We start from the raw sequence: 70,591 nt of genomic DNA on the forward strand, positions 1-70,591 counted from the left end.
ATGAGATGGCGACACCGGGTGTTACTCAAATTGAGCGACACCCAGGGTACTATTGTAATTTACCTATGCATTTTAGTTTCCCTCCATCTAAATTCAAATTTTAAACTAATTAATGCTAAAGGGTGGTTTAGTAACTTAACATTAATTAACTAATTTAACAATAATGATAATAAATAATAAATTAAAAAAATTTGAAAGATTCTGTATGATATTGGTGGAACAATCTCATAAACCAAAGTAAAACCAGATCGACGGGTGTTGCAAAGTTGTAATTTGTTCTTCCATATGGACCATATATGAATGCCAAGAACAACCCTGTTTACTTGAATTGTCGATTTGTCATTTTGTTCTTCCTTTTGTGAATTAAAACACAACAAATTCAATGAACAATTTATATTTCATCTTTTTGTTTGTGCAATTGAACATATCTTAACAATTATAAATCTAGTGGAAAATTTCCATAAAGTATTTGTCGTTTTACGTTCGGAGATAAAATTCTTTGTTTTTTGTTAATCGGTAAACGTATAATTTGATGATGAAGATAAAGATGTGTTTGTTATGATATGTATGTTGTATAATACTCCGTATAAGATACAGTTTAGTTTTCATTAGTATGGAGTATCTTTTATATTTAATTTTGTTAAGATAATGATTGTGAATTACGGTTTTATCCCCAGGATATTGACGCAAAAATGAAAATTACAATTTAATTTTTAATTTTTTTCTATTATTTTATTAGGGTGTTACCGAAACTCAGTAACACCCGGTGTCGCCCTAGCACTTCTCTTTAAATAAAACCAGTAGATTGTATTTATCATTTTCCTTAATTTAAACTCATTCTTATCCATATCAATTCCTAACAATCAACATCTCTCAAAAAAAGAAAAAATTCAACAATCTCTGTCAATATTTCAAACTAACTCCCTAACCCATTACAATTCCTTTTTTAAGTTAAGATTAATTTTTATCCCTTTCATTCGGGCAAAGGTTTTTCCTTCCAATTCGTCATTTTACACAACTTAAGTTTTTCCAAATCCAGATTATCACTTATCCCAGGAATTAAAGGGTTGAATATTCTCAAAAGGTGTCGTGACTCGTGGCTAGAACAAGCAAGGCTCGATTTTGAGAATATTTTTTCAATTCCCGATTTCCGGGTTAACCGGGTTAATGCTAGCGTTAACCCGGAAGCGGGGAATTGAAACCCCGTTGTCAAAATCAGGAACTAGTTAAATTGACGACACTGAAAAAATCAAAATCAGGAATTTGAAACATTGTCGGCATCGAAATTCAGATGATGGCCTATGATGGGAACTCGAGAGATTGTTTGTAGTAGGTGGTGTGGATTAGAGTTCATAATCATGTTGGTCATGGTAACCTTGTTGGGGCAGTGCAACAAAAGATATGGTCTTTGGTTGAAGAAGAAGGATGCAGTTTGCTATTACAGTATTACATACGGAGTAGTTCCCTTGTTAAGATGTTGTTACGAGATACTCCCTCCATACCACACCAATAGTAATATTGACGTGAATATCTTTAGTTACATATATTTTGTCACATGACTATATTTTGTCTTATAGATTAAGAATAATATCGAAGATTCTCTACGACCATGAATAGTGCCAAGATTCTCAATGTTACCATTGGTGTGGTATGGAGGGAGTATTTTGTATGGTTACGTTTCCATATTTCGTTTATATTGTTTATATTATGTCGGTGGAAAATATAGGGTTTCTTGTACGATGTAACCTATATATACTTTGTCTTGTATATGGTATAAAACACAGAAATAAGAAAAACGTTTTCCCAATTCACTTTCTCATATCAAATTTCACATGGTATCAGAGCTAGGTTTTCTAGCATCTTATGAGCAATACACCAGACGACGCAGAATCATCGCCGTTAGATACTCATCTCCTTTCTGACTCCGATTCCGAGTCTAGTGTCTCTTCTCAATCTACCGATATGGGTAAGGGTGAAAAGCTTAGTCTGTATTTTCTTTCGACCTCCGATAAGTCCAGAGACAAATTAATCGTTGTCGAATTGAAGGGAGATAATTATGATGAATGGTCAGTCAAGTTGCGGGGTGCCCTGCTTTCAAAGAAGAAGACAGGATTCATCGATGGTACGATCACAAAACCTGTCGATGACTCTGATGATATCGAAGATTGGTACTTGGTTAATGCCATGTCGTTAATTGGATTTTTAATACTATTGAACCAGGTCTTGGTTCGACTATTTCTTATGTTGAAGAAGCAAAACAGTTGTGGGACGATATTGAACAACGTTTTAGCGTTGGTAATGGTCCGAAATTGCATTGGATCAAGGGCTCCATCCATGATTGTAAGCAAGGCAATGATGAGTCTGTCACTGATTATTATGGTCGCCTCAAGAAACTTTGGGACGACCTAGATAAATATGATCGAAATCCCACCTGTAGCTGTGGAGGTTGCAAATGCGGGTTGACAACTCGACAAAAAGAGAGATTAAAGTAAACTCCACGATTTTTTATTGAGTCTTGATGCCTCATACAGTCATACTCGACAGTAGCGTCTAATCTGCTCTTACAAGAACCGCTCCCATCTCTCAACCGAGCCTATTCTACCATGATTCAAGAGGAAGGAGTAAAGCGGAAGGCTCCTCGTATTGTTGGGACAAGAGGCGGCGAAAACAGAGCAGAACCTCCTGGGTTTGCGGCGCGTTATTCGCCTCCAGTAGCTGCTCCACGCAATGGTGAACCAAGCGACAGAGACTCTGATTCTCAACGTCCTTTTTGCGATAATTGTCTTAAATATGGGCATGTGAAAGCAAGTTATTTTGACATTATAGGTTACCCTAAAGGATGGCGGGACAGGGCAGAGGAGGCCGTCGTGGAAGCCGTGGAGGTCGTGGTGGTAATAGCGGCTACAATTATAGGCAAAGCAGGGGCAATTCGGCTCCTGGTAACAGTAACGCTGCTCGTGTGAATGAGGAATCAGCGGATAATAAGGAACAACAGTTCGTCACCGTGCCGAAAGAACAATGGGAAGTGTATGTGAATAATGCTAAAGCATCTTCTTCAAAAGTTCGAATGAATGGTAAGGCGAATAGTTGTGTGCTTTTGGTTATTTGATTTGGGTGCTATGCTACATGACTGGTTGCTTTGAATTATTACGATACATACAGGAAATTGATCCTTGTGTGGTGACGTTACCTAATGGTAAATTTGCTAAATCAAACAAACAGGGGCGTGTTACTTTGGGTGGACAATTAGTCTTAAATAATGTCCTTTTTGTGCCCGATTTTAATTGCAATCTCGCTTCAGTTTTTCAATTGTCAAGTGACCTTAATTGTGACATAAATTTTACTAATGAGTCTTGTGTGGTACAGGACCACATAACGAAGAAGACGATGGGTACGAATGAGCAGAAAGGGCGGCTATATCTTCTAGAAGGAATACGACATGAAGGAACTTTTGCTGCTAGGAAAGTTGCGGATAATATTGAGGTTTGGCACCGTCGACTAGGACACCCTTCCAGAAGAGTAGTTAGTTTTTTGCCATTTATTCAAAATAAGAGTGAAGCATAATACAGCACTTTGTGATATTTGTTTACGTGCCAAACAGACGCGAGAAAATTTGTCGTTAGTGAAAATAAATCAAAGTTGATTTTTGAGCTTATTCATTGTGATTTATGGGGTGATTATCGTATTACTTCATCTTGTGGTAGTCGTTATTTTCTTACTATTGTCGATGATTTTTCTCGTGTGGTATGGGTTTATTTAATTAAGACTAAAGACGAGGTATCCCAATTACTACAAAGTTTTGTAATTATGGTGAAGCGGCAGTTTACTGTCGATGTGAAAGTGGTGCGTACTGGTAATGGTATTGAGTTCACATGTTTAAAAGATTATTTTGCTACCAATGGAATTGTACACCAGACTAGTTGTGTGGGAACCTCGCAGCAGAATCGACGGGTTGAAAGAAAACACCGTCACATTCTAAATGTAGCAAGAGCTTTGCGTTTTCAAGCTAGGCTTCCTATCGGGTTTTGGGGAGAGTGTATTTTGACTGCAGGTTATTTAATAAATCGCACTCCATCAGTACTTCTCGGAGGGAAAACTCCCTATGAAATGTTATTTAATAAGTTGCCTTCATATGATAATCTGCGTATGTTTGGTTGTCTGTGCTATGTTAAGCATCCACGTAAGGATGGTGATAAGTTTGCGTCACGAAGTCGACGGTGTGTATTTATTGGATATCCTTTCGATAAGAAAGGATGGAAGGTTTATGATTTGGATTCCAAACAATTTTTTATATCCCGGGATGTTGTTTTCGATGAGTCTGTATTTCCTTATTGTACGGCTGGTACAGAAAATAATTTGCAGCCTGTTCAAGACACTGCCACCATGTCTATAAATGATGTTGATGGGGATGGAGAATTTATTTTACATGATATGATGATGGTGGTGATGAAGTGGTCGAACTTGTGCCTACATGTGAGCAAGTGGTCAACACGGAATCGACTGAATTGGTGAACGGGGAGGAGAAGCCACCTGAACCGGAGTATGGGCGTGGTCAGCGCCCTCATATACCGTGGTCCAGATATAGTACGGACTAATATGTTACGGGTGGTGCTCGTGTTCTAGATGATATAAAAGAATATAGTCCACTTTCAGATCATTTGCTCCGGTCGCCGTCTTCAGGTATGCCATATTCACCAGCTCACTTTATATCTTGTGATAAATTTTCTCTGCGTTATCGTTCTTTTGTGGCTGCAGTAGATAATTGTGTTGAACCTTCCACTTTTCGTGAAGCTGTAAAAGATAAGAGATGTTGTGATGCTATGAATCTCGAATTAGACGCTTTAAATCGCAATGGTACATGGGATATTGTTGATTTTCCCGTTGGTAAGAAAGCCATTGGTAATAAATGGGTCTATAAGATAAAATTGCGAACAGATGGCTCAGTTGAACGATTTAAAGCTCGTCTTGTTATTCTTGGCAACCGTAAAGAAGAAAGGATTGATTTCTTTGAAATTTTTGTACCCACTGCTAAGATGGTTACTGTTCGTAATTTTCTAACCATTGTTGTAGCTCGAGGATGGGAATTACATCAGATGTATGTGCATAATGCCTTTCTTCATGGGGATTTAGAAGAAGAAGTGTACATGAAATTGCCTCTTGGATATTCTGTTGATGCGCCAGGTAAAGTTTGTCGTCTTAAAAAGTCTTTATACGGTCTCCGACAAACTTCCTGTTGTTGGTTTGAGAAACTCCCGGCCTCCCTGGTTAGTTACGGTTTTGTGCAGTGTCTATCTTATTACTCCTTATTTACTTATTTTGCTTCTGGAGTCGAGATATATATCTTGGTCTATGTAGATGGCCTCTTCATTGGAGGAAATGATACCGCAACCATACGTCGCGTAAAGGACTATCTAAGTTCATGTTTCCATATGAAAGATCTCGGAGCATTAAAATATTTCTTGGGTCTTGAAGTTGCAAGAAATTCGACTGGGATATTCCTTTGTCAAAGGAAATATGCAGTAGACATCTTGACTAAGACGGGTTTAATTAGAAGTAAACCGGCTAATGTACCAGTCGAATAGAAACACAAGCTAGCCTTAGCTGATGATGCCGTGCTTAAGGCGCCAGAATCTTACCGTCGACTGCTTGGTCGTCTCATTTATTTGACTAATACCAAGCCGGATCTATCATATAGTGTCCATTTTTTGTCTTGTTTTATGCATGAGCCACGAGAGACCCATTGGAATGCCGCATTACGGGTTGTCCGCTATTTGAAAGGTAGTCCTGGACAAGGATTATTGTTTTGTTCTGATTCTCCTCTCGATTTATCTGTCTATTGTGATGCTGATTACGCGAGTTGTCCTTTGACCCGACGATCTTTGACTGCATATTGTGTGTTTTTGGGTGTTAGTGCTGTCTCTTGGAAGACAAAGAAACAACACACCGTGTCCCTTTCTTCCGCTGAGTCTGAATATAGAGCTTTGGCCACGGCAAATTGTGAAGTAAAATGGTTGCGTGGCATTTTACAATTCTTTCAGGTATCTACACAAATTCCCGCGGTGTTGTATTGCGATAATCAAGCGGCTCTTCATCTTGCGCGCAATCCCGTATTTCATGAAAGAAGTAAGCATATTGAGATTAACTGTCATTTCGTGCACGATGCAATACAAGATGGTTTGATTGCTCCGACGTATGTTCATACGTCTAATTAAGTCGCTGACATTCTCACAAAGGCTTTAGCCGTGCGCGAATTCTTGCATTTGTTATCCAAGTTGGGCGTAGTTTATCCCCACGCTCCAACTTGAGGGGGGAGGGGTTATGAGATATTTTGTATGGTTATGTTTCCATATTTCGTTTATATCGTCTATATTATGTCTGTAGAAAATATAGGGTTTCTTGTACGATGTAACCTATATATACTTTGTCTTGTATATGGTATCAAACACAAAAATAAGAAAAAGATTTTCCCAATTCACTTTCTCATATCAAATTTTACAGATGTGAAGAAAATTTGTGAGATTAAAGATTCTTCTTTGATAAAACAGTGGATGATGTGTCAATTTATTATTAGTGGGTAACACGAACTCAATATGAGGAGTTGGTGTTACGGTAACACAGGAAATTTTATGTGTTCGCGGATTCATTCCACTTGTTGCTAACTTTCCTCAATCTAATCCTGGATTAGATGGGCTAGTTGGCCAAGTGAAGAAAGTAGCATAGATAAACCTTTGCACAAAGCCCGACGCTGAATCTTCATCGTCTCATTGAAGGCTTTCTCTGCATCACTTATTTTCTGATCAAGTTCCTCAATTTGGCATTCATGTTGATGTTGGGTGTCGAATGCTGAGGTTACTTGATAACAGAGGGTCTGGTGAACACTGTGTCAGCACAAAACTGTTCATGTAGACGTTCATACATGTCAAAGCTACCTAGCGCCAATGCTTGTAGTTAACTTATCCTTTCAACATAACTTTGGACTTTGGCGTGGAAGGGAGAAGCTTCCTGACACTTGGCATAGTTCATGCAGTTGTTGGAGTAATTCTCTGTTGGTTGGTAATAATGCCAGACATTCCAACTTGGCAATGATGGGGAATGCTGAAGGTGAACTTATCATTCTTGCAGCCATTGGTGATTGTTTAAGTCATGATAGCGCTAGTGGTGTAAGCTTCTCAAGAATATTCTCTTGAGGGATGCTCTTGGGAGGAGACGGTATTTGAACCATTTCATTCTCTCTAAAAGAGTCTTCTTCTGAGGAACGAATATTGACTTGGAAGTTCTGAGAGTCTAATGGTTACAGTGCAGGTATAACTTGAATGGCTAGTTCTTGATTTTGGACTACGTCACCTATAGTTCTGGTTGCTACAAGGTCCCTTTGAAATGCTTTACTTGAACTTGTGGTCGCATGGATGAGAGATGACGCCCTTAAAGCTTCATTAAGACTCTGTTCATGGGGGATCAGTATGAATTGATCCACGGATTCGAGGCACTTTCCTTGAACCAAATTACTCTCTTAAAAAGGGGGGGGGGGGAGGTATTTTTTTCAAAAAAAAAAAATCTTGAAATTGTTTTGGCCGTGGGAAAGGGTAATTGTTATTCCGTTCTATTCTAATCCGAATAACAAATTATAAATTAGAAGCGTAATTAAGGTAGATTAAAAATAAAACTTACCCCGGCGAATTCGTTGTTGGCTTGATTATTGTTAACGTTATTATCCGACATGATTAAACCGTTTTAATCGAACATTATGTAAAAAAACCGTCTTTTTTTTTGTTTTTTTTTAGGGTAAAAGCCGAAGGCATTACTGCATTAACGATAAATCATAAAGAACAACATTGTTCGCAATCGGAGGTAGGACAACCGACCACAGAGACCGCCCAATAACTCGCGGCTCAATGTGTGCTAGACTATGCACTACACTATTGTTGACCCGACTAGTAAAACACCAAACAACAGAATTAAAAACATTACATAAGCTTGAAATATCCTCTAAATTTAACGAAAAAATACTCCTTCCTTTAGCTTTCTTCTTCAGAGCTTCAATAACCTGTAGACAATCATTTTCAAATACCACTCTCGTGTGCCCGTTCCGTATAGCTTCTTTAACTCCTTCAAGGACTGCTTCAGCTTCCGCAATATGAGGCTCCCACACCTGTTCCGTCACTCTCGACACGCTCCACAGGACCTTCCCCCATTCGTCTCGACAGACCACCCCCATGCTACATCCCACCTCATCTTTTACCCCTGCATCCACATTTACCTTAACGAAACCCAATGGCGGACCAGCTCACCCCCTTCCCTCACTACTCCCAGCCGCCTGCCCTTCCCAAAGCCTCTTATTGTCCCGCAGGAAGCCACCCCCTTCTATCTCATCTAAAATATCACAAGCTCTTTGAATGACACTAAAAGGATCCACCCTACACGACTCAAAAATCACCTTGTTTCGATGCTCCCACAACGCCCAACATCCTACCATAAATTTAACAATCTCCCGTCCTCCAAGCTCGCGCCACCTCGCCTCCACCCAGTCCCGAATGTCCCCCCTCCCGTCCTCGTCTTCCTCTTCTAAATCCATACCCTTCCAAACCCGTTTAGCAACCACACAGCTACAAAAAAGATGAAGACTCGACTCAACAAAAGAATCACATAGAGGAAAAAAAGAGCACTCACCTCGAACTCGATTAGCTATGTTCGCTCTGGTCGCCAAGGCTTCGCTGCACAGTTTCCAGAAGAAGAGCTTTACTCGGGGCCATACCGGAACCTTCCAGAGCCTATTCCAAAGCCACTTGCTCTTCCCCCAATCCGACGCACCACCCACCTCGAGAGCCTCTCTGTCCCTTGCCAGCCTACGGTACGCCGACCTGACAGTATAAATCCCATCCTTCTCCACATTCCAGTACCACGTATCACTAGGCCGAGACATGCTCACCCGAATGTTACATATTCGATCCCGCTCAAAAGGCAAAAACAGCGTAGAAATGAGCCCATCTTTCCATCCTCCGCCATTCTCCTCCATTAGCTTACTCACCAGCATATTCTCGTGCCCATGTACCCGATGTGATAGAATCCGACCCGTCTGAGTACCCGGAATCCACGAGTCAAACCAAACCCTCGTAGAGAGCCCGTCACCAATACGCTTCCTAAGCCCTTGTTCGAGCACGTTTCTTGCCTCAAGAATTCCTCGTCAGGTATAGCTCGGGTTATTACGCACGCCTGCAGCCATAAAAGTGTCATTCGGGTAGTACCGAGCCCTCATCACTCTAGCCCAAAAACTCTCCGTCTCCGTGACTAGTCTCCATGCTTGATTACCCAGGAATGCTAAGTTAAACAAGTAAAAATCTCGAAAGCCCATCCCCCCATTCCCTTCGGCTAACAAAGCTTCCTCCAAGCCACCCAACTTATACCTTCGCCCTTCTTCGTGTCCCCACCAGAAACGTGAAATTAACGATCTTAGTTCGTCGCAGAAGTTAACCGGGATTTTGAAAATACTCATAACATAGGTAGGGAGTGAATTGGCCACTGCCTTTAAGAGAACCTCCTTACCAGCCCTAGACAAGATTTTCCCGCGCCAACCAGCTAAACGTTTACTAAGTTTATCGCGAATAATATCCGTGAGAACCTTCTTAGACCGCCCAATCACCGTTGGCAGCCCTAAATACCGAACCTGTTCCTCCACCTCCGTAATGCACAACCTCCTCGCCAGATTGCTCCTCCTCTGTCTCGGCACACCCTTGCTAAATGATACCGTAGTCTTGTCGAGATTGACCATTTGGCTCGAGGCCTCCTCATACGGCCGCCGTAAGATATTAGTTACAACATCAGCTTCCTCAAACGTCGCTTTCGTAAAAAAGATACTATCGTCTACGAATAAGAGGTGTGAGATGCACGGAGCTGAAATTGACACCCGAAATCCGTGAAAGACATTTCTCTCCACTGGCCGGTTCATTAAGTTCGAGAGAGGTTTTGCGCATAGAATAAATAAGTACGGTGAAAGAGGGTCCCCTTGCCTTAAGCCTCTAGACGGTCTAAACTCAGTAGACGGAGTACTATTAATCAACACAGAGAAAGAAACAGTAGTCACACATTCCATGACTCGGTCAAAGCACATGATCACCAGAACCCGCTCCAAAAAGCCCCACTCAACTCGGTCATAAGCTTTCGCCATATCCAGTTTAATAGTCATATACTCTTCAGCATTTCTTGAATTCTTCATTTTGTGAAATAATTCAAAAGCAATTAAGACATTATCTGAAATCATTCTCCCTGGAGTAAAAGCTCCCTGGTTCTCTGAGACGATATTGGCTAGAAACTGCTTCAACCTATTTGCAAGAACCTTTTAGAAAGATTTTAGAGAGATAATTAAGGTACATTTAAATGGAGGGCAAAGTTGGCAACTTGTCTAAATAGTCGACAATAATTAGTAAAAGTGTCGACGATATTTAACACTTCCAAAAAAATAAATAAAAGATTTTAGAAAGACTTTTTTTACTTGTGTATCATTTTATTAAAGTTTTAAATTTCTTACTAAACTAAATAAAAGAATACCGAATATTGATTAAATTAATCAAAATATTTTCAAAATTTTGTATTTAAATTTATTTTCGTATTATCTATATTTGATTAAGTTTCATTCAGCTTATTTATTTTGTTTACAAAAAAGTCAATTTTACGTTTACCTTAACATAAAACATTTTTGTTTAAGTCTGAAAAAACTTCGCTACAAGTGTTTGTTACTAGCTTCGTGGCTAAGTAAATATGTTGCCATGGATAAGATGTAAGTCGTGGCTAAAAAAATATTTGCCACGGAATGATCTTTAGCTAAATATAATTTCGCCACGGGTGTGACATAGTTTGTGGCAAAAATGATTATTAACCTCGATTATAGCCAAAATTGTGGCGTAATTGACTTTTTGCCACGGGAAAATTTGTCTCGTGGCATAAATTTTTTCTAAGATATTGAATGAAAATTTTCTCGTGGCTAATCAAAATTCAGCCACTAATTATAAATTCCCATGGCATAATTCGTGGCGGAATGGTCAATTTGTTGTACTGAAATAATTAAAAAGAGAGAGGATTTTTTGAATAATAAAAACTAAACAAATATTTATTTATCCTAGTTTGGATTGGGTCCAAAAGCCCAAATCAAACATTTGTTTATCTTTTATTTGAAAACGCTAAACGCTAAACTCTAAGCTCATTTGTCCCTCCCTTCCACCCCCTCCTTATTCTCTCTCTCTCTTCTTTTCTTCTGACCTTGGGTTTACGTAACGCTGAGCCGAATGCTTTTCAAGTCGACGACAACAGTACGTAATATTTTCTCTGCTATTCCTCCACCCTTCAACGGCGTCGATATTATGGGACGTCGACGTCGTGGACTCGGTTTGTTACTTGGCGAGGCTGTACTTCTCTTATCAAAGATCAAGGTTTAAATAGTTTATGTGCAACTTTTGCGTCGGTCACAACAGCGAAACTTCACTTTTATCGTTATATTAATACGGCTAAAGTTTTATCAATTCAAGATGTTTGGGAAGGATTGTCTCGGAAGGCTAAAACTTGTGGTAGTCCCTTAGCGATTCGTAGATGGATCGCAACTAATGGAATATGCTCAGGACGCGATTACCCGTTGACCGAGATATTGAGGATTTGGAACCGAGGAAGTTATCAGCCCTTTCCCCATTAAGGTATCCAACCTATTGAATATCGATTACCTATTTAGAGCCGACTTAAACAAAATCCTCTCTTGTCTCAAGTACTCTCCAATCGTTTGTGGTATGCTAGTTGGCCCTAACTTTGGTAATATCAAGTCAGGTGGCTTATATATGGGTAAGAGCGATGAGTTCTATGAAAACATCGATAAATACGTCCGGGTTTTGGAAAGGCAGAAGGCTTTCAAATTGGTTATGAAGGTGAATGGGGTCAATCTCGTGGAGGACGAGAAAATGCATACATATCACATAAAGGATTGGACAACCGTACTCATATATTTGGTTTATCATTCCATGCAATGAAAACCATATGCGTTATATACATATCTGGTGAACTATATTTGTGCTCCAAATTAGCTACGGCTATTATTGGGTTGTCAAGGGATATTGTATGCTTTCGCCTGACACCTTATTGCAACGAATGTCGGCTGCGTATTTTGCTTTGCCCGTATCGCTTTCAAACCAGAATGAACTTGATCATTGGTTCCAGCGTTTTTCTCATCCACAATTAGCTGTAGGTAGAGTTCTTACTCGATTGATCGTGGGCTTAGATCAGTTGGGGTTATATTTGGAATGAATGCAATTGATGATGTTGTTATGTACTTGAAGAGCAGAACAAGGATGATCACTTAAATGAGTTTGCTCTGTTGGAGCTTGTGTCCTCCACAAATTAGTGTGATAACATTTGTAAATCTCTTATAGGTTCACAAGGGTATACTTCGTATTTTATCAGTTGATTAACGATTACCTAATAACGGTTGGCTTGCTAGAAAGTTTGACGTTATTATCATACAGATGGCGGTGATCAACTGGTCCCTAAAAGTCACACCTAAAGGATGTGTTTGAGAAATGTGATTATGGAAATGTAATCACATTGATGCCTTATATGACTAAACAGTTAGTCAATGTGATGATGAGACGATTATTTAATGTCGATTAAATAATATTAGCTGAGACGAATTAACTGTCAATTCGTAAATTGAATATAATATGTTATATTTAATTAATGTATATAATGTTAGCTTCGACGAATTAATATGTTAATTCGTAATTAAATGTAATCGGTTATATTTAATCAGCTAATTATAAATATGCGATATTTATAGTTAAAGTATATTTTACACGAGATTGTTATAATATATGTTGTCATGCCGGATTTAATAAATCGACTACAATCAGTTATTTATGGACTTATTAAAACGGGACAACATATATGACAATTAATAAAATGTACACATTATATAATTTTAGAATAACCGAAAATAAGAGGATTTTATCCTGATTTGTGGTTGTTGATAAAACCGAAAAAGGGAAAGAAATATCTCCCATATATACTCCCACCTACACGGTTTTAGGAGAGGAGAAAAAGGATCATTTCTTAACCTAATTTTAACCTAATTTGCCTCTCATCAAAACACACAAAAAAAAACCCTAAAAATTTTACAGAAAATTGGGGATCGATTCTAGCAAAGAACAAAAGGTATATCTCATATCATCTTGGGTGCAACTGATAAGAGAATATCATTGCGATATTGTTCATAGGCCATATTAGCTAGGACCGAAGGTTATTTCTTAATTATCTAATATTTTGTTTATGTAATTTTCATTTATGACTAGTAATCATCTTTATAATTTCGTTATAATCCTTATAATGTTAATGGAAGTATACCGATATTTCCCACATGCTCAGGTTTTGTGATGGTCTATTTTTTGCAATGAAATATGTGTCTAAATTGTAAGCTCTGGATTTAAAATGTTCGCTCGCCCTCCTTTCATTTGTAGGTTGGTAATGGTGACAAGGAGATTAGTGAGTAGATTTCAAAGGCGGTTTGCAAGAAAGATGTTATCACAATCCAAGTAAATTTATGAACCGCTTTAACTACTATACATTATATCTCCTTAAACATTAAACATAGGCTTGTTGTTGAGTTACTTGGAAATTTCTGTTGCCCTTCATTTTGTAGGTTGGTATTATCTCAGCAAAGGGTGGCCGAGAGATTCGTGAGTTGATTTCAAAGGCTCTGGAAAAGGTCGGCAACAAAGGTGTTATCATAATTCATGTAACTATCTTGAAGGATAGTGGGGGAGCTAGTGAAGCTGAAGTTGGTGAAAAGAAGGATCGAGTGACCGATACGCTGAATGTCACTAAAGCTGGCGGCCCTTGAAGTAGTCATGAATACCATGAACAATTGAAGTGGCATATTTTTGAGAATTATAATTTTAGCAATTTTATCCTTCATATTGTCACTACAATAAATTGACCCTTGCACCAAGAATTATGCCACGAGAATTTATAATTCTTGGCTAAATTTTGTTTAGACACGGGAAAAATTTCATTTAATATCTTAGAAAAAATTTATGTTGCGGGACAATTTTTCCCATGAAAAAAAGTTAATTGCGCCACAATTTTGGCTACTACCGTGGATAATAATCATTCTTGCCTCGAATTATGCTATACCCGTGCTAAATTATATTTAGTAACATATCTTTCCGTGACAAATATTTTTTTAGCCACGAATTACATCTTGTCTATGGCAACATATTTGGTTAGCCAGGAAGCTAGTAACAAACACCCGCGGCGAAGTTTTTCCAGACTTGAATAAAGATGTTTCATGTTAAGGTAAACGTAAAAATTGCATTGTTTTTGTAAACAAAAAAAAATACAAAAGCTGAAAGAAACTTAATCAAATATAGATAAAAAAATATATTTAAATATAAAATCTTTAACATATTTTGATTAATTTGATAAATATTCGATATTTTAGTTTAGTAAGAACTTTAAAACTTTTATAAATCATACACAATTAAAGAAAGTTATTATCGTTCTAATTTTTGATTTTTTTGTCAAATCAGAATATTTTTATGTTTTTGTTTTTTCATAACATCGTTAATTCAATATATGAATATGAATATATAATTCTGATAATTAAAGTCGTAAATTTCTTTATCTTTTTTTTTTGTTAAAACTTCATAATATTGTTATTATTATATAGACTCTAGTAAATCATATTTTTGATAGTAGTTAATTATGAAGTTTAATAATGTTATTCTTAACATATCATCTATATGAATTTACCCAAAATCCTAAATTTTAATTTTTCCAAAGAACGATTAATTGAGTTAAAGAGTAGCCTATTACAAATCTCATTATATGTTATAAAACACATACAATAGATAAAATGAGATGTACGCATAAATATTAGATAATAATGTACACTTAGCCATTATCCATGTCAATAAGATTTTTTTGTCTAACTTGTTGATAAGATTGAGTTCCTCGCAATTCCAACTTCGTTCTAAGTGCTATTTTCAAAGGGTAAAAGATGAATAAAAAATTAACACATACTACTTAATTTTTTGTCCAATGAACCATGCCTACAAAAAAAAAAAGTCCAATGAGTAATTAATAACAAACAAAATGATGGAACTTGATTTATGTAATATATACCTTATCGTTATTAATTTAAGTTTTCCCTTAAATAATGAAAGAAAGAGAGCATTATTAAGTCACAAAAATTGTAAGTATATATTTACTTTTGATAGCACAACACCACCAATCTTGATAGCCCCTAAACATATATGTGAAGTTTAAAAATGCAATGAGCACTTCATAACCAATGGAATTTAAAAATAAATAAATAAATTATTAATTTAAAACCTTAATACACTTACCTTGATGTTGATACAATAATAAGAAAGATTATTTACACATACAATACTGTTGAGAATGAGGGTAAAAAAAATATTGGCTTGAATTTTGGCTCACAAGTGTTGTTTTTCATCTTATATTTATAGTCAATTGAGGATGCATTTTATGACTTTTGAGAGTCTTTTTTTTATTAATATCAAATTTAATATATACATAAATATATAGCAAGGTTTTATGACTTTTGAGCATTCTTTTTCATTATTAGCAAATTTAATAGACATAAATATGGTACAATGAGAAATAAAATGTAAAAGGTTTTATTTTTTTTACAAAATCCACCTTGCATGAGAGTTGTTGAAGGAGTTATCTTACGAAACTAAAAAATGACCGTGGAAGATGGTAGTTACTTTGCCATGCTTTTTATGTATAGATTTATATATGTATCCAATTTAATGAATGATGTGAACATTATTTGCACACATTTAGTCCCCTAATTGAGCCGATTTTGCATACTAATATAACATTCCATAGCCATTTTATTCGTCAAATGCTTCCTATTTTGCTTTCCTAGTATATTTCGTATGTTTTGTAGGAAAGGAGACAATTAGGCGGAAATTCCCGTCTCTTGAACTTATTTGGAAGGACATTGACGATTTTGGTTGAACGAGTGTGGAAGGTGAGGCAAGAACTAAAGACCGACATTGCACGAATAAAGAAGTATGCGAGGGGAAGCATTCTGAAGAACAATCCGAGCGTCCAAAGCTCCAAGACGCTCGTCCAATGCCCCAACAATCCGAGCGTCCCGCCCCTTTGGACGAACGGACCATGGCGTCTTCAGCAAGGAGCTCATCTCTCCAAAATACTTGCATTTCCCTACTTAGAACTTAAAATAGTTAATTACTAATTTAGCCTTAGTTAACCTAATGAGGCACTATTATATATACCCCATTTGATGATAATCAAAGGGGGCTTCCACATTAGAAAATCTTTTTAGATTAGATTAGGAGTAGATTAGACTAGATTACTCTTTAATCTTTCCACAAATTTCACATTAATCTTTCCTTAATTATTGTTCAAGTTTATTACTTTTGGGTAATTGAAGATTATTGGGTTATTATTGGAGGATTGACAACCCTTCATCAATCAATCAAGTTCTCTTCTTTTATTATTTGCTTTATTATTTGGAATTATCTCAAGTTTGGTATAATTCTTTTACCCTTTTTCTCTTTATTGTTTATTTCCTCATTCTCTTATCATGTTTACACTTGTTGTGATGATTGACATCATTAATGACATGTTTACCATGATAATAAGTGAGTAGTCTCTTAACTAGGATTAGTGGGTAATTAGAGGAAACAAACATGGGGATTAATCATGCTTAATCTAATATGTTTTCATAATTAAATTGCTTGCTTGTTGTGATGTCAACCTATGCACATGTTATGTTTGATGAAATGTTAAGCCTATGAATCCTTGTATTTTTACCCATCTCTTATCTACTCAACTTGACTTGTAAGATATAAACCAACTCGAGTCTTGTTAGATCATGCATAGAAGTGATTAGGAGGAAAGTAAGTCGACTTGTAGGTGTTGTAAAATCTAATCGATTCGGCTCTGGGACCCAACTCTTCCTAAAAACCGTAAGATATAAACTAACTCGGTTCCTCCACAACATTAATTGCTTGCAACTTTGCAAACATGTTTGTATGATCAACACCATGAATCCCTAGGACCCCATGACATCCTAGTGTTCTTTATTACTTGTTTACAACTTTATTTACTTTATTGGTTTCATTAGCCTAGAACACAACTACAAACCCAAACTAATCGTGACACTTGCATAAATTGAGATAGATAGAATTAGAATCCAAAGCACACCGTCCCATGGATCGACCTCGACTTACCGCTAACTAGTTGTTTGTTGAGTATTATAAATGTGTTTGATTGGATGTGTGACGACCAACTCTTGTCCATCAATGAAATTGTGCAAATTTATAGCAATAAGAGAGATTTGCACATATAAACAACTTAAAATTAGAGTGAAGTAAATTTTTATGTCTTTTAACATATTCTAGTTTTAAAAATCAAAAGGCCAATACTTAATGTTAATTATGTTACTATTTGCCCTTAATATTACAATTTTTTTATAAACGGCATAAAATTAGAATTATGTGATATTTATTTATTATTTAAAATATTCTAACAATAAACGTTGAAATTTAAAATTTAATTTTGATTTTTGATTGTTAATTAATCTATAAATTTAAAAGGCCAAAGTTTAATATTTATTATGTTATTTGCATTTAAAGTTACTTTTGGCTCGCCTTTTTATTTTATTTTATATTTAGATAAGTGAATTAAATCAATGTCATATAATAATAAATTGATAATTCACGTGACATTAAAATTGTCATGTCACATTTAAAATCGCCATGTCACATTATTTTAGTTACTCTTTTAAGTATTGTATAGATTTGCAACTACCTTATTAGTTATTTTTTTAAGTTTTTCAGCTAACTTTTCAATTAGTTAACCAAACGGAGCCATAATGTACCCTTCTAGTGATCTTGTACTATCATCCTTAGGGCTTGCTTGGATTGAGAGTAAGGGGGATAAATAGAGAAGTGATATGTAAGGTGGGTTTTTCACAGGGGCGGCCAATGAGTTTTGGTGGCCCTAATCAACGACATTATTGATTTTGTTTGAATATTTTTTTACTTCCTTGCATTTTGAGAAGCAAACTCTAGCATACATGACGGAAAATTTAACAACTAGTAGAAGACCGAAACATGTAAGCAAATGAGCTATTGATAAAGAAAAAAAAAGGCTGAGAAGTCACCCAGGTTATTGAGGCACAACCACACAACTCATTATCGACTGAATTCCAATAAATATATACAATTAACTAAAGAAAAAGTTAGTATTTAACAACAAAAATTGAAATTAAAGAATCAATGAAAAAAGAAAAAAAAAGTAAACAACAACTCTCTTATACACCATCCTATAGCATAAGACGGCCTAATAGAAGAAATTAGGATTAAAGTCTATGAAAATGGGGTGGTAATGAAGAAGTAAAGTTTGGGCGTAAGGGGTTTGTACAAGATCTTTGAAATTGAAAAAAATGCAGAGGTTTACTGGTAAGGCTGAACAAATGCTTTACTGGTGAAGCCCAGAACAAATGAGGGTTTGTCATTTGTTTTAGGGGAAGAGTAAAATTTGGGCCTTAGGAGTTTATCATTTGTTTGATTGGGCCGTTGTATATTGGGTTAGGATTAGTAGTAATTCTTCTTTTTAGCTAGGAAGTGGATCAAGAAATTTTGGGCCCCGGTGCAAAGAGCTGAAATGCTCTATATATGGGCCGCCCTGGGTTTTCCATGTTGGGTATGAGACTATGAGAGTAATTATTTACCTCTCGGATCTATTCCCTCATGAAAGGTAATACATTACACACCCTCCTTCATGGGTAATGATTAAGGGGGTAAAACATCTCCTCAGTAATCATTACTCCTATATGTCAAACCTATATTCAAGAAACTCATTACCTAGTAATTACCTTCCCTTGTAATTATCACCTAATTAAAATTTACCCCCTGATTATTCCATGAATTCCAGGGTTAGTTATGACTATAAAATTAATTAAAGTATAATATCAATTTTTGCCTTAAAAGTAAATCTCTATCAAAGATTCATGACTCCTTGACTATTTCATACCATGTATATACATTATCTCTAATAAGATAAGATTGTAACTTGTAAGTTATAATTTCTTTCTATATACGATTGATCTACTTTATCTAAATACGTTTCTGTATTTTTATACTATAAATATAATAATGATCTAACATATATCTATTCATTCTTAGCTCACATTTACAGATATTAACCAATATTTTAATTGTTTCAAAGCATGGAGGGAGCAAAAAGAAGCAAAGTTTTAGCAACAATCTTACTACTTTTTATTATAAATTGTTCATTAATAAGAGAAACGGAAGCTACTTCTTATATTTTATGTTATATCAAATGTCTATTTACTCCGCATAATGCAGAGTGCATAAACAAATGCACGGGTGACACCGACTCGTCACTTCAGGATCGTATTCAAGGAAACCCGAATAATGAAGTTGTCATTCATCCAAACTAAGGTTCCAAAGGTAAATTTATTTAAAAATTTTGTATATTTTAATGTTCGTTAGTAAAATGCGGAAGTGGTAATTAATCTCTAACTTTATTTTTTTGGGTCTTGATTCTTGAACAGAAGTATCCTCTTTAATGTTGAGATAAGCCCTACAAAGTTTGATTGTAAATTTGTAACCCGTTTTTAGCTATATTGAATTTAACCTAAAATAATCGGCTATATTCCAACTCAAAGGGTTTAAGTTTACAATTGAAATTTAAGAGGTTTTGGATGTGATTATTTTCTAAATGTCAAAAAGGTAAATGTATTGGATTTGATCATTCAACTTAAAGTGTGTACTTCTTGTTTGTTACTCCCTCCAATTCACAATATAATTTGAGCATGATTTTATCTACTTATATGCGGTACTTTATACACGGTCTCCTCCCACATTCATTTGTGGTGACAATTAATCGTCTAACTTTATTATTTAATGTAATGGTTGCATCAAACGTAAGGCGCTTAATCTTATAATTGGAAATTTAAGGGGATTGATTACCCACTTTTGCTTACCGAAGCCAATAAATTAGGTTAGGCAATCAATTTACCATATTTCCGAAAATTGAAAGAATTTATACTACTACAAGAAAATGTCATAGTATTTGAATAAATAACAATAAACTTAAGCTAATTGTTACGATTTTCTGTGTTCAATTTTGCAGAATCGGAAGAATGCGTAATTGCTTGCCATACAACTTTAAAGATAGCCAGATAGGTGTATGTTGTACTGCTATTGTTGTATGGTTTTCTAGACTTGATACATTGTCGTAAATTAAACAAAAATAATGAAATATGTTTTATGTTCTAGTTCTAAGGTTTATCGTAAAAATTAAACAACTTTTACGAATTTGGCAGCAACAATACCATTACCAAGCAAAGTCATTGTCATTCTTGTACAAACATAAAAACACGTCGATACAAGTTGATTGATTCGAAACACAACATGAACATCAGTTTACAAAAGACGGTTCGTAACTAGAAATCCGTCACCCATAGGACCAAACTTAAAACATCTTAGTAACTACATACAACCAGAAATTAAACGAGCAATAATATTATTTCAGCATTCTTAATAGTTTGCACTAGCTCCTTAGATCCTGGTGGTGGTACCCTTGGGATCGGTGCTACTAGGAACGCCCACACCATAGTCGTGGTCTCGGTAACCCGGACCATACCTGCTTCCGAATAGACCTGCATGTAGGACCATGACGTAGATAAACTCGAATATGGTCAGGATAATGATGAATGCTTCTAGTGCCTTGAGCCTCCACCCTCTCCATCCTCCTATGCTAATCTCTTTGATAGCAAACCTACAAAACCACATTTAACAACGTTAATTGGAAGTTACATTCCTTTACTACGACAATTTGAGTCGAATATGGGTCAACAGGTCTAGTGCTTCTAAATTGAATTTAGAACTGATATCGGATCAATTTGGATAATTTCCATATTTTGCTTAGCTAGGCAAGTAAATTGGCAAGTAAATTTAATCAATTTGGATAATCAATTGTTTAAATTAAGGTCACACATTTAATTGTCAAAAAATGCAAGTAAATTGGTAAAATAAACCAAGTGGTGTTAGTCCAGTAGTAGTCGAACCATCGGCTGAAGCGATGATCACTTGGCCACTGCAGCCCCCGAAGGGGTGGCTTACATGGCCCTTGTGGTGGTGCAGCAATACATGGGCCCGGGGATTCAATCCCCGGGTCATCAAACAAAAACACACAAAAAAAAATGGTAAAATAGAGAAAATACCCCATGGCAAGAGCAGTAAGAGCCCAAGCAATAAGAGAGGCGGATCCAGCAGCAGCAAGGCTGTCGTTACGCCACGCCCTGACATGGGTTGCTCCTGGTAGTCTTGAAAGAACTCCAATTACTCCAGCCAGCAAAGATAGTAACACAAAGAAAGGTGTTGCTCCATTGCCTCCCAGTCCTACGTACAAGCATAACCATATAATTATACCTTTTGTTATTAGACGAAAAATAGACCTAAATAAAGAAAGTGTAAACATATAAGTGGAACAAAGGGTATCCTTTTTGCCCTTGCTAAAAATTTTCGCTCACACTAAGTTCAAAGCCAGACTCCGTCACTACTACCACAAACAAGAATGTAAAGTAAACATAAAAGAAAAGAAAAGGAACTAACCAGGATGACGAGTAGAGAAGTTGATGTACTTGTTCATACACCAACTAGCAAACCCTATGACAATTATATATAATATCAAGTTGAATATCAACAATGGACCTGCCACATTCTTTCCCATAGCCGCCATTATTACTATTTCTTCTTACTAATTCCTTCTCAATCTTTTGACTTGCAAATCTCTTCGTTGCAATAAAAGCTAGTTAATTAGTTTCTGCTGAGTATTTATTTAAAGCAGTATGTAAGGGAATATGTGATGGAATAACAGAGTTATATCCAAGTTGCATGTATATATATTGACATGCAATCATAAAGTTACGTTATTGTGTTATGCGGTGCTAAAGGTTACATGGACTGAGGTGTTGACACGTGGTGTATAAGTTTGTACGTGTCGTTTTTGTACTTACATCTGTAGGACACTTGTTTCTTTCTAACTACGTTTTCTGTTCTTCTTGAGATTTTGTTTACGTTATGAATGAGTACATACGTGCATAGGCCAATGTATATCTTATCTGTTTCGATTCGGGTTTAATGCTGTAAGAGTGCTAGACCTAGGGGGGCAGCCCTTACCTTGTTCAATTCGGTTCTTTGAACCGGGACCCAATAGGGTTGGGGCCTCATCTGGAAAGAGTTATTAGATATGTATAAAAACGATTAATATTTGTTAACAAATATTCCTTTGACATAGGGATAATGGGCCTGGTGGCAATCAATTAAGAAGTCTTAGGCAGGTCTCAAGCTCGATTCTTTGTGCAATCATTTTACATTCTTGGTAACTTTGTCAATTTTAAAAAGATTGTTGGTTTTGCTTAAGACCGTCATAACTTTAAACCTCTATCACCCTTTTTTTACTTCTATTTCAATCGGGTGTGCAAACCGTCTTATGCTAACACTGTTTTAAAGAAGAATGGTATTAAAAGAACACAAATTGTTTAATAGGACGGTCTCTTATCATAAGACCAGTTCAATTAAACAAAAGCCCAACACAATTTAAGTTAGTCGGAGTACCTGTGTAATCGACATTTCTTTCATCTCATTTCCTTCTCATTCCCCTCTCTTCTTTCTAAGTTCTATCTCAGTCCTTCGGACCTACTGTACCACAAATTCACAGGTTCATCTCATACCTTTTTTAACATAAATACCATAAATTATATTTGCAACTTTTAGGTTTTAATTTGAAACTCATAAAATAAATTTACATAAATACCACATATATATTTACATTTTTTTGGTTTTAATTTGAAAACTCGTGAAATAAATTTGAGCGACTTTCTTTTAAAATCCAAGGTAAAACACGGACACAGAAAACCTACAATTGGGAATTTAAGTTTGAAAACATTGTATTATAAATTATAAACTTTGGACTAAAAACTCAAAATTTTTCAATATTAAACCATGAGTATTCAAATTATAACTACACTTCACACATATAAAATCATAATCTAAAGCTTGAAAGTATTGAATTAAAGTTTTCAATATAAAACCATGAGTATTAAAATTATAATTACTCCTCACATATAGTAAACCATTAATTAAGCTTGGAGTATCAAATCAAAATTTTCAATATAAAACTCAAAAGTTTTCCATATAAAACATAACTAAAAATTGAAAGTATTGAATTAGTTTTAAAATCTCAACTTTAAAAGATCATTTCCAAACCTAGCGAGCAAGTGGTGGTTGACGGCAAATCGGCAATGATGAAATGATTTTCATGTTTTTTCTTCAATTGATTGGTGAAAGGGAGAGAGACAGAGGAACAGAGGGCTGGAGGAACGGGAATATTTGGTGTAGCCACGGTAAGGAGGCGGCGGTTGTGCTGGCGACGGTGTGGCCTTGATAGCTAGTGGAGATCTAGGAGACGTGAAATTGTGGAAGACGCTGACTAATGAATTATAGGAGTGATCAATTTTGATTTTATTTATTTATTTTTATTTTGATTAAAACTGCTTATGTTTTGGGTTGTTCTCTCTATTGGGCCCGTCATATGCTATAGGACGGTCCTATATGAGAGTTACTGTTAAAAGAATAATCTCATTTAACAGAAAATGACTCATCTTTTAAAAAATAAACAACTGTTACAAACATGTTATCGATGATGCATTTACCATACTCAATTTGTTATTGTAGCCTTATTTTTCAAATTATTTTTCTCCTAAAAATAAAAGTGTAAATACACTAAGTGGAAGAAATAGAGATAATATTTGTTTACAAGAAACAAAATAATATGATTAAAGTTTTTAATTAAAATCAAAACATTGACGCGCTTAATTTATATTTATAGTTTTGAAATTTTGAATATTACTTCTCCTCATATATGAAAGGTTTCATATTTTCTTATGACTATAAGAAATACTAGGCGATCAAAAGGGCCTCCAGTTCATATGGAACTGGGCCTCCAAATTTAACGGGCCACCTCTGGCTAGGGATGACAATGGGTGGGATATGGATGAAGTGAAGCCATATCCATATCCATATCCATTTAATTTATGGTCATCCATATCCCACCCTTATCCATTTAATATTTTTTCATCCATCCATATTCATATCCACCGGGTGAAGCGGGTGGAGCGGGCACCCGTTGGATATTTTCAAGCTTATAAAATTTAAAGGCAATACAACATCAAAAAAATTGTGACGATAAAATTAAAAGCGTAAATTACCAAACATATCATATTACATATGGCATACAAGTACATCCATTCTAAATCATATACCAAAATCATAAAATAAAAAACAATTTCTAATCATCTGAATTCCTAGTTTTCCACGAGGACGTGTAAACGACTTAATGTTTTGGTTTGCTCTTGGCTCATGATATCAGAGAATTAGTGCGTAAATATGGGCTTATGGAAAGTGAACTCAGTGGAGTAAGGAACTAAGGGCGTTGGTAATAAAAAGACCACTTGGGTAGTGGGGTTTACAATGTCTTTTTTCTATTTTTACATGAACTTTGATATATGATTTTTTAAATCAAAATAATTATTAACTTTTTAAAAAAATTATAATAATTTAATTGTAAATATTAATTTCGGGTATCCACCAGGTGGTTAAGCGGGTGACGGACGATGATCCATATCCCACCCTAAATTCACCCATATCCATATCCCACCCTAAATTCTAAAAAAATTCGTCACCCATATCCCACCCATTTAATTTCGGGTGGATGGATATCCACAGGGTAAGGGTGAGACTGCCATCCCTACCTCTGGCTAGACCCGTTTTAACAGGTGGGTGCATGGTGTGTGTCCTAGCCTCACCGGGTGGCGTCATCTCATTATTCTTAACATTATTGTTACAATTATTAATTAATAATGTTAAATTCTTAATCTACCCTTCAACACTATTTAGTTTAAATTTCAAATTTTGATGGAGGAAAAGCAAAATAACTGATGAATTTACAATAACAACTCAGGTGGCGCCCAAATTAAGCGTCACTGGGTGGCGCCATCTCATTATTCATACCTTTACGGAAAATGAGATGGCGTCACCGGGTGACACCTAAAGTGAGTGCCACCGGGTGTATAATAGTAAATTACGTAGTTTTTTTCATTTCCCTCCTTAATATTTGAATTTCAATTTAGTTAGTAGTAAAGGGTAGTTTAGGAACTTAAATTGTTGATTTTCGCAGTACGCATTTTACTCATCGCAGTACAATATTGACAATTATACCCCTCTCATTTCCCCTCCCATTTTCCCTCTCTAACTTCTCTCTAAACTATTCTCTCTAATTTCACTTACTCATAATCCTCTAATTTCACCCACCTTAATTAATCATGTACTACATTGATAAATTATGTACTTCGTTCATGAATTATCTTTACAAACACATTTATTACATACATAAACATTCTACAAACACGTACTATATTCGTAAACTTTTACGTACTACATTGAAAAAAAAAGAATTCAGTAAAAAAAATAGACCACTCCGCTACAAACACCATTACCATCGTACGTGTTTTTAAGGCACTAGTGCATTACTGGCTTACTGCACAATACATTGAAGAAAGGCAAATTCACGCCAAACACCATTGCCATTATACCATATTCCAATGGCGACTCTCACGTCACCGATAGACTGTCGTCGAAGCACACCTGTTCATAAAGCACCACAAATTAAAAAAGCCCACCATACGGCCATACCGCACTAATTAGCTCTTGATTAATATAGATGTAAACCCTAATTAAAAAGGGATTTTGTTTTAGGGGAATTAAAAAGGAATTTTAATTAAAAAGGAATAAATTTGTAAGAAAGAGTCAATTAAATTATTAAAACAGAGTATGAGATTAACGAATTAAATACATGCTATTCATTTTAATTATCGTTCATAATTGAAGAATTTTAAAGAGGTTGGAGAAGTTTAAAGTCTCGACAATGGATGAAAGGTGGAGAGAAGGTAGAGAGAATTAGATTTGATGTTTTTTAGTAAAGGGTAAAGAAATGGAAAGGTTGGTGTAAAAAGTACTGTAATGAGTAAAAATTGTACTGCGAAAATAAATTACGTATAATTAATATGGTTATACACCTAATTAATTGTAAAAAAGATATTGTACGATCTTCCTGCCACATTTTGAGGAGATAAACGTTTACAACAACTAAGAATGTTCTTTGTTTACACGGTTGAATCATTGTTGCTCAACTTTTGCTTGATTCGGACTCGAGTTTTGCTTCCGATCTCATATTTGGTGTTGCTACGTTTATAGGCAGAGTGATAATGGAGTCAATTGTGCGGGTGACAAGGTGGAGCTTGGTGGTGATAATTTTGCGACTAATGAGATTATGCTGGTGATAATTGTGGTTTGATATGTGATGAAGCCATCAACCATGGTTGTTTTATGAAGAAGAAGAAGAAGGCAACATGGCAGTATGAGATGGTAAAGAACGAAGCAGTCAGACCTGCAAAAAAAAATGGATAAATTGATTTGTCGGACAAGCTTTGGGCCAATCTACCTTTACTCGTCTATTCATCGGCATAATTCTTTTTTTGGTCTTAATTTATGAACTATTTCCTACAAAAAAATTTAGTACCCAATTCTCGAAGCATATATCGTCATATCGATAGTCACTAATTAACTTAGAATTCATATGCTATTTTATGTCAAAAGGAGTAATATATAGCACTCTGATTACTAAGACTATGTTTATCAATAACATTTGATACTAAAAGACAAAAAAAAATCACCATAAATAAAGTAATAATAAACAAATGCTTGGAAAGAAAAAAATCACAACATTATGTTGCCCTGCAACACTAAAATGTGACATTTGTGTAAGATGCTAATAAAAAAAGGACAAGTGGCATGATAAAATATAAAAAATAATGAAATGAGAGTGTCACACCAATGTTATGAATGGAGTAAGAAAAAATAAGTATGAACATTATGGGTTGGAGGAGTGATAAAAAGTCAGGATATTAATTTTTTATTCATAACACTCAAATTATCAGTGTTATTGATGTACATAGTCCAATTTTACTAAATAAGATGCAAAATTGTTTTGATGTAAAATATTATTGATAAATTTAGTTTAGTTAATTGTATAAATATAAAATTACATATCTACACTTAAAACGTTGGTGCAAAACCGAAAACTAACTCTATATTTTTGTATTTTTCTTTTTCTTTAATTATGGTGGTGCCGAGATTCGGTGCCACCCGGTGGCGCCTTATCGCCATCCTACTTTTATAAGAGTAAATAGGAAAGTGAAATATTGAATTGATGTGAATAATGAAAGTTGTATACAAAGACAGGTTTATAACTTACTTAAGCCAGAAATAAGCTAAGGATAGCTACCCACTTTATTAGGCACTAATCCATGATTATTATTGAGTCCTACAATTACTCTAACAATTAGATGACCATAACTAACAATGAGCACATGCTCCTAAACAATAGTAGGAGACTCTGAATTAATTCTCAACTCTTCTCCTTGATTCAAAGTTGGTCACGCCTAGTTAAGATATGAAGAACTGATGCTTAGCTTGCGGAAGCGACTTCGTAAAAACATCAGCTACCTGCTCATTTGTGCCACAAAATATCAGCTCAATTTTTTTGCCACTTACTAGCTTGCGTATGAAGTAATATTGGACATCAATGTGCTTTGTTCTTCCATGAAATGCGTGTTTTTTTTGCCATTGTAATCGCTGACCGATTGTCACAATAATTCATAGTACCTTCATCTTTTTGAACATACATGAATGTCAGATAGTAGTTTTTGGAGCCAAAGAGCGTGACGAGCTGCTGAAGAAACAACAACATACTCAGCTTCGGATGAGGATAGTGTCTTGCTTCTTAGAACTCCAGGTTATGGCACCTGCACCTGAACTGAGACTAAAACAGTACCTGAAGTACGTTTTCGATCATCTATGGGACCAGCCCAGTCACTATCGGCTATCGCTATACCAGACTAACTTGAAATTAGTGTTTGACACTTTAGTGTACCATATGCCAACATTCAAATTTCCAGCCACATAACGAAGAACTCTTTTGGCTCCCCCGAGATGTTGCTTAGTCGGATTATGCATATACCGAGACACCACACTGATCGGAAAAGCAATATCTGGTATAGTATGAGTGAGGTAATTCAAATCTCACTAGTAGGAAAAACCCATATCGTGACGCCTTTATCGTGGCGGTTCTAACAGAAATGACGCAAAATTCCCAAAAAAAAGGGCGGGAACTAAATTTTTATGGGGGTAAGAGGTCTATTACGGCAGTTTAAATTAAGAACCGATGATAGGTCTATTTTATATATAGTTTAGCTCCATATTTTAACTCGGTTTTATTTGATTCTTGTACTTCTATAAGTCTATTTGTGAGCTAATTCCGTATTCTAGGTGCTTTTGCTTGTATTCATTGTATTTTATAGGAAATGAAGCATTTGGTAGCTTTTTCCCATCAAATTATCAATCACCCAAGTTCACAAGGCTAAAGAGAGCAAGTCTTGACCATGCAAGGGCGTTTCGGGAAGTATAGGGGCGTTTCGGGAAGAAATTGGAAATCTCGACCATGAAGAAACCAACTTTGGTTGGTGTACAAGTAAAGAAATGAAGTCCAAGTAAAAGCCCAAGTTAAGAGCATGCATTGGATGCCATATGACCCCTAAGATGCCTTAAACGGACTCATGAATATGCAAGCATTGGATTCCGCATCACCATAAAGCAAGAAGTTAAGACGGAATTAAGACGAAAATCAGAAAACCCACGACCCCAATCGGGGTGGGGTGTCCCCGATCAGGGTTGCCTCTCCATAATTCTTTACTTTATTCACGCCTTATTCTTATATAAGGGGTGTTGAATCCATCATTTGAGAGACCACTTTTACACACCTTCATACATTTTATTTCAGTTCTTAGAATAGTTTAGATTTCCTTTAAGCATTTTCTTATTGTTCTAAATAAATTCCTTTATCAATTTCAAGTTATATAAAAGTTATATTTCAAGTTATTTTGGTTTTATCTTGTTCTTCATATTCAAGTTTCATTTGTATTGTTAAGGTAATTCTATTTCTAGTACTTATTTCATTCCATTATCATCATGTTCATATCATATGTCATTAGTTTAGTTTTCAATATGTGTGAGTAGTTTATCTTGTCTAGGGTAGGGAAGCCATGCATAAATAGTACTTGTAATTGTTGAATTGGGATGCTATAATAATCGATTAAAAGTTTCTATCACATGCTTATATTGAATTGTTAGTCTTTGATTATTGGCCACAATCCTACATTAAATTTGTTAATTCTTTCTAAAAGTCGAGAGGCACGGAATTGAATTAGACTAAGCATGTTTTAGTAGACCGATATAGTAATAGCGAGAGCTCGCTAATAGTTGACAATAAGACCGAGAGGTGGTTGTCATTAGACCTGAACAATTATCGTTATTAAGAAATCCTAGTTTTACATGAGCATTTACATATTTGCATGTGTGACCCGATTCCCCTAAACTCTTTTATCATTATTGTTTTTACATTATTTTATCACAAGTTCACCAACCAAACCAAACAATCATACGATTACCGACCTTCATAGAATTCGCTCCATGACAACTTGTTTAGCAACCCTTGCCTCCTTGTGTTCGACCTCTATTACTACATTCATTTGTTACTAGGGTATTTATCTTTGTTAGGTGTGCGATAGCCTATCAAATTTTGGCGTCGTTGTCGGGGAGCACGGTTTTGTTTGCTATTTTGTTGGTGAATTTTATCTCGTTTTATTTTGTCTCGGGTTACACTTGTTCCTTGGGAGCGTTCCCACGGTTACCTTGTAGTTTTATTGCCTTTTTCAGGTAGTGAAGTTATCTCACCTTAGCCTTTCATAATGAATGATGAATTCCGATTTACACACCTCAAAGATGAGCTTTTTCATGACTATCTTGACTGGTTCTACTACTTTCGCAATGGTCTCATCTCCCTTGGACACATCCTTGATGGGGATTACTTGGGTCATATCGTGCTTAATGACATGGATTTTGAGACCCGTGAATTGGCTCTAAACTTGAGTAATGGAATTTCTACTACATGATAGGGGTGGAACTTTGGAATTTCTTCAATTTCATGGCTTCCGAATGTCGGGAGTTAGCGCGCCAATTCAATTTATGGCGCATCCAAGAGGAGCTCAAAGTGTTTCAGGCTCGTTTAGAACAACTTTCTCAAAAGGAAGCGAGACAATGTGAGCTTATTACCTCTCTTTATGCTCTCCCGCCTTCCCAGTGTGAGTCTTTTCCCCCTAATGACTTTGAATTATTGGATGACGATGACGATGGTCCGACTTTCTCTATTGAAATTCCCTTAGTGTCATTCCAATTGAAAATTTCGAGACTCATGTTGAAGAAAATGACTTGTAGTAAATGACACACTCACCATGGATGATGTTGGGCCCGTTTGTAATGAAAAGGATGAGATTTTGCCCAAGTCATTTGAAACCTTCGAGAATCCTTTCGTGGAGTATGTAGTTGACCCTTTTGAGGTTGATGGAGGACTTAGTGATGCACACGTAGAGGTTAAGTGGGATGAAGTGATGAACCCCCCCCCCCCCCCCCCCCCCCCCCCCCCCCCCCCAATTTTTGATGAGTCCTACCACCTTGAGTTTTCATACCACCAATTTGAGACCATTCATGATTATAATTTATGCACTAACGGTTTACTTTATGGTCTTAAGCATGGTGCTCCATCTCTTGCTGAAGAGTGGAGTAGTACGGCGGTTCTTTTTTAAGTCTCTCATATGCGCATTGATAAGATATCATATTTCTTACCTTTGATCTATCTTACCTTAATCTTATCAATTGCTTACATATGCTTTTGTACTGCTCATGCGCAGGTATATGATAGAATTCTAAGGGCTTTGACTTGCTTTTTAAAGGATAAAGGATGATCATACTCATGGAGAATAATAGTCTAGCAAGACTTTAAATTTGCGCTTCTCGGGAGGCAACCCGTGTTTAATATGTTTTCCAATTTACATGTAATACTACGGTTTTATGAGTCTCTGGGTACTCTATCGAGTGGGCCTTACTCTGTCGAGTAAGGGTGTTTTGGCTTTTAAAACAGTGTTCTGTCTGTAGGGTACTCGATCGAGTAGCCTTGGTACTCGATCGAGTAGGGGGCACTCGATCGAGTACGTCAGCTACTCGATCGAGTAGCTCGGTTTACGGGTAATGTTTTGTCGGGTTTTGTAAATAATGCGAAGAGGTATATAAAGCTTTCCGTCATTATCACTAAACACTTTTATCAAACCTAATTACTTCAAAAGAGATTTCAACTACGTACTTCGCATCTTTCGCATTATGGACAAATCCCGGAGCTTGGGAGGTCGGAATCCATCGTTCTTTACATCCTTGTGATCCTTGCGTCGAGGGTAAGATCTATGTACCGATTTTTATAGTATTTTATTATGTTTTTTTAAACCCAAATTTGGGGATTTGGGGGTTTTGTTGGTTTTATGATTGTTAGTAATTATGTGATCATATGTTAGGAGGAGAATTCGTAGAGGAGGCTTTTTAATAGCAGCTGTTGAGATCGTCTGACTGTTTTGCATTCCAGGTAGGGTTTCCCTACTCAGTATTATTCACATATGTGTTGGTTATGATCTATGTTGGTTGAGTATTATCATACGAGTATTGTGACGGTTGTTGGAATTGATTACTGCTGGTAGTAGTATTTGATTGCATCTGTCTGAGATCTTCGGGGTGCGTCCCTGGCTGAGTGGGGTCACTTGCGGGAGTGGCTTCATGCCCATTATTCGCCTTCTATGGAACCCGCCGCATAAAGGATATGCACATTAATGGATTTGGGTTATGCGCTCTATGGTATGAGCGGGGCTTATGTGGGAACGGCTGCGGTCCCCCACTGGCGGAGTGGAGTAACCTGTTGCGACAAGTACTCTGGCAGGACTATACACTTTAGTGTGTAGTCAGTGATGAGGAGTTGATTGTGGAGTTTGGGTTATGTGACGGTTGAGATGTGTTAGTTTCTGTCTTATAGTAATTGTTTATGTATGATTGTGTGAATAGTACTGACCCCGTTTTATTGTTTTAAAAACTGTGGTGATGCATTCGGGGATGGTGAGCAGTTGTTGAGCAGGTATGAGTCGAGACATATGGGCTAGCTGGGATGTGTCACCTTCAGATGATAGAGTCTTCCGCTGTAGTATGAGTAGTTTATCAGACATTTGATTAGTTGTTTACACAGTTGGTGATGCGTGTCTTTTATATGATGTTTTACATCCTATTTTCCACGCATTTCAGAGCTCATTCATGTAGTTTATGCTACATTTCTCCCTATTTCCGTCTACTTCCGTATTTTTGTACATTATTGCAGAAATGTGAAGAATTCAGCGGAAATCAAACTAAATCCGTTCCCGGGTATCCTGCATTGCATTTGACGTGAAGAATTCACTTAAGGAACAAGCTTGGTGCGCATTCCAAGGCCCAAAAGACAAATCCGCGGGATTATAGAAGTCAAGTAGCAGCTCAAGCAGTCGATCGACCACTACCTTCAGTCGATCGACCAACTTGCGGGATCCAGAGGCTACTGTTCATTGCTATTCAGTCGATCGACCAGTCCTAGCAGTCGATCGACCAAGCCGCTATCCCAGACGAGAATTAAAAGATCAAGGAAACGCAAGCCCATTGAGTTTAGGTTTTGATAATAATTGTTACGTATATTTGCTATATAACGTAACCTAGAACATCAAGTTTTACATCCAGTTTTTATCTAAGTTTCACATTCAGTTTTAGAATATCATAGTTAGGGTTTGGAATATTGGTTGCATCGGATTTTCATTCATACTTCTAATCACTCCGTTACTATTATTCTGCAATTTTCGGTATTCCTTCTGTTCTACTTTCAGTTCATCTTTATTGCGTTGTTAGATATAGAATTGTTAGTTAGAATCCAAGCCAATTATCGTTTATGTTAATTGTCTGTTCTACTATTTTTAGCATGAATTCAGAAATCTTTATCGTCAATATTATTGTTATTTTTGCCATAGCCATGAGTAGCTAAATCAATTGTGCTAGGATGTAGGGGAATTGTAGTGTAGGCGACAATATAAAGAACACGGCCTGATTCGCGTGTTGGTCGATCGACCACCCTACCCGGTCGATCGACTGACCACACGAGGTTTTTATTTTCGTTTTAATTGTTTTAATTCTTAATTCGACGAATCGAGTGCACACGACTAGTTGAATGTTTAGGATATGACTGACCCATTAGATCGAGAGATAGGGATAGTTGCTAGATCACCAATTAAAATGACTAAACTATGCCGGGATCGAAAGATAGGTAAAGTTTAGACCGTAAATCACTTCTCAGGACGAAAGTTAGTATTAGTGATATTAGGGACCTATAGCGAGATCGAAAGATGCTATTTGTTAAGAGTGGACCGAGAGGACCTCTTTATTTCCCGCCTCATGTGTTTTGTTTAGACCTGTTTAAAATGCTGCCGCCGAAACTATAACGAACCGACCATCCTAGTACCCTTTTTATACTTGATTTTATATATTTCATTAGTTTATTTTTCTTTTATTGTTATTAGCTATAGACCAAACCTAATAAAACCCCCACCTTTTGTTACCTTAGACCGAAACTAAGACAGCTAAGGATTACGTCTGCCTCTCTGTGGTTCGACCCGACTGTCGCTAGCTATAGTTGTAGTTGGAGATTATAAATTTATTTTTGACGCCTCACGACGGGTATCAAATTTTGGCGCCGTTGCCGGGGAAGCAATAGTTCTAATTTTTAGTTGTTTTATTTTTAGTCTTTCTTAGTTTAAGGGACATCCGTTCCTTAAACTTTTCTTATATTCTTTCTGTAGTTTCTTCTTATGCGCAGGTCACAGGGTGGTGAACTAGTACCATTAAATCCTGAGATTGAGAAATCCTTGCGCGAGTTGAGACGATCACAAAGGGTGTTACCGACAGAGGAAGAGCTAAGTACTCTGTCAAGCTTTTACGAGAACGAGCTGTTCGAAGAAGATCCACCTACATCTCCTGCTTCTATTTCTTCAGCTGAGACAGTTACTTCTCCAGAAATTCCAGTCATGGCTGAAGAAGCAACCATTGCCAGTCACTCTGAGCCGACAGCCGCAAATCTCTATAAGGGGTTTGTATTACCAGGGGAGGCGAGAAAATTCGAGCCGAAGCCAGCTTATATCAATCTGGTTGAGAAAAACCAATTTGGGGGAGATGCAAATGAAGATGCAGCTAAGCACATGGAGACTTTTATCGATTATTGCTGCTCCATACCTCCACCTGCTGGCGTGACCCAGGATCAGATAAAAGAAACCATGTTTATTTTCTCACTCCGAGATGCTGCAAGGGAGTGGTACAGGGATTTGGACCGGGAAGCTCACGGTATAACTGACTGGAATTCGCTGGTTTTAGCATTTTACAAGAAGTACTTTTCTGCATCGAAGACTATTGCCATTAGAGCTCAGATCACAAGCTTTAAACAGGGGCCTGATGAGAACTTTCATGAAGCATGGGTCCGTTTCAAGAAGCTGGTGCGAACCATACCGCACCATGGGTTCGAAAAATGGAGCCTTTGCAATCAGTTCTATAACGGGCTTTATGACGATCAGAGGGCTATTTTGGATGTTGCAGCCAATGGCCGATTTGCTGAGAACATGGGAGAGACTAAGGGGTGGAAGATCATCGATGATTTGGCCACTCATAAGGCTGAATATGGGAATTCGAGAGGAAACCAAAGGAGAGCGGCTGAATCTTCTTCTGTAGCCGCGCTAGAAGCTCTCACTGCAAGGTTTGACAAATATGAATTGGGAGGAGCTTCTAAAGGAGGGATATATCAGGTGAATGCTGTTTCAGACGGTCCTTTCGTCTGTAGAAGATGTGGAGGAGAGGGGCATGTTTCAGAAAACTGTAGTGCTCCCTTTTAGTCTTGTGCTGCCTTTCAACATTATAGGCAGACAAACACCTACTTTGAGCCAAATGTCCATCCAAACTTGAGTTGGAGGAGCCAAAATGTCCTAAATCCAACTCAACCTCCACAACAGCAGCAGCAGCAATCCTATGTGCCCCCTCACAAACAACCATATCAAAAACCTCAGTATATTCCTCAGCAGCAGCAACAATCCCAAAATTCTGAGTTCACCGAGTTGAAGAACTTATTACTGAAGGAGTCCCAAGCTAGAGAGGCCGGGATGAAGATGCTAGAGAGCCAAATTGCTCAATTGGCTAGCAAAAGTACCACTCGAGCTCCGGGACACTTACCAACTCAAACTTACCAGAAAGAGACCCTAAACGCCATAACTTTGAGGAGTGGGTCTACCCTGGAGGGGCCTGCTATGGTCGAGGATGCCACTGCAAAAGATGAGGCAAAACCGAGTCAAAACAAAGCTGGAACGAGCAAAGGAAAGAAAAAGGCGTCTACCAAGTATATCAGTGTAACACCCCCATACTCCGAGTGCCTTACCAGGACCACTCAGGTATGAAGACATCACCATCTCGGTCGCCCGAGGTATGATAATCAAATAGACAAAACAGAAACAACATTTATTGTAAATAGTTTAATGAATAAGTACAATCCTCGAAACCAAACTGAAAGTACAATACATTATTCCAAACTATCTGGTTCTCAATGAAATGCAAATAAATGCTAAACTACAAATGAAGACTCTATCGTCATGTCGTGGCCATCCCAGCTATCCCAGTACTCATCTCTATACCTGCTCAATATCTGCTCACCATCCCCGAATGGATCACCGCAGGTTTTACAAAACAACACCGGGGTCAGTACTAATCACACAATCAATATAAATAACAATAATAAGACAAACATACAGCTGAACTGTCACACACACACACACACACACCACCAACTCCCATCATCTCAATACTGACTGTCCACTGGACCCCCGCTGCTGGGGGACCGCAGCCGTTCCCACCTAAGCCCCGCTCATCGTACGAGCGATAACCCTGTCCATTAATGTGCACATCCCCTTTCGTGGCGGGTTCCACGAAGGGCGAAACTAGGGCGTGAGATCACTCCCGCAAGTGACCCCACTCAGCCGAGAACGCATCTCGAGAGCCATAGAACTCAATCACAATCACAATCACAATCACAATCACAATCACCATATTAAACAACTAACTACAGCACATCACCAATATCCCATTATGGGACTAATACTGAGTAGGAAATCCTACCTGGAAAGCACAACACGCAGACGGTATCTACAAAGTATCAAAACGGCTCCTCTACGAATTCTCCTCCTACCATACACACATAGATGCTACCATTCAAATACTACTCATAAAAACCCCCAATTCCTAAATTAGGGTTTCATCAATCTTAACAAAACATTATATAAATTATATTAAAAGCTTACCCTCGACGCAAGGAATCCAATGACGCGAACTACGATACGAACTGACCGTCTGAACTCCGGGAATTGTCAAGAACGCGATTAGGAAGAAGACTAGTTGCTTTCTCTCTTAAACAGGTTTTAGGTTTTGTAAAAAGTGATTTAAAACAATTACGAATATGTTTAAATACCTTAATCGCGTAATTAACAAAACCCGAGAAAACTCCCCGTAAAACCGGACACTCGATCGAGTACCCAAGGTACTCGATCGAGTACCCCTACTCGATCGAGTGCCCCTACTACGATCGAGTACCCAACAGGTCAGAAACTGTTTTATTCCGCAACTTGCCCTTACTCGACAGAGTAAGGGCTACTCGATAGAGTACCCCAAGACATATAAATACGGAGTATTACAATCAGTCGATCGACTGACATACCCGGTCGATCGACTGAAGTGCGGGTTACAGAAGCTTCTGGTCCTGTTCATCCCAGTCGATCGACTAACTTCACTGGTCGATCGACTGAGATCGCTGCTGATAACGAGATTTTTCGTCCTCCGATGCCCGACAACTTGAGGGATCATTTGTTCCGGGGCACGACAGTCCCGAAGATATTGGGGAAAGACCCGAGTGCTGATGGGTCAGTCCCGGCTCCGAAGTTCGATCCAATGACGGTTAATGGCTCGCATTTGAGACGATCTGAGGAGGGTTCAAGCTTCAATAAGGAGAAAGTGGTGGACTTCCAGCCTAAGTCCACGGATGCCGGCATGCGAGACTTAGAGGAGAGGGCTAAGGTACTTCTCTCAGCCCCGTATCCAGAGAGACTAGTGCCGACGAAGGAACAGGTATCTTTCAATAAATTTGAAAAAGTTATTCGTAGCTTGAATGTTCAAGTGCCTTTCCTTGAGTTAGTTAATCAAGTGCCTGCCTATACTAAATTCATGAAACAACTCCTGTCTAAGAAAAAGTCACTTGAAAATGTGCATACTGTCGCTTTAACCAAAGAGTCATGCTCTTATTTGTCTCACACTGCACCTCATAAGCTAGAGGACCCGGGTAGCTTTTCTGTTCCTTGTAATATAGGTACCTTCTCTATTGAGAAGGTATTATGTGATTTAGGAGCTAGTATAAGTGTCATGCCCCTGAGTCTAGCTAGGAAGCTCAAACTAACTAGGTTCACAGTGACAGATATGACAGTACAGATGGCTGACCGATCTGCGGTCTAGCCAACAGGAGTCTTAGAGGACATCCCTGTCCAAATAGGGAAGTTTTTCTTCCCCGTCGACTTCGTTGTACTTGACATGCCTGAGGATGCCCATATTCCCATTATTTTGGGTAGGCCATTTCTGCACACTGCTGGTGCAGTCATAGATATCGGTCTAGGTACCTTGACTTTTAAAGTGGGCAAACATTCTATTGTCTTTGCCCAGCCGGCTAAGAAAAAGGACCCTTTGTGGCCTGTAACTTGTAATACGGTTTCTGACAAGAAATCGTACTTTCTGCTTCCTGATATGCCTATCTCTATTCCTGTTGTAACCCCTCCGCCCCAGAATGGGAGCAAACTGGAGGAAGATTTGTCCATTTCTGATATTGCAGGAGCTGGTTTGGGGAAGGACGAGCTACAAGTTACTTCAGCTGTGAAGAAGCCGATCATTCAAAGAGGAGGTCTTGGCTGCCTTAGCTATGCCACCGATGAGGAAGTTGATGACGAGCCGGTCAAAGTAACGGAGTCTGACTTGGATTCTGACGAGCTGGAGGAGGTCCTTGATTGGAGAGATGATGAGAGTGTTGATCCGTTGAGCCATACGGACGTGGAAGCTAAGAAGGGTGCAGCTTACAAGATAAGCACAGTTGAGGCTACCTCTAGTAGCCAGAAGCCGACGAAGTGGGCCATACCGTGGCCGTTTTTGATCAACTACTAGTTGGTCACATTGCTTATCAAACATTTTATCGCTTTTAAACACTTTTTATTGCTTTTGTATGCGCGAAACTTCACACTTTATTTTGCTTGCTTAGGATTTTATGCACTTTAGACTTTATTTTGGGTTTTGCGCAATTTTGGGCGCGTATTATTGTGCACTTGCAGGTTTTTAGACCTCATTAGCTCAAGAAATTGAGCAAATACGAAGAAATAAGAAGTTACAGCAGTATTTCCAGTCGATCGACTGGTCTGGTTGGTCGATCGACTGGTCTGCAGGTTCCAGGAGCTACTGTTCCTTGCACCTCGGTCGATCGACTGAGCCATGTGGTCGATCGACTGACCTGCACTGCTGTACCTGTTTACGACCTCTCTCCTGCTATGTTTGGTCGATTTGCGGACTTAAGGGAGTTTTCTACTCCAATTTATCTTCCGTCATTTTATTTATTTCTTCTATTTTTCCCGATTATGCACATAATACCGCTTCATTATTGTCTTTCTCGATTTGATGCATGGGTTTGTTTTGTCTTTCAGGTACTTTTTAGTAGCACTGCTGGCTACTGAAACTTCCTAGCTCACGCTGGTTTGGGGAGGTTTCTTTTGCTGCGCTTAAAGTCTTGTGAGTTCCCAAGTTCCACTTCATGTCATTTTTATTTGTTTATTTTCTTGCAAATTCCCGTTTCTCTTTCTTCATTACATGATTTTGCACAATTGGGACATTGTGCGATTTGGTTTGGGGAAGGGTTTTGCGTTGCATATCATTTGCTTGCATTCACGTTTACATTTTGTTTTGCATTGTTTATTTCATTTTTCATATATACAAAAATCCAAAAAATTGAAAAAAAGTTGAAAAAAAATGCACGTTTTATTTTAGCATATAGGTCGAGTCGGAACGGTAGTATTTCAATGATGATATTGCAATTGCATCTGTTTTCGCCTAAGACTTGCTAATTAACATGTTATTAGTAGAATCATATATGCATATCTACGAGTTTTCGTTAAATTTATTTGCTGAACTTGAGACTTGACTTTGAAAATTGGCAACCTACATCATATTTCCGAGATTTAGAGCCTATAACTGGTGACATTTATGACCGGTTTATTTAGGAATGTGAGTAGTACTCCTTATGAGACATGTTTCCTTAAATATGCATAAATATGAACTTAATCTGCTTAATACCTATATGCATTCGGTTTGTGGTTTGTTGACACATGTGGTAGAGGTTTCCTTTTTCTTATTATGCCCATAAGCTCCACACTGCCAAAAATAGCCTTTTTGTCCCATTACCACATCCTACATTTAGCCTGTCCTTTGTCAAGCTAGTAGTCCATGTTTTTGGGATTTTTACTTCGTTTTTGGTGGTATTTGCTCAATTGAGATGATTGTTGGGAAACGAAATGAAGGAAAGGAAAGAATAGAAAAAAAAAGAAGTGAAAAAAAAAATGATTCAAAAAATGAAAAAAAGAGGTTCTGTACTGTTGAAGCAGTCGATCGATTGGCATTATAGGTCGATCGACTGAGGTTCGCGAGAAAGAGAAAGAATCAATTCGCATAATTCAAGCCTTTATCTTTTGGCGATTTTTGCTCCCATGTATTATTCATATTTTATGGGGAGTTGGTTGTTTGCTTTTATACCCGGAGATTGTGAGATTTGTGCTTGCTATAGCACCGTTCCATTTGATTATGAGCAAGAAGTTGGATGTTGCCATATGGTTCCGTTTTGGTACTAGCTTGATCACCTGTACCTCCACTTTTCCATAAAATGTTTTGCCTCTTCTTACCCATACCTCACATATCCCATATATAACTCGGCATGTGTCATGGTCATTTGTTGGTTGGAATGCATATGTACGGTCATAGAGATTACTTTCATATTATATTGCAGGCATGTTCTTATAGGTCACAGTTAGGTGAGAGTCTTTACAAAACGAATTCTTTCTATCCTCTTATATTTTCACCTGTGCTTATGAGTGATTTGAGCGGCCCGCGAGAGTCCAATTTGATAAGTCTCTATAGTTGACGGTTCAGCATAGTTTTTAACGACTTCATAACTCGTTTGCATGATTCATAAGCTAATTGATTGTTGGTTGTTGCATTAAAATGGTTTAGGCTTTACTTGTTGCAATTCGCTCTGAGTTTGAACTCGTTCCATTTAGATCGAGTCTAGTTCTTGCTTGAGGACAAGCAAGGGTTTGGTTTGGGGAAGTTTGATGCGTGTCTTTTATATGATGTTTTACATCCTATTTTCCACGCATTTCAGAGCTCATTCATGTAGTTTATGCTACATTTCTCCCTATTTCCGTCTACTTCCGTATTTTTGTACATTATTGCAGAAATGTGAAGAATTCAGCGGAAATCAAGCTAAATCCGTTCCCGGGTATCCTGCATTGCATTTGACGTGAAGAATTCACTTAAGGAACAAGCTTGGTGCGCATTCCAAGGCCCAAAAGACAAATCCACGGGATTATAGAAGTCAAGTAGCAGCTCAAGCAGTCGATCGACCACTACCTTCAGTCGATCGACTAACTTGCGGGATCCAGAGGCTACTGTTCATTGCTATTCAGTCGATCGACCAGTCCTAGCAGTCGATCGACCAAGCCGCTATCCCAGACGAGAATTAAAAGATCAAGGAAACGCAAGCCCATTGAGTTTAGGTTTTGATAATAATTGTTACGTATATTTGCTATATAACGTAACCTAGAACATCAAGTTTTACATCCAGTTTTTATCTAAGTTTCACATTCAGTTTTAGAATATCATAGTTAGGGTTTAGAATATTGGTTGCATCGGATTTTCATTCATACTTCTAATCATTCCGTTACTATTCTTCTGCAATTTTCGGTATTCCTTCTGTTCTACTTTCAGTTCATCTTTATTGCGTTGTTAGATATAGAATTATTAGTTAGAATCCAAGCCAATTATCGTTTATGTTAATTGTCTGTTCTACTATTTTTAGCATGAATTCAGAAATCTTTATCGTCAATATTATTGTTATTTTTGCCATAGCCATGAGTAGCTAAATCAATTGTGCTAGGATGTAGGGGAATTGTAGTGTAGGCGGCAATATAAAGAACACGGCCTGATTCGCGTGTTGGTCGATCGACCACCCTACCCGGTCGATCGACTGACCACGTGAGGTTTTTATTTTCGTTTTAATTGTTTTAATTCTTAATTCGACGAATCGAGTGCACACGACTAGTTGAATGTTTAGGATATGACTGACCCATTAGATTGAGAGATAGGGACAGTTGCTAGATCACCAATTAAAATGACTAAACTATGCCGGGATCGAAAGATAGGTAAAGTTTAGACCGTAAATCACTTCTCTGGACGAAAGTTAGCATTAGTGATATTAGGGACCTATAGCGAGATCGAAAGATGCTATTTTTTAAGAGTGGACCGAGAGGACCTCTTTATTTCCCGCCTCATGTGTTTTGTTTATACCTGTTTAAAATGCTGCCGCCGAAACTATAACGAACCGACCATCCTAGTACCCCTTTTATACTTGATTTTATATATTTCATTAGTTTACTTTTCTTTTATTGTTATTAGCTATAGACCAAACCTAATAAAACCCCCACCTTTTGTTACCTTAGACCGAAACTAAGACAGCTAAGGATTACGTCTGCCTCTCTGTGGTTCGACCCGACTGCCGCTAGCTATAGTTGTAGTTGGAGATTATAAATTTATTTTTGACGCCTCACGACGGGTATCAGTTGGCTTATGAACATGTAACCCGTATTTTGGCAGTTTGGTTTGGATTGTATTCACCTTAAACTTTATACTATTTAAATGTTGTTTCTTAATTGTCTTTTGATTATCATTGCCTCGGGAAACCGAGATGGTAACAGCTTTATACCTGAGTGGTCCTGGTAAGGCACTTGGAGTATGGGGGTGTTACAAAATGGTATCAGAGCGATGATCCTGAAACCTGTAACCAATGAATCTAATGAACATAGGGAGTCAAATAAAATGAACCCGGGGTAAAAGTTGTAGGAGTTAATGCAAAGGCTTGGGAGACGTCCTAAAGTCGCGAACTCGCCCTGCAATTTTGAACCGGTCACATGGGGGGGTATGTGTCGGAGTCGTGTGTGTTATCTTTTGGTTTGTGTGTGTACGTAATGATATATGTGGAGAATCATTGGATGTTGAAAATGGAGGATTGGGTGTGTGGTTAAAAGTTGAAGAGGTGTGTTTTATATGTGGAATTGAATGAAAGGCATGTTAGCTGTTTATAATGTGGCACTTGATAACATGAAGTAGATTATTTTGTTGATTGTATGAGGAATTGCGTAGATTTGCATGCGTAGTTGTAACTATAATTTTGAGATACTAATGAATGCATAGTACGTTGGGGTATGTGAGATAACATGCGGGTAGTATTCACGAGTCTGCATGACTCGATCGAGTGGGGGGCGCTCGATCGAGTGGGTGAGGTACTCGATCGAGTGGGTCTGACTCGATCGAGTGGGTATTTGACGTTTTTATGATCAGAATCGTGTTTTTGGGTACTCGATCGAGTACATAGAGGCACTCGATCGAGTGGCTTGTCAACTCGATCGAGTAGGTTAGAGATCAGAAGGTCTGTTTGGTTCTGGAGTCGGGGCACTCGATCGAGCATGTTGGGCACTCGATCGAGTAGCCTCCACTCGATCGAGTAGGTTTGGGCACTCGATCGAGTGGGTTCTGGGCAGGCCGTTTTCGTGTTTCGAGTTATAATACGTATGTTTATATCTACCTTTTCTTATATTGTTTCAAGATGCCGCCAAAGAAAAACGCTTTGTATGCGAGAGCTGAGAGCATGAACGTGGATGACATAGTTAAGATGTTGGAGCATCAAGATGCTCTTACGAAGGCCCTTAAGAGAGTGGGGAAGGACAAGGAGGTTGATCACTCTAAGATCAGCTTGTACATAGCAAGGTTTAACCTAAAAGAGTATAAGGGGACCGGGGAGCCAATTCTTCTTGACAATTGGCATAGGGAGATGGAGAACATTCTGGATTTAGTGCATTGTCCAGATGAGATGAGGGTAAAACAAGCTGCGTTCTACTTGAGGGAGGCAGCAGGAGAGTGGTGGGACAAGGTGAAAGTGAGTGCTAGAGAGATGTATGAGAAGCAGAGTCTGCCTGCTATTCCTTGGGAAGAGTTCCGGAGGGCTATGAGGAGAGAGTTTGTACCTGAACATGTGAGGAGTAAGCTGAGGGAGGAGTTTGATGGGTTCAAGATGACCTCTGAGATATCTGTGGCTGAGTACTATAAGCAGTTTAATGAGAAGTCTAGATATGCTGAGGATGTGGGACTGAGTGAGGAGAACCTAGCTTTGAGGTTAGAGAAGGGGTTGACCCCCAAGATAATGGATAAGTTACCCATGGGAGTCCTTACTGATGTTAAGGAAGCTTATGAGAGGGCTGGGAGAGCTGAGAGGTTGGTAGAGATGGCTCGGGAGAGAGGTGCTAAGAAAAGAAAGGCTGAGAGCGAGGGTGGTGGCCAATCTAACTACAAGAAAGGCAACCACAATCAGGCTAGAGTGTATTCTTCTGGTTCAGGGTTTAGTGCTGGGGCTTCATACGGGCGTGGCCGTGGTGGTAGTGGTGGTAGATGGGGTATGACCTGCTTTAACTATGGCGGTGTAGGCCACAAGAGATATGAGTGCACCAGTGCGGCGAACGGGGGTTACCAAAGATCGGGCCAGGGGAGTTTTTCTCAGGGGCCGACACAGAGTTTTGCGAGAGTAGACCAGTTGGGTCATGGAGCAACCGGGGAGGTCAGAGCAACAACGGTGGAGGTAACCGCAATGGCGGTAATTCTTATCAGAAACCAGTTACCAACAGCAATAACAACCAGGGGTCAGGTGCTAAGCCGACTACTTCAGCCAGTACTGTCCAGGGAGGTGGGCAGAAGACTAGTGGAAAGCTGTTTATGATGGACAAACAAGCAGCTGAGGACGACGCACATGTTATCAATGGCACCTTTCTTGTTAATGGTGTTCACACCTTTGTTTTGTTTGATTCAGAGGCATCTCAGTCGTTTGTATCTTCGAGTCATGTTAAACAGTTGGGTTTGAGAGAGTATGAGTCTGTAAGTGAGAAAGTTTTTATACCTTCGGGAGAGTCTGTAACATGTGGGAGGTTGTTTAGGGATGTATCTTTGATAGTTGGGCAGGTTGATCTACCTGTAGACTTGCTAGAGTTTCCTTTAAACGGTTTTGAGATGATAGTCGGGATGGATTGGTTAGGAAAGTATAAAGCTAAGATAGACTGTCATCAAAAGAAAGTGTCTCTGAGAGGTCCTAAGGGCATAAGTGTGTCTTATCGTGGGTTTGTTGTCAAACCCAAAGTTAAGTTGATTGCAGCTGTGACCTTGAAGTCCTATCTGAGAAAGGGGTGCCCGTTGATCTTGTGCCATGTGAGAGATGACCGGATAGAGAGTCCGACAGTTGATCAGATACCAGTTGTGGGGGAGTTTTCAGATGTCTTTCCAGAGGAGATTCCGGGGTTGCCGCCGAAGAAGAAAATAGATTTCACGGTTGAGTTGAAACCGGGGACGGGGCCAATCTCTAAGGCACTGTACCGGATGGGTCCTAAGGAGTTGGAGGATCTCAGGAAACAGTTGAACGATCTGATAGAGAAGGGATACATTAGACCTAGTGTATCACCGTGGGGAGCACCAGTTCTTTTCGTGAAGAAGAAAGATGGGAGTTTGAGGTTGTGCATAGATTGCAGGGAGTTGAACCGAGTGACGATGAAGAACAAGTATCCTTTGCCAAGGATAGATGACCTGTTTGATCAGTTGAGTGGCGCATCAGACTTTTCCAAGATTGATTTGAGGTCGGGGTACCATCAGGTGAAGATTAGGGAGGTGGACATACAAAGACAGCTTTCACGTCGAGGTATGGCCATTATGAGTATGTGGTGATGCCTTTTGGGTTATCTAATGCACCGGCTGTGTTTATGGATCGATGAAACGAGTCTTGATCGGTTTACGGACAAGTTTGTGGTGGTTTTCATCGATGACATCTTAGTCTATTCCAAGACTAAGGAGGAACATGAGGAACATCTGAGGATTGTGTTGCAGACCTTGAGGGAACACGAGTTGTATGCTAAGTTGTTCAAGTGTGAGTTCTGGTTAGAGAAAGTTGCTTTTATGGGGCATGTGATCTCTAAGGATGGGGTAGCTGTGGATCCGGCAAAGATTGAGGCAGTGATCAAGTGGGAAGCACCAAAGAATGTAGCTGAGATTCGGAGTTTCTTGGGTTTAGCTGGATACTACAGACGGTTAGTGAAGGATTTCTCCAAGATTGTTAGACCTATGACAGCTTTGATGAGGAAAGAGAACAGGTTTCGTTGGGATGAGAGTTGTGAGACGGCGTTCCAAACACTAAAGGAGCGTTTGACCACAGCTCCAATCTTAGCATTGCCTGAAGGGAGTGAGAACTTTGAGGTTTATACAGATGCCTCGAAGAATGGGTTGAGATGTGTGTTGATGCAGAACGGTAAAGTGATTGCCTATGCTTCTAGGCAATTGAAGCCTTATGAGGAGAATTATCCTACACACGACCTAGAGTTGGGTGCAGTAGTGTTTGCTCTCAAGATTTGGAGACATTACCTTTATGGGGCGACCTTTAAGGTATTTTCAGATCACAAGAGTCTCAAGTACATCTTCACTCAAAAGGAGTTGAACATGAGACAGAGGAGGTGGATGGAGCTAATTGGCGATTATGACATTGATATTATCTACCATGAAGGGAAAGCCAATGTTGTTGCAGATGCTTTGAGCAGGAAGAGTGTACATTCCTTATGTACAGCTATATCTTTGATGAGGTTGAGAGATGAGGTGGGAAAGTTTGGGATACATATGATGCAGAGAGGGGATGCCATGGGAGATTTGACAGTGTAGCCTGATCTTTATGATGATATAAGAGGTAAACAGGCTTTGGATCCTAAGATGGTAGAGTGAACTGATGCGAACCAAGCTAAGGACCAAGCTAATGTCTCGGAGTTAGTTGATGGGCTGGACGAGTTGGTTATGAACACTCAAGAGGAGGGTCTGATGTTGGTCCGTAAGTTTCAGCCTTTAAGCTACAATTTTCCTTCTCTTGTTAATTTGCTAAGTGTGGAATTTAAGAGCTGATGGGGATGGCACGCAATCCAAGGAGGACGGACCAATTCACGTTTTTAGTGTTACATTTCAGATTATGTTTTACAATAAAATGTTAGTCTAATTTATGGATTGTCTAAGTTCATTGTATTAGGAGTTTAATGATTGTAATTAAGTGAAGAGTAAATGATAAACTCTTCACTTTGCTAGGCTTGCACGGCTCAATGGGGCTATATAATGCCTTCATTTGCTTGAATAAAATTATCTAAGAATTTTCAGAAAACTTGTGTTTACAAAATCGTTTCTTGCTTAGAAACAAAACTGATTTTAGTTAGAACGCGATTCTAATTGAAATTCTCGAGTTGTTGATCAATAGGTCTTGGTCTCACTCACTTTGATCAAGTAATAGGTCTTACTTGTTCAAAACACTATCCCTTATTTACAAAATCCAGAACTGGTCGTACCTAGTACGTTCGGTTCGCCAAAAATAGTCCGTTAATTTTAATCTTTTGTTCTCTAAATTGATCAGTTTCAGGTCTGCGCGTACCTAGTACGAACAGTCCTCAGCACTGTCCAATTCGTTCTTAATTCCGCTGCTCAATTCGTATCATTTGTGGTATCAGAGCTTCGGCTCTTGATCCTTAGTTATCGATGGATTTTGATAATCCTAACTTTTTGCAGCAACTTCGTGAGGCCTTGAAAAACGTGCAAGAAAGAGAATATAGGTGGCAACCAAGGCGTTTTGAAAGGGTGGCTGAACCATTCAAGGTGAACGAACTACCCGAGTTCGTTGGAGGGGCTGATCCCGAGGCCTATTTGGAGTGGGAACGGAAGATAGATCGTATGTTTGATTTCAAAGAATTGGATGATGAGAAAAGGTGCAAGTATGCAATTCTGAAATTAAGCAAAGGAGCATCTCTTTGGTTTGAAGGGTTGAAGGCCAAGAGGGTGCGCGCGGGGAAGGAAAAGATTGATTCTTGGGAGTCTCTGAAACGTAAACTTCGTAAAAGGTATGTGCCAACGACCCATAGGTTAGCTACATATCGTAAGATTGCTGATTTGAGACAAGGAAAATTAAGTGTTAGTGAATATATTGATGAATTTGAAAACTTATGTTTGATGGGTGAATTAGAGGAGGTAGAAGAACAGAAAATGTCGAGATTTTTGCGTGGATTGAATTATAATATTGCTAGTTCCGTTGAGTTATACCCATATTCTGATTTTGATACTCTTTGTGGTCTTTGTTTGGAAGTGGAGTCACAAGGGAAGTCTAAATATGGGGGAGGGTCGAGTTCAGATTCGGGAAAGAACAAATCATGGACCAAAACTGAAACAAACCCCAAAACCGAAACACTTAGTAGCTCATTTGTGAGCCCTAGCAAAGCCACGGCATCTTCAAATGCTACCCCTAAGACCACGGCCAAAGAAACTAATATGTCCAAAGTCCGTTGTTTCAAATGTCAAGGTTTCGGTCATTACCAAAGTACGTGTCCAAACAAAAGAGTCGTGACCTTGAGAGAGGCGGTAGAGTGTAGGGACGAGTTGTTGGCCGAGGAAGAACAGTTGGGTGAACTGTTTAATTTCAATGAAGGTGAGGAAGAGGACGAGTTAGTAGAGGACTATGAGGCACCAATTTACGACACTAATCTGGTTTTGCGAACCTTGCAAGTAAAGACTTTACCTACTGATTCGGAACAAAGAAATCAATTATTTCATACCAAGTGTCGGGTAAATGATAAGTGGTGTAGTCTAATTATCGATGGGGGTAGTTGTACCAACGCGGCCTCCACTGAAATGGTGTCAAAATTGGGTCTTGTGACTACTAAACATCCACACCCATATGCATTACATTGGCTAGATGATGGTAGTAGCGTTAAGGTGACAAAACAGGCCCGGGTTGGTTTGGTTATGGGTTCCTATGTCGATGAGGTGTTGTGTGACGTTATTCCCATGGATGCTTGTCATATTTTGTTGGGTCGACCATGGCAATATGACCGGGATGTATCGCATAGAGGGAGGAGTAATGAGTATGAGTTGAAGGACAAGGGGAAACGGATTGTGCTTAAATCAATGTCACCACAAGCTGTCCGTGCTTTGGGTTCAAAACCGAAAGCAAAAGCCCATGCTGCTATGTTGATTGGAGAACGGGATGTGGAGCATGCCATTGATGATGGAGAACAAGTTTATTTGCTTGTTGCTAAAGAAAATTCGAGTGCTAATGTTGTTTTGCAGGAACATAACCCAATTGACGAGTTGCTTGAAGAGTTTGGGGATGTGTTTCCCGATGAATTACCCGCTGGATTGCCTCCTCTTCGAGGCATTGAACATCAAATTGATCTTATTCCGGGCTCAACTCTTCCAAATAAGGCTGCTTATCGATGTAATCTGGAAGAAACAAAAGAACTCCAAAGGCAAATTGATGAATTAATGGAGAGGGGCTATGTGCGTGAGAGTATGAGTCCTTGTGCTGTTCCGGTTTTGCTCGTACCAAAGAAGGATGGTTCATGGCGTATGTGTGTTGATAGCCGGGCTGTAAACAACATAACCATCAAATATCGCTTCCCAATACCGAGACTTGATGATATGCTTGACGAGCTTCATGGTTCGGTTATCTTCTCAAAAATCGACCTTAGAAGTGGTTACTATCAGATTTGGATGCGTGAGGGTGATGAATGGAAGACGGCTTTTAAAACGAAGCATGGATTGTATGAATGGACCGTCATGCCATTCGGTCTTACCAATGCTCCAAGTACCTTCATGAGATTGATGAATGAGGTACTTAAATCCTTTTTGGGCAGATTTGTTGTAGTTTATCTTGACGATATTTTGGTGTATAGCAGGAGTGTTGATGAGCATTTTGAACATTTGAGGCAAGTGTTTGAAACCTTGCGAAATCAGAAACTTTATGGGAAGCGAGAGAAGTGCTCTTTTCTTGTGGAGAGCGTGGTGGTCTTGGGATACGTGGTGTCCAAGGATGGTGTCTCGGTTGATCAATCAAAAATCGAAGCAATCCGATCATGGCCGGAGCCTAAAACAGTTAGTGAGGTACGATCTTTCCATGGGCTTGCTTCTTTTTATCGACGATTGATTCGTAATTTTAGCACCATAACCAGCCCTATTACGGAGTGTTTGAAGAAGGGCGGGTTTGAATGGGGTGTGGCTGCTAAACAAGCTTTTGAATTGATTAAGGAACGGTTGTGTACCGCTCCTATCTTGGCGTTACCTGATTTTTCTCAACCATTCGAAGTTGAGTGCGATGCTAGTGGCGTAGGTATAGGTGCTGTTTTGATTCAAGGGAAAAGACCTATAGCCTATTTTTCAGAGAAGTTGGGTGGAGCTCGATTGAATTATTGCACTTATGATAAAGAATTTTATGCTATTGTCCGGGCTCTTGATCATTGGAGTCACTACCTCCGTCCTAACCATTTTATATTGCATTCCGATCATGAATCTTTGAAGTATATCAATGGGCCGCAGAAATTGAACCATAGGCATGCGAAATGGGTTGAATTCTTACAATCATTTCACTTTTCATCCAAATATAAAGATGGGAAGAGTAATGTTGTAGCCGATGCTTTATCTCGTCGATATACTTTGTTGTCCACGCTTGATGTTCGTCTCTTGGGCTTTGAAACTTTGAAAGATTACTATGTTGAAGATGGAGATTTTGGTGCAATATATCTTGAGTGCAAATCAGGAGCTAAGGGAGAGTATTTGATCCAAGACGGTTTTCTTTTTAAAGGAAATCGACTTTGTGTTACTAAGCATCCTATTCGGGAACTACTCGTAAGGGAGGCTCATGGTGGAGGATTGGCTGGCCATTTCAGAGTGGCAAAAACCGTGGAGATTTTGCAAGAACATTTCTTATGGCCACGATTGCAAAAAGATGTTCACAATGTCGTGGGTAAGTGTGTTACTTGTCAAGTATCGAAGAGCAAGTTCAAACCGGGCGAGTATACTCCTTTGCCAATTCCGGTCAGGCCGTGGGATGATGTTTCAATGGATTTCATTGTTGCTTTGCCACGCACTCAACGTGGTAAGGATGCTATCATGGTGGTGGTTGATCGTTTTTCCAAGATGGCTCATTTTGTTGCTTGCCATAAAACCGACGATGCTTCTAATGTGGCTGATTTATACTATCGGGAAATTGTGAGGTTACATGGCATTCCAAAGACTATTGTGTCGGATCGGGATTCTAAATTCTTGAGCTACTTTTGGAATACATTATGGAGGAAGGTGGGTACAAAGTTGCTGTTTAGTACCTCTCACCATCCTCAAACGGATGGGCAAACCGAGGTCACCAATCGTACTTTGGGAACTTTGTTGCGTGGGCTTGTGAGCAAGACACAAAAGGATTGGGATCTCAAGCTTTCTCATGCCGAATTTGCTTATAATAGGTCGCCTACTCATGCTACGGGTCATTCACCATTTGAAATTGTCTACGGTATTAATCCTTATCTTCCTTTGGATTTAATTCCGTTGCCTAAAGATGAGTTGGTGCATAAGGATGCCGAGTCCAAGTTGAAAGCAATGTTGATACTCCATGAGCAAGTCCGTGCAAGAATTGAAGCCGTGAATGCAGCCTATAAACGCAAGTCAAGCAAGAATAAGAAGCCAAGGGTGTTTGAGGTTGGAGACTTGGTTTGGGTGCACTTGAGAAAGGAGCGTTTTCCTAGCAAACGGAAGAATAAACTCATGCCTAGAGCGGAAGGTCCTTACAAGATTATGGGTCGAGTGAACAATAATGCTTACAAGGTTGAACTTCCCGGTGATTATGGTGTTCACGCCACTTTTAATGTTGGTGATCTCTCTCCTTATTTGGATGATGATGGCCTAGCTGAATTGAGGTCAATTCTTTTTCAAGGGGGAGGGGATGATGCGAACCAAGCTAAGGACCAAGCTAATGTCTCGGAGTTAGTTGATGGGCTGGACGAGTTGGTTATGAACACTCAAGAGGAGGGTCTGATGTTGGTCCGTAAGTTTCAGCCTTTAAGCTACAATTTTCCTTCTCTTGTTAATTTGCTAAGTGTGGAATTTAAGAGCTGATGGGGATGGCACGCAATCCAAGGAGGACGGACCAATTCACGTTTTTAGTGTTACATTTCAGATTATGTTTTACAATAAAATGTTAGTCTAATTTATGGATTGTCTAAGTTCATTGTATTAGGAGTTTAATGATTGTAATTAAGTGAAGAGTAAATGATAAACTCTCCACTTTGCTAGGCTTGCACGGCTCAATGGGGCTATATAATGCCTTCATTTGCTTGAATAAAATTATCTAAGAATTTTCAGAAAACTTGTGTTTACAAAATCGTTTCTTGCTTAGAAACAAAACTGATTTTAGTTAGAACGCGATTCTAATTGAAATTCTCGAGTTGTTGATCAATAGGTCTTGGTCTCACTCACTTTGATCAAGTAATAGGTCTTACTTGTTCAAAACACTATCCCTTATTTACAAAATCCAGAACTGGTCGTACCTAGTACGTTCGGTTCGCCAAAAACAGTCCGTTAATTTTAATCTTTTGTTCTCTAAATTGATCAGTTTCAGGTCTGCGCGTACCTAGTACGAACAGTCCTCAGCACTGTCCAATTCGTTCTTAATTCCGCTGCTCAATTCGTATCATGAACAGCTGGAGTAGAGAAAGGGATAGTGTCTAGATTCTCTATTCATTCAGATGGTAGTTTGAGGGTTGATGGGAGGTGGTGTGTCCCTAATGATGAGGAGCTGAAAAAGACAATCATGACAGAGGCACATTGTACATCGTATTCGGTACATCCAGGTGGTGACAAGTTGTACAAAGATTTAAAGAACACGTTCTGGTGGCCTGGGATGAAGAAAGAAACAGCTGAGTTTGTGGCCCGTTGTTTGACATGCCAGGGAGTTAACACTACTACAAATACAGGCAACCACAACGGCCCTTTAACAACGCTTATTCACGAAAATCATCAAAACACGTTGTAGAATTTATTCCGCGAATTTTACCAAACTTAATTACGACGGTTATGTGTTGTTAGCCGTTGTTATTTGTTTTAACAACGGGTCATACTTAAACAACCGTTGTTAATGAAAAAACTAATAACAACGGTTAAATTTTAACCGTTGTTAATGGTTTGGCGCCAAATTAGTGAAAAGTAATCACAACGGTTATATTAGAACCCGTTTTTAATACTTTTTAACAACGGTTGTAGACTCAATAACCGTTGTTATTAATATTATGAAAATCTTAAGAACAACATATTGCTTTATTCTGCTATACGCTACAAACACAAACACAAGCTAATACTGCTACTATATCATCCTCCATTCCTCCCTGATCGTCTCTCTGTCTTCATCTCCGTCACTGTTGTCACGTCTTCTCTCCCTCATCGTGTTTATCAATCAGGTATATATATATATGTTTCTTAGCAACGCTTATAGATATAGGATTTTTGGGTTATTATCTAATTTGTTGATAATTTAGCTTAATTGCTTTCCTGAATTTCGTTTATTTGTTTGCCTATTATTGTATTTTCTGAATTAGTTGCCTATTATTACGAATGTAGAATAATGACTCGAACTTGGATGATTGATGCAAATATGAGTGACCGCACCTACAAGGATGGTTTAGCTGAATTTTATGAATTCGTTTTGAACAATTTGAAAGGTTCTTCTAGTATTGCATGTCCTTGTGAAAGATGTGGTAATATTAGCTATATGGCTTTTCCGGACGTTAAAATACACCTAGAAAAGTGGAGATTTAGTCGATCCTATACACTTTGGATTTTTCATGGGGAATCATTAGAGGAAGAGAATTACTCTGAAGAAGATGATGTTGAGGTACACGAAAGGCTAACGATGATCCCGAGTTTGCCGAGTTTTTGAGTTGGAAGTAGAGAAGTTGAATGTTGGGTCTATAGATAATGAAGAGAATGATGATGAGTCCATTGCTTTTGAAGATGTAGGTGATGACACTAGTAATTGGGATGACCTTAACAACATGTATGAGAAGTTGTGTGAGTCCGAAGCACCTCTCGTATCCTGGTTGTAAGTTCACAAAAATGTCGGCTGTGGTGAAGTTGTATAATATCAAGGGGGCAAATGGGGTGAGTGACACGTGTTTCACTAGTTTTTTAGCCTTGATAAAGGAGTTGCTTCCTGATGGTAATGTTCTACCTGTTAAGACATATGAGGCGAAAAAACTAATAAGAGGAGTGGGTATGAAATATGAGAAAATACATGCATGTCCAAATGATTGCATATTGTATCGGAAATTATATCAAAACTTAACCAATTGCCCTAAATGTTTGGAGTGGCGTTATAAGGATAAGGAAGGGATCCCGGCTAAGGTGTTGTGGTATTTTCCATTGATACCAAGAGTCATAAGGATTTATGCGAATCCCGATGATGCAAAAATGTTAACTTGGCATGAAACAGGAAGAATAAATGATGGAAAGCTAAGACACCCGGCAGATGGTAAGCAATGGAAATCGTTCGACGCTAAGTATCCCGAGTTCGGCAATGAACCTAGAAACTTACGTCTAGCGCTGTCCACTGATGGAATGAACCCACACGGAAACATGAGTAGCCAACATAGTACTTGGCCAGTAGTGTTGGCTATTTATAACTTACCTCCATATGTGTGCATGAAAAGAGAGTATTTGATGTTGTCGTTGTTAATTTCCGGCCCTAAACAACCTGGAAATGATATAGATGTATATTTGGAACCTCTTCTAGATGATTTGCGATTGTTGTGGGATAGTGGGATAGAAGTATTTGATGCATATAAGAACGAAACTTTCAATTTGAGAGCGATGTTATTGTGTACAATAACTGATTATCCGGCTTATGGCGACCTTTCTGGGCACACAGTTCATGGGAAAGAGGCTTGTCCATTGTGTGGGGAGGATATCGAGTCTGAATACTTGAAGTCTTCTCGTAAGTATGTGTATATGGGAAATAGGAGGTTCTTGTCTCATGACCATTGTTATCGCAAGATGCAGAAAGCATTCAATGGAAGACAAGAACTTCGTCAACCTCCTAGAATTTTGAGTGGGCATGAAGTTTATCAGAAAGTAAAGCATATTGAGATAGATTATGGGAAGAAGAGCGGCTCTAAATTGTCTACTCATGGGTATAAGAAAAGATCCATATTTTTTGATAAACTTCCATATTGGCCTGACACGGAGGTCGAGCATTGCCTCGATTTCATGCACATTGAGAAAAATGTCTGTGATAATATTATCAATACCTTTCCGAATGTTCCTGGTAAAACAAAGGATAACGCCGCAGCTAGGGAAGATATGAAAATGATGGGTATTAGGCTAGAGTTGGCACCACAGAAGAGAGGTAATCGTACATTTTTACCGCCAGCAGCTTTTACCCTTTCACGGAATGAGAGAAAAGAGTTACTGCATGCTTGAATGGAATTAAAGTGCCACATGGTTATTCGTCGAACATCAAAAGCCTAGTGTCGATGCAAGACCTAAAACTCACCGGGTTAAAGTCACATGATTGTCACACTTTGATGCAACAATTACTACCCGTGGCTATTCGTTCCATTTTACCTGAAAAGGTAAGATATGCTATAACTAGATTCTGTCTCTTCTTCCAGTCCATATGCGAAAAAGTCATCGATCCCGATGACGCGGATTCATTGCAGGACCTCGTTGTAACCTCTCTTTGTCAATTGGAAATGTATTTTCCACCCTCTTTCTTCACTATCATGATTCATCTGACCATTCACTTGGTTAGGGAGATTTTGTACCTTGGGCCGTGTACTTGAGATACCCGTATCCTTTCGAAAGATTGATGAAAGTCTACAAGGACTATACATCTAATCGGTATCGTCCGGAAGGTTGTATTTTTGAACGCGCTATTTTAGACGAAGCTCTTTCATATTGTTACGCTCATCTCTCCCTGAGGAGTTGATTGGCGTTTCTAAGAATCGTCATAGTGACTGGATGACCGGAAAAGGTATTAGGGGCCGGGTTGAAAAAATTGTGACACGTGAAATGTTGCATTTAGCACACATGTATGTGCTAAACAACGAAGATGAGGTGCAACCTTATATTCAACAACACAAAGATGAGCTCAAATACGATCACCAAAACAAGACCGAGAAGTGGATTGCGAACGAGCATACGAAGACGTTTCCAGAATGGTTTAGGAATATTGTCTTACGGTGTACTGCTCAAACTGGTGATGACATATCTCTTAGGTTACTACGTCTTGGTTTAGGTCCAAATGCCAGGGTCACCTTTTACAACAGTTTTGCCATTAATGGATATACTTTTTACACCCGCGAGCAAGATGAGGTGAGCACAATGCAAAATAGTGGTGTGAGTTCTGAATTTGAGGCAATGCACTTTGCTACTTCAAAAGATAAAAAGCCTATTTGGGGAAAATGCCTTTATTATGGTGTTATTCAAGAAATATTGGTACTAGATTACATTGATTTCACAATGCCTTTGTTTCGATGTAACTGGGTTGATAACAACATCCATTGTGTCCGAAAGGATAAGATGGGATTTACGTTGGTCAATCTGGGTAAGGTTGGCAATAATAAGGATGATCCTTTCATAATGGCATCCCAAGCTAAACAAGTGTTCTATGTCACCGATCCTATGGATAAGAAGTGGTCTCATTGTCTTGTCTATAAGGAAAAGAAGGAGTAGTCCATCCGATAATGATGATGATGATCAGGATGTCGTTTTTGAGGGAATGGATCAGTCTACCACTGTATCTTATTTCGACGATGTTGACACTGATCATGAGGACACTGAAAGCATCTATATGCGTGATGACCATGGTGAAGGTATTTGGGTTAACGAAGAAACTATGACATCCAAGAAACGTCCCCGATCCGGAGATAGTTCATCGGGACACATACAAGTATGCATGCATCTTTGGTGTAAGTTGTCTTATTTTCTTGATCTTATTATTAGATGTGGATCTTTGGTGTTGAAATTGCTTGAATAATGTTGCAGTATGTATTGTTACAGTTTGGACCGTAAATGGAATTACTGATAATTTTAAAAAAAAAAAGAGGTTCAACAATAACAACGGTTATATTTAAATTACCCGTTGTTAATACTTTCAACAACGGGTGTAGTACCTCTACCCGTTGTCAATTATTTTTTTTTGACATATTTCATTTTGGCGCAAATTTGGTGAAAATATATTACAACGGGTATATTTTAACCGTTGTAATAAACTTTTGACAACGGTTTACTTTTATTGACCCGTTGTTATTAACATATAAGAACGGTTCTTCTTTGAGAACCCGTTGTCAATAGTTTGTCTTAATAAAAAACTAATATAGAAACCCATACAAAGATGCCATACACAAACACACACAACATTATTATTAGTTCAACCGTTGGTATCCTGAGTTAATTCTTCTCTCTTCCTCGCTTTTTACATTCTCGTCGTAGCCGTCCGCCCGATTTAAAGCCCGATTCCGTTGCCTTCCCTTATCATCCTGCTCGTTCTCTTTATCATCATCATCAACAGGTATGTTCACTTTAATTTTGTGTTTCGTCATTAGGGTTTTAAGACGATCATCTTGTTTCTTTTTCATGCATCTGTTTGTTTTTCGTCTTCTTTGTTATCTTTATCATCCCGCATCATCTACTTTACTCCTCTTATCAGGGTTTAGGATTTTAGAAGCTCAATCTGTTGTTTTAAATTTTCATTCCTATTAGGGTTTAGGGTTTTAGATAATACTCTGCATGTACGTTGTTAAGTTGTTCATTTCCAGCTATATCATTCATATTTGGGTTTTAGGATTATCATGGGTGAAAAACGTAAAAGAAGTCAAAAGAATAATGAGCCTGGTGATAATAAGCCTGGTGAGAGGGGTGCTACGAAGTGCAAGAAAGTCCTTGCGACTATAGCCGCTAAACAGTAGTTCGAAATAACATGGAGTGAGAAGGGTTTCCCTCTTTGGTCCAAATGCGGGTCTTTTCTCCAATTGGATTGGTGCTTGCACAAGACAGTTTGTGCCTATCCATTTAGATGATGTTAGAACTTTGAATCCAAAATTGGCGGAGTTATACTTGGCTCGTATAAAGGAAGGCTTTATTATACCCGATATAAGCCATGATGAGTATTTAATGCATAAGGCAGCGGATGTCCACAGGCAGTGGAAGTGTGGCGTTGCTAGGGATTGGTTGTATGTGGACAAGGCAACGGGGGAGATGCGTAAGAGCCCACCGGAAAACAAGTGTCCCACCATCAAGCAGGAAGAATGGGATCTTTTCAAAAAGATGAGAACTACTGAGAAGTTTCGGTTAAATATCCTCGCCTTTTAACGATTTACCTATCAATTTTTTAATTAATGAGTCCTTTATATAATCTTTTTATTATCTCATCTACTTGCGCTTTTATATAATTATTTGAAGGCCGTTAGCAAAAGAAATCGTGCTAACATTTCATGCAAGAAGGGGAAATTCTATGGTTCTCGAGGCGATTCTGAAAGATAGAAGAGGACCTCGTAAGTAGCATGCATTATTGCCCTGTGAGACTTTATTTTTTTAATCACACTTGGACTTGCATTGATACACATTTACGTGTATAAATGTTACCATGTTAATGTGTAGGTGGCAAAGGGAGTGAAAGAGGTGGATCGGCATGTAACTTATAAACATGGGCACACGCCTAAAGGATCCCGGTCGTCGCATGACAAATATGATGAGGAAGTTTTGGCCAACATAGTAAGCATTATTTTATTAAGACGAGTTCATTACTAACTTTATTATTTTAGTCACAAATATAATTTGAAGTTTATTTAATATATTATAGGATAACGTATTGAAAGAGGTAGAAGAAGGGAAATTCACTCCCAGTGGTCGTAATGACGTTCTTGCTAGAGCGATCGGCCGACCCGAACATCCAGGTCGTTTGAGGGGCGTCCCGTTACAGGTTGGAGTAACGAAATATTATGGGAAAACTGCGCCCGATAAAGAAGAAAAGGAAGACTAAGTCCGAGAACGCTGACATGGTAACATTTATTCTATTATTTTCATTTAAGTTCAATTCACATGTTATTGTTGGGATAAAAATTGTGACACATTACATTCTTGGCAAGCGACTTGATTAATGGCATCCGTACTACTAAAGCTGAATCTTTGGAGGTAAGCTTTCCGAAGAAGAAGTGAAGATGATGGAGGATGTCATTTCTAAAGGAGGTAATAATAAGGTACAACAGATTGGTGAAGAGGCCGCTACTACCTTGGCAATACATGAGAAGGAAGTATCGGTCAACGAGATTCAGAAAGATCGGTACCTAATAATGCTTCGAAGTTGTAACAACTAAAGCCGATCAGGTACCTAATACTTCCTTATTTTTCTTTTGTTTTTTTTTTGGGTAAGATCAGGGGGTGTGTTCACTGCCAACTTCTGACATGGTTAATTTTATTAGGTAAATAATGGGTCTGAAAAGGAGATGCAACTTGATGAGAAGACGGTGATGGAAAACAAGATACATCCCCTTCAAGTCGGTTCCCGCTTTCGATGTAAGGTATGCATGAAGTGTTTAATTAGTTAAATTTATATGAATGCTGAAGTTTGTGCAAAAATCGGCCTGAGACAGAAAGCGTTTTTGCAAAATCTTTTGAATGCTGAAGCGTTTTTGCAAAGATATAATAATGTATGTGTATATTCTTCAGGCCGTAAACAAGAGGCCAGTTATTCTTGCTGACCCTAATAGAATCGAAAAGCCACATGTGCGTGTTGGCGGGGTCTCGTAGAAAACAAATCTGCGAGCGAAAAAATCGTAGTTCATGGCGAAAAACTTTTGCCGAATCATAGAATAGTAGAGATAACTACAGTCAATCCAGGCCATGAAAACTTTCAACCGCTGTCCCGTTCGTGACGACATTACCATTACTGGGAGATGCGCTTGGAAGTTTCATCCAATGGTCTGATACTCACATCTACTTGGTGAAGATATCTCCGCCGCCTGAGCAGCGGAAAGCAGTTGGGGTTAGAAGAAATACCTTTATATATATGTTACATTTTTAATTGTTGAATGTTTTTATATGTTAAATTTATATGTTATTTTTTTTTTTGTAGGGAACAAAAAAGGCGGCTTTGGCGGATAAGCCTAAGTCCACAGACATGCCAACGACCTCGTCGAGACAACAACTTGATGAGGTATTTAATTAACTTCTCCATTTTTTTAAAAACCTCGCTCCCTTTATTTATATTTTGTCTGTATTTATAAGAAGCATGGTAATTTTGTGTAGGGGACAAAAAAGAATGATAAGCCTAAGTCCCCACCAGTCTTACCTGCTACTACTACCTCATCATTGAAAGAGCAGGTTGACGAGGTATTTAATTAAGTACGCTTTTATTTTTATTACTCCAACTGCTAGGATATGTTACCTTTGGATTTTTTATTATTTTAATTATTTACTACATGTGTAGGCTGGTGGTAGTAGCACAAAATTAAAGACTCATTCTTTCCCGGACGTGAAAGTTAGGAGTTTAAACTCCACAAAATATAAAGGGAAGGATTACATGCAAAAAGTAAGAACGGTGACGATGATGAGACTGCATGAGGAGGCTGGCCTTCGCATAGCCACCGAGCAAGTGATAGTTATTCCGCTCGAGGAGGATATTCTAGGGGCTGAGCGCCAAGCGCTTATATCATGGGATCTGCTAGCCGTATGGGGGTGGCCTAGACAGTTGATGTATCACACATATTTGTTTGGATGAAGTAAGTTTCTTAATAAATAATTTCATAGTCTAATATTCTGACTACTAGATAGTGTTTTAAATACCGGAATTAATACCGTAATAATGTAGGATATTGAAATTGAAAGTGATCCCCGAGAAGAAAATTCCATCTGATCTATACGGATTCCTGTGCCCCTATGTTTTATCTTTATTTATTCCGGATTTCTCGTTCGAACAACGGGTAGATTATATTGCTCAAAGAATTGGCGACAACCAAGAAGCTGATTTTTGGCGCTTATAATGAAAAAGGGTAATAAACAAATTAATATTACGTTTCCCCCTACAATTGCATTTTCATACCTAATATATGTACTTGTTAATAATGATGATGTCTCTTGATGTAGGACTCATTGGGTGCTAGCAGCCATCATGCCGACAAGGAATAAAGTTTTCTGGTTTGACTCTTTACATAATCAACCAAGCGAGACTTTTAAGCACTTGATTAATATGTAAGTTTATAATACTGATTTATTTATAATAACATTTTCATTTTTTATTTATAGAAAAAAGTTCTTTCATATTTTTGCCCCTAAAAAAATTAGTTTTACGCCTCCTTTTTATTTTTTAAAAAAAGGGCCTTTAAGAAGAAAAGAGCAAACGAGCGGGATCAACCCACGGAAGATTCGATGTTGGCCCCGATTTTATTACGATAACGAGGGTACGTGCTCAAATACACTAACATTAAGTGCAAAATCTGTGTTTAATACTAATACAATACCTAAAGTTCAAGATTCTGATGTGAGCCTTCTCTCGTCTATTTTTTTTATGTAATAATAGGCCCTCGCCAAACGGATAACATACAATGTGGATACTACGCTTGTCGGTTCATGTTGGAGATTATTAGGCGAAGATATCTCGTTATTCCAGACAAGGTTAGTAATAATTTAAACATGTGTTTATTACTTTTTTTTAAATTAGAGCTAATGTTGTCTTGCTTGCTGCTATATATATATACCATGATGTTGCTAATGTTGTCTTGCTTGCTGCTATATATACCATAATGTCTTCTCTTTGTTTTTTCCGCATGATGCAATCAACCCGTCTAACAGATTGAGCGGACTCAAGTGTAGATATAGACGAGGTAAGAGACATGTGGGGCAACTACGTCTTAGAATATATTTAGAAATGCATGATACTCCGAGTTTAGATCAACTTATTAGTAAATTTTTTGTTGAAGTTAGGGAATGATTAGTTCATGTAAATTCAACTCCTTGTAAGTATATATATATATATATATATATATATATATATATATATATATATATATATATATATATATATATATATATATATATATATGATGCATTCTTTTGTGGTTGAATTGAATCTATTGAGTTCGATGAACCCAAATGTGATTTATCTTTGTCTTTGGTATATCTTTGCTTCTTGACATATGCAGGTTTTTGAATGGCATGAAACAAATTTATTTTTTCAAAACATTAGGAGTATGTAATAATGACGGTTACTAAAAAAAACCGTTGTGAATACCTTTCACAACGGTTAATAAAAATAACACCGTTGTGAATGACATTCACAAATACCCGCGCATAATATTCAACAACGGGTATTAAACATAAAACCGTTGTTAAAAGTCTTCACAATTTTGGAGGTAAAATTACAACAACGGGTATTAAACATAAAACCGTTGTTACTAAAAATTTCAACAACGGGTATGTACCATAAACCCGTTGTCAAAAGACTTCACAATTTTGGAGGGAAAGTTACAACAACGGTTATACATACGACAACCGTTGTTATATTATTCCCTCCAAAATTTTGAAACACTTTCCACAACGGAGCACACCCAACAACAACGACTTTTAACCGTGGTGAATACTTTAGACAACGGTTTCCCTAAATAAGTAAACCGTTGTAAATACCTTCTACAACGGCCGCTTTAACAACGTCCGCTTTTTTATTTTACAACGGTTTTTACCCGTTGTTATAGGCTGTATCTGTAGTAGAGTAAAGGGGAACAGCGACGACCACAAGATAAGATTCAGTCTCTTGAGGTACTTGAGTGGAAGTGGGAATCCATTTCTATGGATTTTATCGTGGGTTTGCCAAAGAGTCAACAGGGTAACAACATGATATGGATTATAGTGGATCGAGTGACCAAGTCAGCTCACTTTGTGCCAATGAAAGATACATGGACTAAAGCACAATTAGCTATGGCTTATCGGAAGAATGTGCTAAAGTTACATGGGGTGCCTAAAGACATAGTATCTGACAGAGATGCGAGGTTTATCTCCAAGTTTTGGAAAGAGTTACAGGAATCTTTGGGAACGACATTGAAGATGAGTACAGACATTTCATCCCGCAATGATGGTCGGTCGACAGAGAGAACAATCAAGACTCTTGAGGATATGTTACGAGCTTGTGTTATGGACTTTGGTGGTAGCTGGGAATATAGGTTGGATTTGATAGAGTTTTCTTACAACAACAGCTATCACACTAGTATTGGCATGGCACCGTTTGAGGCCTTATATGAGAGGAGATGTAGGAGTCCGATATGTTGGGACGACAGTGCAGAGGCAGTGGTTTTAGGACCAGCGATGGTACATGAGATGGTTGAGCAGATTAAGATGATCAGGGAGAGGATGAGAGCAGCTCAGGATAGGCAAAAGAGTTATGCAGATCTACATCGCCGAGATATCGAGTTTCAAGTTGGAGACAAGGTTCTTCTGAAAGTGTCTCCAATGCGTGGAGTTATGAGATTTGGGAAGAAAGGCAAGCTGAGTCAGAAGTTCATAGGACCTTATGAGATCTTAGACCGGGTTGGAGAGGTTGCTTATCGTTTGGCTTTACCAGCTGCTTTGGAGAGAGTGCATAATGTGTTTCATGTATCTTAGTTGCGGAAGTATGTGAGTGATCCGTCACATGTGTTAGAGGCAGAGAGCATAGAGCTAGATGAGTCCTTGTCTTATCTTGAGGTGCCTAAGCAGATTCTTGACCGGAAGGTTAGGAAGACTAGGAGTGGTGAGACGGTTTTGCTTAAGATCCTTTGGTCTAATCATGAGGTAGAGGAAGCTACATGGGAGGCAGAGGAAGCCATGAGAGAGCGTTACCCTTTCCTTTTTGATCAGGTATGTATGGTTACGGGGACGTAACCTTATTTCTTTTAGGAGGGTAGGAGATGATCGCAAAGAGTTTTACACCTCTTTTTGTGTTGTGTCGGTATGTTTTGTAGTGGTTTGAGTCGGGTTGAGTTTGGTTAGTAGCATGTTTTATGTTGAGTTTTATGTTGGTTGTTGTGTCGGGAATGTGGTAGTATGTTTTGTTTAGTTGTGGTTTGAACTTCGAAGGACGAAGTTCTTTTTAAGGGGGGAAGACTGTAATACTACGGTTTTATAAGTCTCTGGGTATTCTATCGAGTGGGCCTTACTCTGTCGAGTAAGGATGTTTTGGTTTTTAAAACAGTGTTTTGTCTGTAGGTTACTCGATCGAGTAGCCTTGGTACTCGATCGAGTAGGGGGCACTCGATCGAGTACGTCAGCTACTCGATCGAGTAGCCCGGTTTATGGGTAATATTTTGTCGGGTTTTGTTAATAATGAGAAGAGGTATATAAAGCTTTCCGTCATTATCACTAAACACTTTTATCAAACCTAATTACTTCAAAAGAGATTTCAACTACGTACTTCGCATCTTTCGCATTATTGACAAATCCCGGAGCTTGGGAGGTCGGAATCCATCGTTCTTTACATCCTTGTGATCCTTGCGTCGAGGGTAAGATCTACGTACCAATTTTTATAGTATTTTATTAAGTTTGTTTAAACCCTAATTTGGGGATTTTAGGGTTTTGTTGGTTTTATGATTGTTAGTAATTATGTGATCATATGTTAGGAGGAGAATTCGTAGAGGAGGCTTTTTGATAACAGCTGTTGATATCATCTGACTGTTTTGCATTCCAGGTAGGGTTTTCCTACTCAGTATTATTCACATATGTGTTGGTTGTGATCTATGTTGGTTGAGTATTATCATACGAGTATTGTGACGGTTGTTGGAATTGATTACTGCTGGTAGTTGTATTTGATTGCATCTGTCTGAGATCTTCGGGGTGCGTCCCTGGCTGAGTGGGGTCACTTGCGGGAGTGGCTTCACGCCCATTATTCGCCTTCTATGGAACCCGCCGCAGAAGAGATGTGCACATTAATGGATTTGGGTTATGCGCTCTATGGTATGAGCGGGGCTTAGGTGGGAATGGCTGCGGTCCCCCACTGGCGGAGTGGAGTAACCTGTTGCGACGGGTACTCTGTCAAGACTACACACTTTAGTGTGTAGTCAGTGATGAGGAGTTGATTGTGGAGTTTGGGTTATGTGACGGTTGAGATGTGTTGGTTTCTGTCTTATAGTAATTGTTTATGTATGATTGTGTGAATAGTACTGACTCCGTTTTATTGTTTTAAAAACTGTGGTGATCCATTCGGGGATGGTGAGCAGTTGTTGAGCATGTATGAGTCGAGACATATGGGCTAGCTGGGATGTGTCACCTTCAGATGATAGAGTCTTCCGTTGTAGCATGAGTAGTTTATCAGACATTTGATTAGTTGTTTAGACAGTTGGTTTATGAACATGTAACCCGTATTTTGGCAGTTTGGTTTGGATTGTATTCACCTTAAACTTTATACAATTTAAATGTTGTTTCTTAATTGTCTTTTGATTATCATTGCCTCGGGAAACCGAGATGGTAACAGCTTTATACCTGAGTCGTCCTGGTAAGGCACTTGGAGTATGGGGGTGTTACATTACAGTTTTTGGACAATTGCAATTTCAATTTGGTTGTAATAGTTTAGACAATAAGACAATAAGCTTGTTTTCGTATGTAGTAGCTTGTCTTTCGCAGGTACTTTGCTACTTGGATTGGACTTTGCCCCGTTTTCAACCTAGCTTAGGGGAGCTTCTACGCGGTTGTATGCTTTCCTTCCCTTCTTTATTTCCGCATGTGTCATCCCCATCTCCCCTTGTTTTTTTTATTTGTCTTTATATATGGTTTTTTCCGCTTAAACTTGTTTTACACTTTATTGAATTGGAAAGACAACTTGTCTGAAGATTACAGCTCAAATACTGTGTAGATACCCGTATCCGTCGATATTGGAATTTATAGAGAACCCGACAAACACCCGATGATGATAGGACACATGTATTCTTTAGTTGTCATTGTCATTATTTGGAGCTCGTTTTACGATGTAGAATGGGCGTCGTCGATGAAGTATTTTATTAATTTAAATGATATTTAAATTAATGTTTTTTTAAGTGAGTTCATTTTATTAATTTAAATGATATTTAAATTATGGCTTTTTTTAGGTGAATTCAATTTATTTTATTTTGAATTTATTTTCCCAAGTTTATTTTATTGAAAATAAAATAAATATTTGATTTGAAAAATCATTTTGTGAGTATATTTGGTTTGAAAAATCATTTATTTTAATGTGTTAATTGATTTGAAAAATCGATTTGAAAATTGAAAAGAACTCGTTTTGAACATGTGTTTTTGAGCTCGATTTTAGCTCGGTTTTTGAGCCCGTTTCCTTTACGAGTTGGCACGAATCTCGAGTACACTAACCAACCTAAGCCTCTACCCATCCAACCCAGTTCGAACCCCCTTAACCACGGCCCAAATCCCATCCCAAATCACCCCCAACAGCCCGCATACAAACAGCCTACCCCCTGTTTTGCGTGATGAATCCCGAGCCCAAAACCCGCTCCAAATACCACCAAAACCCGTGCCCATTAACCCTAACCCATACTCTAATATCCTACCCATATTACCTTACCTTAATCACCAAGAAAAACCCCCAAACGAACCCTAGAAAACCCCCCAAAAGCTGCTGGACAGCAGCTATGTTCAGCCGAGCCCGTCTGCCTCTCCTCCCTTTTACCCTACTTTAACTCCTTATAAATACCACCCCTTCACAATACATTCATTCCTCTAAGTTCTCCATACATCCTACCTTCACTCACAAGCTTTAAACCTCAGAAACAAACCCTAATTGCCTCTCAAAAACCTTCCACAAAACCGACATCCAAACTGAAACAGTTTGTGTGTCCTCTTCGAAAAACAGTTCGTTCCTCCTTCAAACCTCCATCAAAACTCGAGTTTCTTGTTCCTAATTAACCATATAACATCCATCTACACATTAGACAAAGATTTACGAGCCAAATTGCCCTTGAGAGTACACGAAATCCCTCGAAAAACAGAGTGTTATACACTCTATTTTCGCGGCTTTTTCCTGTCTGTCCAGTTCTGTTTGTGCTCGTTTTTCGTGCCCAATAACTCAAAACGAGCAGGGGTTGCTTTAAGATCTCTGTTCTCCTCTCTTTCTAGTTTTCAAAACATCTTTTAAATCGAATTTTCATCGTGAAACGAGAGAGAAATCGCTGTTTGAAAGTTGCTGTCCAGATTCGATAAAAACGCGTGTTTGCTTTGTTTCTTCGTCGACGACGGCCTCTCGAGATAAAATCTACCATCGATTACGACCCAAGACGGTGTCAACGATACATGTAGGTTGAGGGTACATCAAATCCTCCTCTTTCTCCCTTTTATTTCGTTTTTTTATGTTTGTTTTTTATAGTTTGTTTTTATTCGTTTATCGTTTTTGTTTATCGATTGTTTAATTAACTATGAAACTAGTTTAGTCCGAGTATGAGTTAAAGTACCACCATGAACACCCGCGTTGACTTGAGATGGGAAAGAAACCGCTACATCAGTCGGTCGTACACCCCCGTCTCATTTACATATCCTCGTGTTCAAGGTAGGGCATTAATAAAACGAGTTCTAACTTCGCTCTTCGCTTTTGACCCCTCTTTTGTTTCGTGTGATTCGACCCACCTTAGGACCATTCACATGTTAGTTTGATCTCTGATTGTTAACATATAACTCGTTTAGATGACATTAGATCAATTTAATAACCTAATTAGACACGTTAGGGTACATCGACGTAGCTTTAAAAATCAACTAACAATTCTGTAACTTAATTGAATGCATCTCTCTCTTTCACCTAATTTCTCGCTAGTATAAGAGTGCGTGATTAGCACCTTCTTATTAACACTCGATGAGTTAAATTAATTAGCAAACTTAACCTAATTGGACCCCTTTAGGCCGTGTAGAATACACATTTGCAAGACATCTTTTCAATCGATCAACGTCGTTTCTAACTTGTTTTCTAGCCCGCTTTCGAACTTGTTTCGCAATCAATCGATCTAACTAATGAACCTGACCTAGGACCTAGGGTAGCCGTGTCTATAGTGGCCGTGGCTTGGCCGTGTCCTTTGGTCTTTCTTGCTCCGTTTTTTATGAATCGTTCGTTCTTTATTTGTTTTGTCGCTTGTAATTTATCGTTCGTTATCGAGTTGTAATTTTCAAGTTAGCTTTCTTTTATCGAGTCAAAACTCCTTCCAAAAACCTTAGTCTTGTTTGGTTAGATGGTTGTGCCTCAATGCATGTAGGAGCGTAGTAAATCGCATGTTGTTTAAGGCGACATGGCCCGATTTATGCTAATGCATGCTTTGGTGCGTGGCCTTATGTCTAATTCGATGAGATTAAGTGAAAGCACGCATTACGAGGAGTGACCCAAAACCGTGAGTCATGTAAGCCGTGGGCCACCCCTTTTTGCACGGTTTCCGAGGCCGAATGGCCGTGTTTTGCGTCGTGTGTATAGCGTTGTATTTTAGATCGAGTTGTATCTTTAATTTATCGTTGTGTCGGCATGAAATGCCTGGGTTGTAATAGGATAGATCCCAACGACTCCCCCATTCCCATCAAGCCTTGTTTGTTTGCTTTACATGTTGTTAGATCAATCAACCCACATGCTAAATTACAACTTTGACAAAGTTAGTTTAGTTGCATCTAAAACGACATAGAAATTGTTGTCACATGTTAGGGTTTTAAAACGATGTTTGCATATCATATATCGTAGTAGCTATGACCTTGTTTGAACTCCGACACTTGACTTAGTAGAGGCCGTTATTGACGGGCGGGGTTAGGTGTCCTTATGGGATTCCTAACACGTACCCTCACCCCTTACTCAAGATCTATGGTTTGTGGATCCGTCTAAATACCATTGGATTACGAGAGTCATTCCGAGTGATATAGGGTACAAGTCTTTATCTTTAATCACTCGTAGTCGATTGGCTTTATGCTTTTCGATGAAAGGTGTAAAGTTGACTTGAACGGTTCCAAGTTCCCAAAAAACTTGGTGGCGACTCTAATTTGTCTTAATTCGATTCGAAAGAACCTCGAGTCGATTATGCCTAGTGTGTATCCCGAGGACGCAGTTCCCGAGGGCCTTGTCCACAGTTTGGCGACTCTGCTGGGGAAAAGAGGACTAGTTACACTTTGTTTCTAAGGTCTTTTCCTCCGAGGTGAAACTTGAAAAGAAAGTGTTGGAAAGTAAAACATTACTCATAGTGCTACGATTCATGCATAAACCCTTAAGGACTTGCCGGGCCGTCCCAAAGATTTCTTCGTGATGCGTGGGGGCGACGTCCCACTATGCTAGGAAGCTGCACATTGCTCGCTTCCACTTCACCTCGCGTGGTTCTTGATGGTGGGGAAGATCTTCTAGGTACTCTACCTTAAGACACCTTGCTCTATAAGACCGCAAAAGGATGGAGGGCATAGACCTTCTTGTAGAAGACTTGCCGAGACTTAGAGATGTCTAGGAGCATACATCCTTGTAACATGAGAATGACAATGTGCAAATTGTTTTCCCGAGTCTTTTCGAAATTTCCCATGTCCTTTTCAAAACCGAACTTTTGAACAACTTACTTTCAAAATAGCATGATTTTCAAAACGCAGAATGCTGCCCAAATAGGACTAGAATTTTCGGCCAAAATAAGCTTTTATAGCCGGCATGCTGCCCATTTCAAATCTCATTTTCAAATCGATCCTTCGTTTTTTTTTCAAATTCAAATCCAAAATATTTCTCGAACCTTAACCAAGCATGAAATGCGTCGAGTCGTGTCCGGATCATGGCCGTGTTAGGCCATGCGTTTTTTCGTTCCAAGAGTCTAGAACACGACCCTGTTGGGTCACCCAAGCTCACCTCTTGGGCTTTGAGTCATGTTGGTCGACCATTTGGTCTAGGATAGTCCACAGAAACGTCCAAGCTAGGCCCTTTAGGACGTTTCACTCGAACCTAAGGACTATGTTGGTCCAATCACGGGTTTAGTCACACCGAGTCCAGTTTAGAATCGAGCTATGACAGCTCGAGTCATGTCATTTTGTCGAGTCTAAAATGAATCGAGGTCTAAATCCAACCGTGAGTCGAACCTTTGGTTAGTCAATCTCAAGTCGAGTTTTTGTTTGAGTCAAGTTGGGGTCGTGTCCTTAAGTGTGCAGGGGCTCTTACTTTAAATATTGACTCAGTACGGGGTTTTCTTGTAGAAAGGCCGCCAAAAACCCGACGTCAAGCAATGGAAGATGCTGTTAACAAGCTCACTGAGGCCGTGAACCTCATAATGACCCGAATGGATGCAATCGAATCTAAGCTGGGTGAAGATTCCCCTCCACCTCTGACTGATCTGGAGAAACGGTTCAAGTTCATCGAAGACCGTTTGAAACTCTTCTAGGGGAAGAACATTCACTATGAGAATGCTAGGGCCTATGCCCCGGTGCAGGATAAGTTGCCCACGAACATGGTACTCACTGACATCCCAAAGTTTAAGGGCACAGAAGATCCAGTCCACCATGTTAAGGCCTATAAAGGGTACTTAGCACTGAAGGGAGTGCCTGCTGACATGCTCTCTGAAATTTTTGCTCAATCTCTAGATGAACACCTGAAGGCGTGGTTCTATAATCTTGACATAAAGAACTTCCCTACTTTCGAAGATATCACGGTGGAGTTCTGCAAGCACTATGCTGATAATGTCGAGATTCAAACCAACATAAGAACATTGGAGGTGATGCCACAGAAAGACAAAGAAGACTTTACTGAATTCCTTGCAAGATGGCGCGCTGAAAGCATGAAATTAGCCAAGAAGCCTGACGAAGTTGAAATGGTAGATAAGTTCGTAAAGAATCTACGACCTATTTACCGCAATGCTCTGAAATACCAGAATTTTGGCTCTTTCAAAGAATTGATAAGAATCGGGATAAAGGTAGAAGATGATGTCATAAGGGCGAGAGGTGAAAGGCCGAAAGGGTACCAAGGGCGTCATCGTCTAAGGGCAAGGCCCCAGCAACGACCCATTTAGATGAAGGCATCAATCTCTTAGAAGGGCAATCGAAGAAGCCGCAGCGCCAAACACCTAGGGCATTCACCGATATCGGATGCACTTATACATACGCTCTCCAAAGGCTGATAGCCCAAGGGAAGTCAAGCCTATTGGTCCAACTCCGGACCCACCCGGCCGAGCAACAAGGCAAAT

General features: G+C 38.7%; 2 protein-coding genes and 1 non-coding gene across 3 annotated transcripts; 1 reads left to right on the forward strand and 2 right to left on the reverse strand.

The window, feature by feature from the left end:
* Positions 1-20,401: 20,401 nt before the first annotated feature.
* LOC141628347 (membrane protein PM19L) lies at positions 20,402-21,908 on the reverse strand. Its single transcript, XM_074441505.1, has 3 exons — positions 21,672-21,908; positions 21,281-21,458; positions 20,402-20,835 (listed from the first exon to the last, which is right to left on the reverse strand). The coding sequence occupies exons 1-3, from the start codon at positions 21,796-21,798 to the stop codon at positions 20,616-20,618; spliced, it is 525 nt and encodes a 174-aa protein (XP_074297606.1). The 5' UTR covers positions 21,799-21,908; the 3' UTR covers positions 20,402-20,615.
* Positions 21,909-26,109: 4,201 nt separating this feature from the next.
* Positions 26,110-51,548, forward strand: LOC141633751 (uncharacterized). Its single transcript, XM_074446173.1, has 11 exons — positions 26,110-26,117; positions 26,373-26,454; positions 27,874-28,016; positions 28,106-28,247; positions 47,032-47,118; positions 47,184-48,033; positions 48,094-48,503; positions 48,768-49,015; positions 49,445-50,093; positions 50,226-50,999; positions 51,132-51,548. Exons 1-11 carry the CDS (start codon positions 26,110-26,112, stop codon positions 51,546-51,548), a joined length of 3,810 nt encoding a protein of 1,269 aa, XP_074302274.1.
* Positions 34,586-34,692, reverse strand: LOC141645085 (small nucleolar RNA R71). The gene has a single exon (XR_012544678.1). It is a non-coding gene; the product is annotated as a small nucleolar RNA R71 (small nucleolar RNA).
* Positions 51,549-70,591: the final 19,043 nt, after the last annotated feature.

The sequence above is a fragment of the Silene latifolia genome, chromosome 2 (assembly GCF_048544455.1).
Source record: "Silene latifolia isolate original U9 population chromosome 2, ASM4854445v1, whole genome shotgun sequence".
NCBI lineage: Eukaryota > Viridiplantae > Streptophyta > Magnoliopsida > Caryophyllales > Caryophyllaceae > Silene > Silene latifolia.

Coding starts and splice junctions, on each gene's coding strand:
- LOC141628347 (XM_074441505.1), bottom strand. CDS start 21,798: ATGGCGGCTATGGGAAAGAATGTGGCAGGTCCATTGTTGATATTCAAC. Junction 21,459..21,671: donor CTTCTCTACTCGTCATCCTG/GTTAGTTCCTTT, acceptor GCTTGTACGTAG/GACTGGGAGGCAATGGAGCA. Junction 20,836..21,280: donor CTTACTGCTCTTGCCATGGG/GTATTTTCTCTA, acceptor GTGGTTTTGTAG/GTTTGCTATCAAAGAGATTA.
- LOC141633751 (XM_074446173.1), top strand. Junction 28,248..47,031: donor TCTGGTATAGTATGAGTGAG/GTAATTCAAATC, acceptor TAAATTGATCAG/TTTCAGGTCTGCGCGTACCT. Junction 48,034..48,093: donor CTTGAGAGAGGCGGTAGAGT/GTAGGGACGAGT, acceptor ATTTCAATGAAG/GTGAGGAAGAGGACGAGTTA.